The sequence below is a fragment of the Equus quagga genome, chromosome 11 (genome assembly GCF_021613505.1).
Source record: "Equus quagga isolate Etosha38 chromosome 11, UCLA_HA_Equagga_1.0, whole genome shotgun sequence".
NCBI classification, from domain to species: Eukaryota; Metazoa; Chordata; class Mammalia; order Perissodactyla; family Equidae; genus Equus; species Equus quagga.
The window spans coordinates 99,329,158-99,400,876 of NC_060277.1; the positions used below are offsets into that span (position 1 = coordinate 99,329,158).

Below are 71,719 nucleotides of genomic sequence, written 5' to 3' on the forward strand. Positions count from 1 at the left end.
GCCAGATACTGTGACTCTTGCCTCTTAAATGAAGCTTGGAGAAGCTCTTCTACCTGTCAGCATTGTGTACCCTTCCATGGTCCTATTGGCTGGGGAGTATGGCACTTGGCAAATCACAGACTGGACCCTCAGGGCCCCCCAACGTCCTTGCTGAATTAATATTTTATTAAAATTAACTATCAAGGGCCACTAAGAAGGTCAAAAAATAGGAAAAAGTTTTACTTACTAAGAGCCTACTAGGGAATAAAAAGATAACAAACCACAGTCCCTGCACTCAAGGGTCTCGTTGGCCAGTAATGGTGCAAAGAGGTGGAGGTAAGGAAACAGTCACAGAACTTCTGCTTCTGAACATGACAAAGAGACTGGTAGGGGACTTGCCCTCCCGCAGGAAACAACAATACGTTCAGGCAAAATATTTGAGGAACTGCTTTAGACATGGAACATAGGCAAAGTGGGATTATAATCCTTGAGGGAAGGGAAGGCGTGAGGTGAACCCTACATCTGCCCAGCTGGGGCATTCTGGGGGGACTGTCTGGATTGCAGTGCAGAGCCTAAGATGTAAGTGCATATATATGTATATATATGCACATATACATATGTATGCACTTACTTATATAACTTATGATTTATAAATAGATCTAATTCATAATTATATATAATTTATGTATACATGTATAATTATATGGACATATATAATTTACATATATAATTTATAATTATAAATATTTAGATAATATTTAAAATATGTGTAATTAGAGTTTCAGAAGGTAAGGAGAGAGAAAGGGCATGGGTAAAATATTTGATGAAATAATGGCTAAAAAGTTCCTATATTTGGTTAAAAAAAACCACTTATATATTTGAAGGTCTCATCAAGCTCAAGCAGGACAAATACAAAGAAAACAATACTTACTCACCTTCCAGAAAAGCTGCTGACAAACCAAAGACAAAGAGAAAACTTAAAGCTAGCACGAGGGGCCAGCACAGTGGCAGTGGTGCAGGGATTAACTTCGTGCACTCTGCTTTGGTGGCCGTAGGTTTGTGGTTCCGATCCTGGGTGCGGACCTACACAGTGCTCATCAAGCCACGCTGAGACAGCCTCCCATATACAAAGTAGAGGAAGATTGCCACAGGTATTAGCTCAGCGACAATCTTCCTCTTTTTAGCTCAGGGCCAATCTTCTTTACCAAAAAAAAAAATGGTAGCCAGACCCAAATCTGGGACAATTTGAACAATAAAATAAATAATGATAGCATTGGCTTATAAGTCATAGAATAAAATAAATATCCATGAATTCATACTGATATAAATAATTGAATTTTAAAAATGGGAGAGAAGGGGCAGTTATTCCTTATTTGAAATATCAATTAATAGCTGAGAAAGAAAAAAGGAAATAGAAAATTACTGTTAATCAAACACCACAGTAATTGATTACAGTCAAGACCCATTGATGGAGGCTTAAATTAGTGGGTGAAAGTATGAAGAGAAATAGGATATTTGCATAGAATTAAAGTATCTTCCCATAAAATATTTCTTAATAACAAAAAGAGAAATAGTAACTTTATAGTGAAGAAAACTGGCAGACACCATCTTAATGATGTGATCAAAGTTAACATTATAAGTAATAAGACATATTGTCATCATGTCCCCCGATACAATGCACCGACAAGACACATCATTTTTGTGGTATTCTTATCCAGAATACCTCAATACAATCACGAGAAAACATTAGACAAATCAAAACTGAGGGACATGCCCCAAAATAATTGGTCTAGACTCTTCAAAAGTGTCAAGGTGTGAAAGAAAGAGAAAGACTGAGAAAATGTCATAGATTGAAGGAGACTAAGGAGACGTGATAATACAATATGGGGTCCTGGATTGGATCTTGGACTGGAAAAAGGACATTTTCCCATTAGTGGGAAGATTGGCAAAATTCAAATATTGTATCTAGATTAGTTAATAGTATTCTATGAACGTTCATTTCCTGTGCTGAAGAATTATGATATGGTAATTTAAGACGTTAACATTAGGGGAGACCGGGTGAAGGATTAAAGGGAACTCTCTCTAGCATTTTGCAACTTTTCTGTAAGTGTAAATGATTTCAAATTAAAAAAAAAAAAAAAGCCAGAGGGAAAACACAGGGGGACAAGAATGTAAATGATGGCTGACCTCTCATCAGAAACAGTGGAACAGTATCTTTAAAGTACTGGAAGGAAAAAAAAAACCCTGTCGACCTAGGAATCTATATCTGAGAAATATCATTAAAAATGAGGGTGAAATAGATGAAAGTGGAGCATATGTGTTGCCAGTGGACCTTCAGTACAATATTTGCTACAGGAAGTTCCTCAGGCTGAAGGGACTGGGGACTCAGCCTGTTTGCTGGGCCAGTGCCTACCCCAAGTGGTTGGTGCCAGCAGAGCTAGGCTGAGGAGACACCGAGGTGACTGGGAGATTGGTTATATATGAGAATTGAGCAAATAAGTAACTATCTGGGCAGAGATGCAACCAGGCTGTGTGACCTGGATTTTGCGCCAGGTCAATGACAATGCTGTTGAAATGGCTTCTGGCCTCCAGGCCCTCCAGCAGCCAGGGGAGGTATGTGGAGCTGGAGTCTCGAAGCTCAGGTCAGGATGCCAAGCTTCCCTGGCTCCTCCCCTGCCATCCTGCAAATTGCTAGTGACACTTCTGCTGATATGCGCTACTATTTTGGTGTCTCCTAGCGTTTGGGAGGTTTGACGAGGGAGTGCTCACCTCTGCAGAGGCCGGGCTGGAGGAGGGGAAATATCAGACAAGATCACACGGAAGAGATGACATCTGAGATGTTTTGAAAGATAAGTGGAATTTTCCAGGTGGGAAAAGGAAGGAAGATCAGCGAGACGGAAAGGCGAGAAGTGTTTGGGAATGCTAAGTATCTTCTTGGACTAGGATGGGAGATGAAGCTGGTGAGCTGAGTCAGGCAGGGCCAGTTTTTGATTATGTTTATTTTTGTTTATTTATTTTATTGAAGTTGTATTGGTTTATAACACTGTGTAATTTCAGGTGTATATATATATATATATATTATATATATTATATATATATTATATATATATATATATATTTTTTTTTTTTGGAGGAAGATTAGCCCTGAGCTAACTACTGCCAGTCCTCCACGTTTTGCTGAGGAAGACTGGCCCTGAGCTAACATCCCTGCCCATCTTCCTCTACTTTATATGTGGGACGCCTGCCACAGCACGGCTTGTCAAGCAGTGCCATGTCCGCACCCGGGATCCGAAGCAGCGAACCTGGACCCACGAAGCGGAATGTGCGCACTTAGCTGCTGCATCTCCAGGACGGCCCCAGGTGTACATTTTTATATATCAGTTTCTGTATGGACTGCATTGTGCTCACCACCAATAGTCTAGTTTTTATTAGTCACCCTACATATATACCCCTTTACCCTTTCGCCCCTCCCCCCACCTCACCTTCCCCTCTGGTAACCACCAATCTTTTCTCCTTATCCATGTATTTGTTTATCTTCCACATAGGAGTGAAATCATGCGGTGTTTGTTTTTCTCCGTCTGGCTTGTTTCGCTTAACATAATAAGTCAGGGCAGGTTTTTAAGCATCTTGAGTGTCTCAGGAAAAGGCTTCAGGAAGCCCAGAGGCAGCCTCAAAGCCCTGAGGGGAGCCCAGCAGCTAGAGAGAATTCCAGATCCTCTCTGATGCCTCAAGCCTTGCTTTTCTCACCATTATAGCTACCCATTGCAGCAGCCTGCCCCAGCCCCAGCCACTGGTGGCCTCCGGCTCACAGCCCTAGCATCTTGCCCCTTTGAGCCTCCTGAGGTTTCTAGACTGGGAAAGACCCAGAGACCCAGAAGAAGGATTGGGGGTGGGCAGGGGAGAAGGCAGAGAGTAGGCAATTTGAGGAAAATGTGATAAAGCTCCAAAGCTTTATCAAGTTTGAGTTTGGAGGCAGTATACTGACTGTATCCTGAAACGTGTTTCAGATACTTCATACGTGCCAGCAAGTATTTGCAGAGAGAGGCCCTTTATGAACATGATTGCTTACACATGGTTGAGACGTAGTCTTGTCCTCAGGGGCTTGCAGTCTACCGGACAACCACACTACCCCAAGAAAAAAAATAGTTAATAAAAGACTAAACCGGTGCCTGGCACAGAGTAGGCTTTCAGCAGGTTCGTCAATTCAATGAATGAAATGAAATTCAAGTTACAGAGGAAAAGTGCCCCAGGAATCCAGGTGAAAGAGAAAGCGCTGTGGATGTCCCCGGAGAGGTGGGACTAGGTCAGGAGAGGGGTCACAGGCTCCCGGCCTTTCTAAGCATACTAAATGCCCGGGTGCGGACCCCTGGGACCAGGATGTCTCGGAGGAGGCGCCCGCGACCCTACTGCGGTCCCAGCCTCTCCTCTCCTGCGGATCGAGGCGGTGAGAAAGCACCCGCAGTTTCCCCCCGCCCCTTCTCGAGCGCAGGGTCCAGAAAAGGGCCGGAGGGGAGGGAGCGCGAGTCCGCGGCCCGCCCCGTTACGTCCCACCCGCCGCCTCCCCTCCCCTCCCGCTGCGGGAAAAGTGGCCGCGGGCGCCGCTGCTCGCTGTGGGGCGGGCGGGCGCGGCCGAGGCGGAGCGCGGCGGCGGGCGGACGAGATGCGAGCGCGGCTGCTCTGGGCCGCGATGCTGGTGCTGGGGGCGCTGGCGGGCGTCGGCGTCGGAGGTGAGTGAGGCTCCCGCGCCCCGGGGACGCAGTTCCCGGGTGATCCGCGCCGCGCGTCCTGCCGCAGCCAAGTTTGCAGACTTGGAGCGAGGAAACCCTGGCGGGCGGCTCCTGCGCGGGCCAGGCTGGGGTCGTCCGAGCCCGGAGCTGGGGACCTTCCCGGCCCCGCAGTGGCAGGGGTGAGAGGCTACCTGGGACGCGGAGGCCATTAGCCGGGTTGGGCGCCTGCCCCGGGCGCCCTCGGCGTGCGCATCTCTGAGCCCGTGTTCGGCCTCGACTGCGCTCATCGCAGGTGGTCCCGGCCGTGCGAAGAAAGAGTGGCCGGGGTGGCCAAGGCGAGCTGGGGCGTCCCGAGTCTGTTCCCGCGTGAAGGCAGAGGGATGTGGTTGTAGCTTCTCGGATGCAGTGTGTGGGCGGGCGCGGGTGTGCCGGTTACTCGACATCCCTCTCTCTCTTTTCTCTCAAGTTTGTTGTTTTTTTTTTTTTTCTCTACTTAGTGGCTTCCCACGGGAGCGATTCGGAGAAAGATGAGGGCTCTGTCTCTTACAGTGTTCCCAGGTGACAGCGGTGCCTCTGCTTCAGGGACAGACCCTGCATCCAAAAAATCTCCAGTGTATGCGAGGAGCCACGCCAAGGGTCCCTGGTGCTGGCTTGGATCCCTGGCTTTGTCTCTCCTACTACTGCACACACCATCAGCTGCCAAGAGAGCTGGCATTCGGCCTGTTTGGTGCTGGAGAGAGGGCGGAGGGGCAGAGCAGAGCACAGCCCAGGGATGCTGCCCCTGGTCCTTCTGGAGCCCTGGTGACCTTCCCAGGGAGAACTCTGGCTCCTGGTCCGCTGGGGCCATTCCTCTGCGGAGGATGCACAAGGGAGCATGATATTGTAAGACAATTTAGATCCTGCAGAATGTATTTTTAAAAAGTGAGATTTATTGATAAGTCCATTTCAAAGGTAGCTATTCAGAAATACTTTGATGACTGCCTTCAAGACTTCGTGTGTGTACATAGAAAGAGAGAGATGATACAGGACAGGGCAACAAAACCTTTTTTAAAACACCGCTTTATTGAGGGATGAGTGACATACGAAAAGCTGTGTATATTTAATGTATACAACTTGATGAAATAAGTATACACCCGTGAAACCATTACTACAATCTATGAACGTGATCTTGATGGAGGAGTTACAGATAATATATAGCGAGCTCTTTAAGTTGTTGCTGAAGCTTCCCATGTGATAGAGGCTCCGTTAGGTCAACTGATGTCTTTAGCTGCAGTGAGCGGCCTGATGACCATGGCACGGAAGTGTGAGTCTCCAGCTTTCTGCCCCCTGGGAGATGTTAGAGTCTTGGTTCACATGCTCCCTGCTGTTGATGGGGGCAGTGGGGAAATACAGAAGGGCTACTCAGTATCTCCTAGGAGATGCCTGCTTCTATGAATGTAAAACATTTTTTTTGCTTTCTTTTCTTTTCACATCCACAGCTTTGTGAATTTCTGGATGATTTGTGAGTCTAATCGTATTTTCTTTCAGTTTTAGAAGTAAGTAAGGTAACATAAGATAGAGCCTAGCATAGTACTTGGTTCAATATTATTGAAGATGAAGAGTGTATTTTATTTGGGTGTCTCTCCCTCCACCCTTCATTCCTGGTATATCTTTTGTTGATCTGGTTTATAAATTGCAATGATCCATATAGGATTTCATTGCATTGACATACCTTAAGTTTGCATTAAAAATTCTCTAGGAGATCTAGTCACAGATTCATTGTGTTTGGGCGATTCCAGCAGTGGTGATGGGTTGTGCTGAGCTAGCCCCAGGCTCCCTCTGAGAGGCAGGGTAGAGTAGTATTTAAGAACATGGGCTCTAGAGTCAGGGCTCCAGAGTAGTAAGCCCCCAATAAAAGCAGTTTTGACTATATTTAAATCCCCCCCACCCCCAATGTTGGTGGCTGGGTTGCAGGTCTCATCAGATCCCTGGGGAAACAGGTGGCAGGATGAGAGTAGGAGAGTTGTGTTGAGACACGCAATGTTGAAGGGACACAGAAAGAGCTGGGCGGGTGTGGCACAGGGAGGCTGTCCCAGAGTAGGAGAGTCTTGTATGGGGAGAAGAGGGGTTGTTTGAGGGTAGAATTGAGTTTTGGAATTTGTGTACAAAGATGATCTTTTTAGCTTCATCCAAGAAGTATTGGGTTTTTGGCTTCCCCGCATATAGGTCTTTATTGTAACCTGAGACCTAATGGATAACAAGTTTTGTTTGCTATCCCCATCTAAGCTGATGAGGTCTGAGCTGAGGTGCTGATTTCTCCTCCTGAGTTTATACCCTGGAAACTCTCCAACCAAAGGTTCCTCTGCAGGAACCCCTCAGGGCATGGAAAGACATGGGAGGAAGGCTTGTTGGCTAGGGAAAGGGACAGCTATGGTTTGAGGCCAGTCAAACGTGGGCTTAATTCTTGATTTTGCCTCTTGTTTGCTGTGTGACCTTGGGTAAGTTACTTAATCTCTTGAGTCCTCAGTTTCCTTATTTGTAAAGTGGAGAAAACAGTACTTCTATGATTATGCCAATTAAATGAGATAAAAGCACAAAATAGTATTGATTAAATAGCAACTACTATTGTCATTATTCTTGCTATCCATGGTATCTACCATGGATTGAAGGCAAGAGGTGTTACTGCTTCCTGCATGAGTGCAATCCAGGCTCCCAGAATGGGGCCGATGGCGGCCCTTTTCCCACACCTATGTGACAGGAGGCACCTCCTTATTTCAACCCATTTCCCATTGGTGGCTTGGCATATCTCAGCCTCTCTCACCCAGCAAGGACCTACAGAAGAGGCCAAAGAGGAGAGAGGCTCATCCATTTGCTTATACATGAGAAAACCTTAAGTCTTGTCTCTGGGAAAAGAGGAAAGCAAAAGATATTCACAAGATTTCAGCTTCCATGAGGAGAAGGACATGCCTATTTTGTTCAATGCTCTAGGCCCTGTTCTGGCACGTAGGCAGCCAAAATAAATATCTGTGAAATGCTATGAAAAGACATCTGGAGGTGAAATGCTCACTTTAAGAAACCCAACATTTGGATATCTGTTCATTCACAGAAGATCCTCAAATGTTCCATCTGGGTATTCTGGACGATATTAGAATACAGCTGAGATCGTGGGTTCTTTTTTTTGTTTTTGTTTTTTTAATTAATTAATTAATTAAAATTTTTTTGAGTAAGATTAGCCCTGAGCTAACTACTGCCAGTCCTCCACGTTTTGCTGAGGAAGACTGGCCCTGAGCTAACATCTGTGCCCATCTTCCTCTACTTTATATCTGGGATGCCTGCCGCAGGATGGCTTGACAAGTGGTGTGTAGGTCTGCACCGGGATCCGAACCCATATACCCCTAGCTGCCAAAGTAGAACCTGTTACCTTATCTCCTGTGCCACCAGGTCGGTCCTGAGACCGTGGGTTCTTTGGGTATTTGGATCTCTGCACTATTGTGCCATTTAGACCTCTGATCTGAGAGTGCTAGAAACTCAGGGGACGCTCTGAATTGTCTGCCTTTTTTCCCCTCTTCTGGCAAGAGACACACAGGAAGGCAGCATTCTTCTCTAAACCACTCAAAATTGTGAGTGTGAATGGCAAGAGGTCTCCTGGTGGCAGCATAAGATGGGACAAAGAGGCAACAGTGAGGAGAGGGAGTCTGGATATGACTCTGGAGTTTCCTGATAGAAATTCCTCCTCCGCAACTCCCCACCCTACTCGGGATCTCTGGTTATCATCCTCTCTCAGCCCTAAGAATCCTTCTGCCCCTGTTGGCAGGAATAGCCAGGAACCATGCCCACAAGAACCACAACTCATGAATCAGCAGACAGATAATTAACTGGGGTAGTGACTGAGCAGCTTCAGGGATAAACCACTTGGCTTGACCCAGCCCCTCTGCTGCCCACAGAGCTGGCCTCCACTTCACTCCATTCTCTTTTGCCTTCTCCTGAACCCTGGCCCTTCCTGAGCCGGAAGATCACCGGCTTGATGGAGTTCAGGTCACGAGTGGAAATGCAGGTGGGAGCAGGGAAATGACACTGCCTGTTCTCCCTGTGTAAACTGATGGTATTTATTTAAATTTGAAACTCACCAGCAAAAAATTTATAAAATCTGCCTTCCTCTCCATGTACGCACTATCTCTAGGAACACACTTTTTTTTTATTGTGATCATAATAGCTTATAATATAGTGAGATTTCAGTTGTACATTATTGTTTGTCATACATCCTATAAGTGTGCCCTTTCACCCTTTGTGCCCACCCTCCGCCTCCCTTCCCCCGGTAACCACTAATTTATTCTCTTTGTCCATAAGTTTGTTTATATTCCACATACAAGTGAAATCATATGGTGTTTGTCTTTCTCTGTCTGGCTTATTTCGCTTAACATGATGCCCTCAAGGTTAATCCATGTGGTTGTGAATGGGACGATTTTGTCTTTTTTATGGCTGAGTAGTATTCCATTGTATATATATACCACATCTTCTTTATCCAATCATCCATCAAAGGGCACTTGGGTTGCTTCCACGTCTTGGCTATTGTGAATAATGCTGCAATGAACATAGGGGTGCATAAGTCTCTTTGAATTGTTGATTTCCAGTTCTTTGGGTAAATACCCAGTAGTGAGATACCTGGGTCATATGGTAATTCTATTTTTAATTTTTTGAGACATGTCTGTACTGTTTTCCATAGTGGCTGCACCGGTTTGCATTCCCACCAGCAGTGGATGAGGGTTCCCTTTTCTCTGCGACCTCTCCAACATTTGTTGTTTTCTGTCTTGGTAACTATAGCCATTCTAATAGGTGTAAGATGGTATCTAAGTGTAGTTTTGATTTGCATTTTCGTGATGATTAGTGATGTTGAGCATCTTTTCATGTGCCTGTTGGCCATCTGTATGTCTTTGGAAAAATGTCTGTTCATATCTTCTGCCCACTTTTTTTTTTTTATTAATGTTATGATAGATTACAACCTTGTGAGATTTCAGTTGTACATTTTTGTTAGTCATGTTGTGGGTACACCACTTCCCCCTCTGTGCCCTCCCCCCACCCCCCCTTTTCCCTGGTAACCACCGATCAGATCTCCTTATCAGTATACTAATTTCCACCTATGAGTGGAGTCATATAGAGTTCATCTTTCTCTGACTGGCTTATTTCGCTTAACATAATACCCTCGAGGTCCATCCACGTTGTTGTGAATGGGCCAATTTTGTCTTTTTTTATGGCTGAGTAGTATTCCATTGTGTATATATACCACATCTTCTTTATCCAATCATCAGTTTCTGGGCATGTATTATATCTTCTGCCCACTTTTTGATTGACTTGTTTGTTTTTTTTATAGTTCATTTGTGTGAGCTCTTTATATGTTATGGAGATTAACCCCTTATCGGATATATAATTTGCAAATATTTTCTCCCAGTTAGTGGGTTGTTTTTTCATTTTGATCTTGGTTTCCTTTGCCTTCCAGAAGCTCTTTAGTCTGATGAAGTCCCACTAGTTTATTTTTTCTTTTGTTTCTCTTGTCTGAGTAAACGTGGTATTCGAAAAGATCCTTTTAAGTCTGATATCAAAGAGTGTACTGCCTATAGTCTCTTCCAGTCGTTTTATGGATTCAGGTCTTACCTTCAAGTCTTTGGTCCATTTTGAGTCTATTTTTGTGCATGGGGAAAGATAATGGTCTACTTTCATTCTTTTGCATGTGGCTGTCCAGTTTTCCCAGCACCATTTATTAAAGAGGCTTTTGGGCCATGTAGAAGCCGTTAGATTTCCCAAATGCTAAGGTGTAATATCTTTAGGATATGGGAGAGGATTTCACTGCAACCAGCACTTTTACTATTCTTAGTCCTAAAAGCAATGGATATTTTGTGGCAAAATATGATATGTCACAATCCCTGGAGCCAGAAGCTGTTAAATGAACCTGGGGCTATTTTACCTTTTACATTTTTTGGTAGCATCTCTGAAAAAAACAACCCGCTATAAGTTTTTCTGTCATGTTCCCACAAAAAGACTACTTACCCTCCACCTAGTGTTTCTTAGTTCAGTTGGTGAAGATGTTCAAGGATAGAACGAGGTGATATATGGTCATCATAAGAAAAACTTTGGAGAGTTAAATGGCTGGTTTTCCTCTAATTCTGTTCCCCCATAATGTCCACTATTAATCAGATGGCGTATTCTATTCAGATTTTTTCCTCTTGCATGTATTGTGTGTGTATTCCTCTACTTAAACTTGTTTTATATTTTTTAAACTTAAAAAAGCCAGTTCCTTTCATATAGAAAAAAACCAACTCAGTGTGAAAAGAACTGTGGGTCTGGAATTGAGAAACCTATGTTCGATTCACGGCTCTGCAGGCTTTTTCATCAATTTGCTGGGTGATTTTGAAAAAGTTATCTTACCTCTGGGCCTCAGTCTCAGGGGCTGCAAAGTGGGTGAAGGAGATGATGGGAGACACTTGGGTTTTCTCCTGCCCCTCTCCACTGTCCGCTGGAAAAGTTCTTCCTTTGATTGATTAATAATATGGAATTCCTTGTAAGGAGTTCTTTGGGGGAAAAAGTGGGGCGGGGTGGGGGTGGTGTCCTGAAGTTAAAAACAAGCTTGAAAAACTTCACACTAGAAGAGAGCTCCAGAAGTTTGGCAAAAGGCACATTCAGTAGCCACTTTAAAAGTCCCTGTAGTCAACCCTGAATCTCTTTGCTAATGGGATTCTTGGATAGAGAAAACCTAGGTCTCTGAGATCTACTGATGGTTCCAAACCCCTACTGTAGCCACCACGCATGATACTCCTCCAGATTAAATCTTTGCTGGCTCTGCCTGCAGATTTGACCAACGCCCCAGAGACAGGGGGAGCGTGGTGTCTCTGTTCTGGGATTTCTGCAAGTTGAGAACAGACCACGCTCTCTCCTGGGTGGTTCCTGAAGGCTGTGGTAGTGGGCCAGACAAAGTTTATTCTTGAATTTCCACTGAACTTTGGCATTCCAAGAGGCTATGAGGTTTTGATGCTGAAGGCGCTCTAGTTTGTAGAAAGCGCACTATCCTCTGGGGAACCCACATTTAAATGAATGCAAATGGAGTAAGGGAGGCAGAACAGAGGACCTTTAAAATTAGCTTTAATTTTCTTTTAGCTTATAAAGGTAATTCAGCTTGTAAAAAAAAAAGGACAAGCAGTACAGAAATAGGATAATGTAGACAGTACAAGTTCCTTATAGTTTTGTCCTTAAAGATAACTGCTATTGACAGTTACTGCAGAGACTTTTTCTTATGTGTATGTCACCATATACAGTTATTTATCATTATTAATATTTCTCAAATAGGATCATATACAATAGGATCATTGTCACTTAATAATATATGCTAGGCATCTTTTTATGTCAGTTTATGTCTATTATTTATCCCGAAAGCTATAATTCTAGCCAGAAGGTACTGTTCTATGGATATACCAGAACTTACTTAACCAGTTCCTTGTTGGCCGGCATTGAGCTCATTCCCAATTATTTGCTACTACAAATAAAGCTGCAGGGACGTCCTGGTTCATTACTATCACCTTTGTTGAAGTGTTTCTGCAGGTGAAATTTCTTGAACTAAAGCTGCTGGGTCAAAGGACATGAATATTTTAAATTTAAATTTTAGCGGATTTTGCCAAATTGTCCTCTAAAGTGATGGGACCAATTTGCCTTCCTACCAAGACAAGCTGGCAGCGAGGGCTGGTGACAGCACCACTGCCTGCTGTGCATGCCCACTAGCATGAGCTGGAGGAGGAAAAGTAGCAGAACTGGACACTGGATGCCGAGGGGTCACCAGCAGGGCACTGCCGGGCTGGGCCTCAAGCAGGGCTTGGTACAGGCTCGCTTCTTCTCTGTGCTGACTGAGTCAGATGGGAGGTGGGGCCTGTGCTGATAAGATTTTCCAGAACTTGATAGCATCATTTGAATCAAATATCAGTTAGGCCATTAGGAGGAAAGGGACACTAGTGCGTTGTTTGAGGGGTCTTGGGCCCTGGGATGCTAGGCCTCCTAGAGTATTAGGTACCCTGTTGCTGCTTTCTGGCTGGAATATATACTTCCAGGGCTGGCAGCACCTTGAAGATCATCTCGTCAAACACTGTTCTACAGAGAAACAAAAAGGGAGGCCCTGAGAGGTGAAGTGACTTGCCCAAGATCCACAACTAGTTTAGTGGCATTGGTGGGGCTAGTCCTGGGGGCTCCTGTCTCTTGGCCACTGATTTCTTCACTATATCCTTTTGGAGACAAAGGGCCCTCGTAGTCTGACCCTTAGGTGGAGGGGATGGGGGATGGGCATTCCTAGTGCAGGAAGTGATTAGAGTGACAATAAGGAGGAAGGAAACCAACATTTACTGAGCTTCCACTATAGATGATGGTTCTTTCACATACGTTTTCTCATTTAATCCTAACAACTCGTGAGGTAAGTATTACGTCCGAATTTGGGAGCATGGGGGAGAGGAAGCAGCTGGTTAGGGTCTCCAGTGCTTGGCTGATGTGGCTGGTTTAGACCAATTAAATACTAGGGAGCAATTCTAAGTTCTTGAATAAGGACGTGACAGAATCAAAGAGCCACTGGACCTTAGAGAGAGCACCAGAGAGATGAAGGGACTTGCCTGAGGTCACACAGCCAGCAGAATGGCAAAGGTGGCTTTGGACCTGAGGTCTCCTGCCTGCCACTCTGTGCGCTTTCCCCATCACGTCCACTGTGACACAGTAAGAGTGTTCTTGTTTTACTACCCCTGCCCTTTTGGTGTTTCCCAGGGGCTGGGTGTTAATTTTAGAACTCAACCATACAGAAGACAGGACTCTGTCCAAGGATGGGCTTTATGCGGTGTTCTGCATATGGATATCTACCTAATTAACCCAGTTGGAGATGATAACCAGACGTGATCTGGCTTCACTTACGAGGGCAGGGCCTACTGCCTGAAAGGTCAGTGAAAGGGTATGGCCAGTGGTTAAAATATTTGAGCTTTGTCCAAGGGGATCCAACTTGCTTGGGGCAAAATCCTTCCTGTCTTTCTGTCATGCCCCACATGCCATCCATCAGCAAGTCCTTGAAATATATCTAGGGTCTGACCACACTATCAACACCACTACCTTCCAAATCCATACCCTTGCCATCTGTTGCCTGGATTATTGTAATAGCTTCCTAATTGGTCTCTTTCTTGTCTTGCTCCCCTACTGTCTGCCTTTCTCTCAGTGGCCAGGATGATCTTTTTCTGCTCGCCTCAGCTTAGATTCTTCCAGTGGCTTCCCATCAAAGGGAGACTGAAAGCCACACTCTCTACCATGGCTACAGCTTCCTAGTGTTCTGGTCCCTGACTGCTTCTCCAGCCGCCTCTCCACCTCTCTCCTCCTTCTCTCTCTTCCTGCTATTTCTTTATCAGGCTGAGGTCTATCTAGCTCTTGTCATGGATTCTTTCTGGAATGTTCATCCCCTAGATCTTCCCATGACTTACGCCTTCATATCATTTTGAAATGTCAACTGAGAGAGGCCTTTCCTGGCCACCTTCTCTAAAGGAGACCCCCTCCCCTCATTGATGCTATTCCTTTATCCTGCATTATTTTCTTAAAGCATTTGCCACTGTTTGAAATTGTGCTTTTTTTGGGGTGTATTTTTTGTTTTCCATCTTCTAACTAAATTTTAAGCTCCACAAGAGTAGGGGGTTTGTTTAGTTCATCAATGTGTCTCCAGTGCCTAGGACAGTGCTGGGCACAGGTAGGTGCTCAGTGAATATTTGTTGAGTAAGTGAATGAATGTCAACACCATTGATATATGTTAGTAGGAAGGTATAAAGCTAAAGTAACCACTTCCCCGTTATCCATAGGTGAATTAACCATTGCAAAGTATTTCAGGGCAATGTTCCTTAAAATCATGTCATATATGTTATGGAAATGCAAATCGATTCTGTATTAGCTTCTTAGGGCTGCTCTACCTCGGTGGTTTAGAACAATAGAAATTTATTCTCTCTGGAGGCTAGAAATCTGAAATCAAGGTATCAGCAGGGCCATGCTTCCTCTGAGGCTCTGAGTAGAATCCTTCCTTGCCTCTTCCTATCTTGTGGTGGTGGCTGGCAGTCCCTGGCATTCCTTGCCTTCCAGTTGCATCACTCTGATCTCTACCTCTGTTGTCACATGGCATTCCCCTGTGTGTCTCTGTCTTCACGTGGTATTTTCCTCTTATAAAGACATCAGTCATATTGGATAGAGCCTACCCTAAGGACCTCATCTTGATTGTATCTGCAAAGGCTCTATTTCCAAAGAAGGTCACAATCACAGGTACTGGAGATTAGGACTTCAACATATCTTTTTTTCGGGGACACAGTTCAACCCATAACATATTTTAATGTTGGCAAATTATACAAAAATGCCTTCCAATGTTAAATATCATATTTAATGGGCTCTGATGCATTTTTTTTTACGTTTTATTTTTTATTTTTCTTTCTTTCTTTTTTTTTAAAGATTGGCACCTAAGCTAACAACTGTTGCCAATCTTTTTTTTTCTTTCTGCTTTTCCTCCCCAAATCCCCCCAGTATATAGTTGCATATTTTAGTTGTGGGTCCTTCTAGTTGTAGTACATGGGACACCGCCTTAACGTGGCCTGATGAGCAGTGCCATGTCCACGCCAAGGATCCGAACCAGAGAAACCCTGGGCTGCCGTAGTGGAGCGCGGGAACTTAACCACTCGGCCACAGGGCTGGCCCCTATTTTTATTTTTATTTTATTATTTTTTTTGAGGAAGATTAGCCCTGAGCTAACATCCGCTACGTGCGCACTTAACCGCTGCGCCACTGGGCCAGCCCCTTTTTTTTACATTTTAAAATCTCTGAAATCAAGATTCATCCTACATCCAGAGTCTTAGATTTGATGAAATATGGTAGTTTGGACTTCCTATTGCTTTGGGTGATGCTTCGTGGAGCTTTTTGCTCAGAGCACAGAGGTATGTGTAACCTTGAATTCGCCTTCCTGTCTCTTTCCCTTTTCTTGGATTACTGAGCTGCCGCTACATATAACAAAGGAACAGAAAGAAAATACACTTTCTTAGCAACTTGCTCTAGAGAAATCACTTGTGTATCCATAGGGCAGTTGGCATGAGATGTTTTGTTCTTGGATGACTCACCCAGCCAGGTGACTGCAATGGAAGATTAGGCCCTGCCTGAGTCACCCAGTATCCCCATAGACCTAATTAGGCAGTGACCAGTCAAAGGTCAGTGGCAGGGCTGGGGATCCAGGCCAGAACTCCTCTCTGACAGAGTAAGAGAGATGTCTGTAGTGTTTGCAGTATGGATCATCCTCCCTTCCCTCTAAACACCTCTCCTTCTGACCTAGCCCTCTGCTGAAGTTCCCTGCCTCGCTAGGGTGGCCCATTCTGCATTCTGACATCCTGTCTAATTGAACAACATGTTCTCAAAATAGCTCTCATTGACGCATTATGACTTCCACTGGTTGCAACTCCCATGTCCCCTTTTCTCTCCATTTTTCCCATCCTTTGTCTCTCTTCTGGTTCTGTGAATTGGGCTGATGTGCCAAACCACAGCCTCTGCTTCTACTTTCCAGGCAAACTTCTTGGCAGAGCTTGTCTATCTTTTCTAATTGGTCTTTTCTTCTTGGCCATCTCTCTTAGACCGGATTTTTGAACACTGATATTCCTAACTCCATTTAGAAGTTAGATCTGACAATCATCATTTTACGCTAGTCTGATGCTTTCTGGCTCCATACCCCCTTCACCCCGCTGTTCAGTGCATACTCAGCTGTGTGTATAGTGTCCTGTAGAATGGTGTCTTCAGGGAAAAAAGAAAGAGAAAGTAAAACATTCACCTGCCTCAAACAGCTTGGGACTCAGGATAAAAACAGCAACAATGGAAACAACAGCCAGTGTAGCAGCAGCGGCCTTGACTGAGAACCTTCTGTGTGCCAGCTGTTGTGCTCAGAGTTTGACAGGATTGGTTCCTATAATCCTTATGATCCCCCTGTGAGGACCAGGGCCAGTCCCCCTTCTTTCCCTGCTGAACTATCAGAGGGAAGCGGTGGTAGGGGTTGTCAATTCCTCTCAATGACAAAGTTCTGGAAGAGGAAGTGGAAGACTCTTGCTTCTCCAGCAGGGCTTTGTCTGGGCCCCTGAGGCTGAGCAGGAACATAGGCCTTATGAATGACTGGAAACAGAGGCCCAAACTCCTTCCACATGTTCAGGAGGGAGGGGTGGCCTCAGAGCAGCAGCTCATTGAATCAGCCTGGCCCAGGCGCAGACTTCTGATGAGTCAGTCACTCTCAGCTACTACATCCCAGGGAACCTGCCCTCGGTGGCAGGTCTTGGTGGGGGGTATCAAGGGAGATCATTCGTTCTCATCATATCAACCTGTGATTCATTACAAAGAGGAGGTAAGGGGAACTGGGTGACCGACTCCCTGGGCATGGCTTTCTAAAGAACAAATCCCTCCATTCTTCTCATCTGGGGTCAGGGACTGCCCATTCACTGGGAGGGGGCCTGCTGTTATTTATTTCACATCTGGCATGGCTTTCTGTTGTAGCTACAAGTCAAGGACTCGTAGGGAAATGCTAATTTAAGAATGGATGGATGGATAAATGGATAGACTGGGAAGAGTTTAAAGAAATAATTTTACAGTGCCCACACCTTCCACGGTCCTAACTCTTCACAAGGCCTCCTTGTGCATCTCTCCCTAATGAAAATCAATGGCATTTATGTCCAGACTTACCCCCTGGACGTTGATTCCCATGGAAACCTCAAAAGAGAGACAGATACCTACAATACTTCTGGCCAGGCTCCTCTCAGAACTTTTCCAATAAGGCACTAAAGGGAGGCTGTGTTCACTTGTGGCTGGGAAAAGAGCAATTGTGAGCTAAGATATGGCCAGGCAGCCGTTGTAGGGAGAGGCCTCCTGGTTGCGTTGTTGGTTCTGAACGGTGAGGCATTCTGAATCTGGCAGCTCTGGGAAGACTGGCTACCTTTCTTCCATTACAGACAGTGCATGGCTGACGGCTGCCCCAACTCGGAGTTGGCCTTGATGCTTTAGGGCCATGCCTGGAACCACTGCCAGAATTCCCACCTCTCAGTCCTTACACTTGCACTTGAACGCTGAGGTTATAGTCAAGTCAGAGGCTAAAGTCCCAGAGGTTACTCAGGGGCTTATAGTGGATCCCACTTGCAGCATTTTAGAGTTGGGAAAGGCCTTTGAAGTTAGACTCAAGGCTCTGAGGAAACCTGGGCTTCCAGGAGGGGCTTCAAGGATTCCATATATAATCTAGTATTTTTAGGAAAACAGTGGAAGTTTACCTTGTCTGAGGAACTGTTTCAACAAATTTGCATGTTTTATATTGAAATTCTATGCCCAATTTGGAGAAATGAGGTCAGTTACTTAAGAAACAAAACAAAACTGATCTAGTCCAGTACCTTTCAGTTTGCTCCAATATGTATTTACTGAGCATCTCCTTCAAGCAAGCACTGGGGCTGGGCTGGGCAGGCCTCAAGAGGCTTAACATTTATTGGGCGACAGTGTTGTTAAGGTAGATATGTAAATAATTTTAAATGTTGGGAATATTGGAGTTGAAGAAACGGAGGCTGAGAGGAGTTAAATGACTCACCGAGGCCACATTATTAGTGGGTGACTCAGTGAGAACCACTGTCTACTGAATGTATGTGTACCCTTTTTGTTAGATCCCTCTGCCCCTACTGAGACCCTGAGATGGATACTTAACAGGATACTTAACAAGTGTCATTTTCAAAGAGTTAAAAGTATGATTCCCATACAACTATGAAAAGAACACATGTCAAAGATTTTATTCAACTTACTTAAGGAGGAAACTGATAAGATATTAAGATTAGTTCAAAGGAGAGTTCAAGGAAGGGAGATTTCTAGTTGGTCAGTCATGGGAATGCTGTAATCAGTTATCTCCTAGAGTCAAAATTGGTTAATGTTCTACAAGGCAATGAACTCTAACCTTTGTGAGTTCCCATTTCTACCAGACAGAAATCATTTGCGTTGCTGTTGGATAAGAATCATATACATTATTCTCGTCAAGAATCATTTCCGTTGTTACTGGTTTTCTACAAGTTACCCTCTACTCTTACAGAGTTGTAAAATATCCTAATCAATAGAGGTCAAACAAAGGTACACACTCCTAGAAAATCAGATAATCTCTCAGCATGGTGGATCTACTAGTCAACACTCCGCATTACGTTGGAAGTACACCCAGTATTCCCTTTGCCTATTTCCAAATTTTGAATAATTTTTCTTAACGATACTCTGTGTGTGTGTGTGTGTGTTTGTGTACATCTGCATTTTCTAGGTATGTTTTTGTCCAGATACTGGAAAAGAGCTCGGTCACACTATCATAAAATAGACTGAGACATTCAGCTCGATAAGAAGTTTCAGGGATACTGGGAAAACACCCCAATGATCAGCATGATTTCTCCAAAAATAGATTTGCGGTCTTACCAGCTGGGGGCAAAGGGGCAACTTTAGAAAATTGGATAAAGGAACTGTCAGGATAACTGGGTCATGGGGAGAAATGGGTCTTCCTCATTCTGCTCCTTGGATTGGAAAAGGCCTTCCTGGGGGCGCTGTGGGAGAGGAGGTTTACCTGGCTGAGGCCAGGAATGCTGAGCTAGGGGAAGCAGGGAGGATGGGAGCTTCTGTCAAGGCAATGCCTGTGGTTTGCCTCCTGGCTGGGCTCCTCCGGACTATTTTTGTCCCTCTGCTTGTCTCTCCTCCTCCTCCCAGACTTTTCTCTGTCTTTTGACAGTATAAAGACTGTTCACATTTGAATGGCGTTTCGTCAAGCCAAATTAGATGCTAATGCCTTTGTCTCTCTGTTGCAGGGCCCAACATCTGCACCACACGAGGTGTGAGCTCCTGCCGGCAGTGCCTGGCTGCGAGTCCCATGTGTGCCTGGTGCTCGGATGAGGTAAGGAGCAGACGTTTGACTTGACTTCTTCCCACACTTTGCTGCTTTTGTGCGGAAGTGAGCCCATGGGAATATTTCCTCCTTCCTAAATATACAAGCCCCTTGTCCCTTCTGAGCAAAACTAGGGTGAAGCCTTCCCGCGGGTGGCTGGCCAAGTGAGTGGTCAGGGGGTATTGCAGGGGATGCTGTCCAGAGTCTACTACATGGCCCCCAGCCCTAGCCAGTTTGGTTGGGCCTCTGGCCTCAGTGTAGCCATTGCTGCCCTTTACCACGCTTTGCTTGCTTTTTGTTGGTGTGGAATATCCCAGGCAAGCAGGGCATCAGGTCTCAAAAAGACAGACAGGAGAGGATTATAGGTACTCAGGGGATGCTGGCTTACAAACGTCCCAGAGTTTTTAAAAGGCAGATAAAAGAGGAATCTTGTACTTGTGTGGGGGATGTTTAGTCAGAGAGTCTTTTCTCTTCCCTTTTCCTCTCTGATGTTTGGGCCCCCACAGCCCTACCTTTTCTTCTCTCTTTCTCTTCTTTCCATCCTTCCTTCCCTCTCCCAGGTGTCAATGAGGAAAGGAGCTGGGCCAATCTGGTGAGGATAGGAGGGTGACGGGAAAGGGTTAGCCGTGTTTAGGCAGAGGGTTTGTTGTGTCTGGGGCCCTAGGGAATGAGTGTGTCTGAGGGAACGGCTATGTTTGTGGCCCAGACGGGAATTTGGAGCCGGCAAGAGCTGGGGGGGTGTGTGTGGCTGGAGGGATTCCAGTGATTATAGAGTCTGAGGATGAGTCATTGGCCTGCCCCCCTCAGGTGGTTACCTGAACTCCTGGCCTGGCTGTGTCTCAGCCACCTGAGGCGCCCTCTCTGTCATGACAGCATGTCCCTGCCCTCTGCAGTTTTATGACTGCTCTAACCCAGCCTCTCATTCTCTCTGTATTCTTCTCTTCCCAATCTGCTGAGTTTCCTAAAAAGGCAACCTCCCTGGCAGGCTGGTGGGGATGGGCAGTGGGAGCTGGAAGGCTGTGTTTATCCCTTGACAGGAGGACTGCCAGAACGGCAGAGGCCGACCCAACACACTGCGTTGGCCTCTGTGCAGTTCAGCACGGGGAACTGCTTCTACAGGCAGCTGCTCAACATCTGGGCCACATTGACTTCATTTAGCAAATGAAACGTTCCCTGCGGCTGGGAGTGGGGGGTGGGGTGGGGACGGGGATGAGTGAGTCCATCCCCTCCACCCCCGCAGGTTCTCCACCCCTCTGGGCTGAGCTGGCTGCTCAAGTGTGGTGTGGCCTCTTTCCTTCTCATTGCTATATCCTCCTTCCCTTGGTCACCATCATGATATCATTAAGCTTCCTTTACAAGGAAGTTGGAATTCTGCAACTGAATCTTAGAAGGGAGAGCTGATGGGTAGGGTGTCTCATTGGATTGGTTGGCCTGAAGCTAGTAGAGCAGAGGAGTAGCCAGGGGAGAAGCCCTAGTGTCACTCAAAGAATGCACTCCCTTCCTCCTTTTTAACCCAAAACAAGAGAAAATGGAGGCAACTATAGCCCAGAGGAGTCTGCGGAAAAAGAAAACATATTCTGTTACCTCTCTTGATCTGTGTAGGGACAAGCCATATAACTGAGGTATGCTGAGGCCTGACCAGAAAAATCCCCTAGGTCACATGACCAGATTTTGGAGCTGCAAGTGTAGAATATTTATTGATGACCATGGTGAATTTTATTCCCCGGGGCAGACCAGAGGAGGGCAGGGGGAGAAGGTGCAGGGTAGCATCAAAGCATAAGGTAGGACCAGCCTAGGAATGGGAGGTGGAGTCAGGGAGGAAATGGGTGCCTCTAGGACCAAAGAAAACTTATGAGGGGAGGTAGAAGTTCTCCTAAGATAGTCTCTAGGAGAATGGAATATAAACAGGAAAGTAGAGGAGGCCAACGGTTTAGTGAATGACTGCAGCGTATCTCTGAGCAAGGAGGGGAGGAGGAGAGGAAGATAGAAGGAGGGGAGGAGAGAAGAGGAGGGAGAAGGGGAGGAAGAGGAGAGGAGGGATAGCAGAGGAGTCTAGTGTGGGGCCAAATGTGTCAACCAGGGAAGAATGGGTGGTGGGAATCCCAGGCTGTAACCTGAACATGACTGCTATTTTTTCCTGAGAGCTTCCCCTGCACAGGCCGAGTTGAACTGCTGAAAGTGCCTTGGCTGTTGACTTAAAAAACCAAAAATGAACCATCTGGGCCATTTTGTATGTTATTTGTTGAATAATCAACCCCAGAGAGCCCTCTGCTTCTGCCTCCCCTACCTTGGCTGTTGCAGGCATGATTGGCAGTGCCTGGAAAAACAACTGGTTGGGCTCAGCTTTCCCTTGGTCCTAGAGGACAGCAGCTCTGGGTGTGTATAGCAAGCACTTGGCCCGGTAATAGGAAAACATAGCCAATGTGGATGAGTGCAGAGTTTTGGGCCCATCTACATAGGGTGTGTTCTTGGGGGATTGGATACTGACATGGGTTGGGGTTGTGTGCTGTCTCTGCACTGTGAATCTAGCAAAGAGGCTGGTCTCACACAGAGTTTCAACTTGTGGTCTTGGACTCAGTGGCATCATGTTTGAGTCTACAACCTTCCAAATTTGTCTAGTGGTGAGAATCATCTGCAGTGCTTGTTAAATATAAAGTTTCCCAGGATGGACCCTGGACCTGTAGCATCTAAATGGGTTGTTATGGTAGCAAGTTTAGCAAATACTGCCAATCAAAGGCGCTGATTGTTAGGGTCGTGGTGGGTGAAAGTGGAGTTAAGGTTGCCAGATAAAATATAGGACACCCAGTTAAATTTGAATTAAACAACATGTAATTTTTAGTATAAGTATGTCTCAAACATTTGCTAAATTTGGGCAACCCTAAGGTGGAGGGAAATACTAGGAATTCTTATATAGCCCTGAGTGCAGATCAGAAGGTGGACAAGCTCACACTCAGCCTCACATCCAAGGATGAAAGAAGAATGGGTTTGGGTCTAGCCAAGCAGAATACTCCTATAGGACTTACTTCTCATTTTCTTCTCTATATCTGTGGGGGAAAAGTTTAGGCCACTATTTAATTCCTTTTTAGTCACGAACATAATTTTGTTCTCATTTTTCTGCTGTTTTTTCTTTCTTTCTTCTTTTTTTTAATCTGGAGGATAAATGTTCATCTTAAGAGTTTTGCTCCAACTTGTTATTGTAAAAACAAAAGAAATATAATATTAAAAGTGCTCTTCCCCCTGTAAACAATGAGGTGTGAAGACCAATAATCATAAACTAAAATGCTTTCCTTTTCCACTCTTTTCTGTCCCCTCCACATTCTCTCTCTCTATGTTCAAGTGATTTCTTCTCCTCACTGGATGTTGCTCGAGAACACAATGTTAATTTATTTGGATTGGAGGCATATGGTAACTCCTTGGGGGAAAAAAATAGGTACCAGGGACAGAATATGCAATAATAGTAGTGGTTGTAATGGTAATAGTAGGAAAGAGTCACCTTCTATTTGCATTTATTTCTTTATATCATATCGAAAAGATTTGAGTATGTTTGACTTATATTGAGCCTTTTATATTTTGAAAGCATTTCACGTACACAGTCTTATTTTATCCCCTGACCAACCCTGTGAGATAGGTAGGACGATGACAGTTATTCATGCTGTACTTTCCCAATTTCCAAAATGGGATTAATGGAGAGTGGGACTCATAGCATGTGTCACTCTCCTGGGGGAGGGAGGGAATTCAGCTCATACAGCACGTGGGCTGGAACCTCCCACTTCTGTGATCTTCCCCTGGGTCTTGGTTATTTTTGCCTTTTTTGTGTAACATCCGGTTTCACTAGGAACTGGAGCTTTAATATTCCTCCCCCTCCTTCCAGTTTTGTCTCTGAGTAACCTAGAAACATTCCTTCTACCTCCTCGGCCTGGGTTATTAAGAAAGGGAATGTTGCCTGAGTGTGTTGAGGTCACTGCCTTGGTATCCTTCTAGGACAAGAGGCTCTCAGGGAGAGCGTGGCTGAGGAGCAGGCCTGTTATGTTCCTGACCTCTGATGTCAGTGACCACAAAGGGAGGAGAGGAGACAGTTTTTGTTTCTTAGTGTTTATATATCTGACGAAATTCATAACAAACCATAAGGACTGTCAGCAAGGCTTGGCACTTCAAACCTTCTTCTAATAAGCACTGTCATGTTAGGAAATGGGGGTCAGGAACTCCCCCTCCAGAACATTCTCTGATGCAGCCTGAAGATTCACAATGGCTTTGCTGTTCTCATCAGGTTCTTGGTCTCCCCCTTCCCTCTCTCCTATACCATCTGTCTTAGTCCTGGAAAGGATCAGCTCCTCAGTGCCTCTTGGTCTATCCAATCATTGCCTTTTTTGGGAAGTTTTCTCCCTGGATCTTTGTGGGCAGCTGGAATCAGAGATATGGTGGGGAGTTTTTTGAGCAAGAAAGAGACTTCTTCCTGAGGGAGAAGGGTTGCGTGAGATGGGCAGGGGCAGCAAGAGGAGTTTGGGAACAAAAACGTGAAGTGCTCCTGAGTCCTTCCCTCAGCCATTCTGTCCTCAGCCAAAGCTGGGTGTGGGGAGGAGATTTCATCTCTAGAGACTTGGAGGATGTGTCATGTCCCTGTTGGAATCTTTGAGCCAGGAAGTTTAAGTCTTATGCATTGTTTCCCATTGCTGATGTCATTTCTTTACTTCATACCTATGAAGCTGAGAGAGAAAGAAAGAAGCTGCTAGCTTCCAGAAGCTTTTTCCACTTTTTGCCTGGGCCAGGGTGGGCTTCATGCCGTTTGTCTTAGTCTCTTTAAGCTGCTGTAACAAAAATACCATAGACTGAGTGGCTTTAACAAGAAACATTTATTTCATACAGTTCTGGAGGCTGGGAAACCCAAGATCAAGGTACCAGCAAATTCAGTGTCCTAGATGGCCATCTTTTCACTGTGTTCTCACATGGCAGAAGGGGCCAGCGAACTCTCTGGAGCCTCTTTTATAAGGGCACTAATCCCATTTGTGAAGGCTCCACCTCATGACCTAATCACCTTCCCAGGCCCCATGTCCCAATACCATCACCTTAGGCATTAGGGTTTAACATATGAATTCTGGGGGGATGCAGACATTCAGTCTTTAGCTGTTGGTGTTGTTCATGTCCTCCATCCATGTGGAGAATCCCTTCAGCCTATCAGAGGAGGGCTGCACAGGAGAGGGAGAGAGATTTGGAGCGTTGGGAGGGGTTTTAGGTTACAGAGTCCTGAATTTTTGCATATGGATGGCTCCTTGTGACCCAATCCCTCTTCTGGAAATATGGCTCCCTGTCACCTGACGGGGCTGAGGAGGTAGAACATTATCCTTCCCACACCTCCCACAGCCCCATCTTTCACCCTCTTCCCTATCTGGGGCATTCTCGGGTATAGCTCTTCTTGGGACTATTGCTTCCACACTCCTGCTTCTCTGCTTGCTTCTTGCTCTATACAGCATGTCATACAACTTATCATCTTATGAGAATAGTTACAGTCAGACAATCTAGTTATCATCTCACTTCTGCCACTTCCTAGCCCCGTGACTTTGGGAAAGTTACCTAATGTCTCCAAGCCTCAGATTTCTTAACTGTAAGATTGAGTCCCTCATCTGTGAAGCCTCCAAGCCTCAGGTTCGTCACTTGTAAAGTGGTAATAGTTCCAGCATTACAGAACTGCTGTCAGCGGAATTGCAATAATCCATGTAAAGTGCTTATCATGGTGCTGGATGTGCAGTCAATGCTCAGTAAATGGTTCTTCTGGGATATTGGTATGGCTTACTCAACTGACTTCTGGAAGTGGTTGTAAGAGGGGATGGGTGGGGATGGGAGCATTGAGGTTCTGAGGGCCTAGATATTGTGAAATAGGTCCAGGGAGGGGTTTTCCAGCTATCCAGCCAGTCCCTCAACCTTGGCAAGGAGCCTTTGTGGACTTACGCCCACACAGTGCTGGCTAAATTTGCTGAATGTCAGAGCAGGAAGGGACTGAAAACACCATGTCGTGTAACCCCCTTATTGAACAGGTGAGGAAGCTGAGGCTCAAAGGAGTGAAATGACTTATCTGAGGTCACATGGCTGGTTAGTGGCAGACCTCGGATTGAACCTGTTCTCCGATTTCCGGTGCAGCATGCCGCCCATTCAATACTCAGATGTAAAGACACACAGAGCCCCAGAGGGCCAGAGGATACATGCCAGGGTTTTTGGAAGGCTGCTGGGTTTCTCTTTTGTCCAGGGTGAGGGAGGAAGCTTAAAGTGACAGAGTAGGCTCTGGTCAGTGGCCTGGCATCATGGGATTCGCCCACGCTTGTGGAGTTTATATATCATTAATTTATTCAGGAACTATTTATAGAGCATCTCATAATAATAGCTGACATGTAATGAGTACTTACGGGGCTGGCCCAGCGGCATAAGTTCTCACCTGCTCTGCTTTGGTGGCCCAGGGTTTGCTGGTTTGGATCCTGGGCGGGGACCTCTGCACCGCTTATCAAGCCATGCTGTGGCAGGTGTCCCACATGTAAAAAAAAGGTAGAGGAAGATGGGCATGGATGTTAGCTCCAATCTTCCAAAAAGAGGAGGATTGGCAGTGGATGTTAGCTCAGGGCTAATCTTCCTCAAAAAAAAAAAAAAAAAAAAAGATGCATACTTACCTTATGGCAGGCACCGTGCTACATGCTGTATGAGCACTGTCTTATTCAGTCCTGCATAACCTCCCTGTGAGGGTGGGGCTGTTCTTATTTCCACGTTGTAGCTGAGGAAACTAGGTGTGGAGAGTTTAGATGACTTGCCCCAGTAGCCAGCTAGTAAGTGGCGATGCTGAGATGTCGTCTCAGTGAATCTACTCCTGTGCTCTTAGCCTCTACTCTATTCTTGGCTGCCTCCGCATCCTCTTTCTCCATCGCCTTTGTGGTAGGTGCTGGGTTGGGTGCTGGGAACAGAGAGGGAACAAGACACATACAGTGCCTGCCCTCATGGATTTCACATCCTGGGCAGTGTCTTAACATAGCAGCTTCCAAACTGTTTTGTCCCTGAACTACAGAAAGAAATACTTGTACATCGTTTTTTATTATACATATTATACCCCACTCCCCAATACATAAAAGTTTACAAAACAATATTTACTTTTACTATTTATATGCTTTGATGCTTTCTTTTATTTTTTTTCTTCCGCAAACCCTAGTACATAGTTGTATGGCCTAGTTGCAAGTCCTTGTAATTCCTCTATGTGGGATGCTGCCTCAGCATGGCTTGATGAGCCCTGTATAGGTCTGCACCCAGGATCCCAACTGGTGAACCCCAGGCCGCTGAGGCGGAGCACGTGAACTTAACCACCATGTCACCGGGCCGGCCCTGCTTTGATACTCTCTAGTCTATTCTATTGCATTTTATTTAATAAAATGGTGGTTGAGGCCTAAATTGAATTTGGGACCCATAAGTGGGATGCATTTCACAGTTGGAAAAATGCTGGTCTAATAGGCATTTTACTGTACTAGCCCTCTTCCTAGCTACCAATCCACGAACAGGCACTCACCCAACCTTTCTCATGCCTCAGTTTCCCCCTTCTGTACACTGGGCCTAAGGACTATCTTAGGAAGGACCACACGAGTTCATTTCTGCTGGTTTAGCTCCAAAGTGCTGGGTGAGCTCTAGGCCATTGGGAAGTGGCAGAGTCTATGGGAGGCAGAGAGCCACCATAGCTCCAATCACAGGGCTTCCCATGGGCTCCTGCCTTACAGGCCCTGCCTCTGGGCTCACCCCGCTGTAACCTGAAGGAGAATCTGCTGAAGGATAACTGTGCGCTGGAGTCCATCGAGTTCCCCGTCAGTGAGGCCATCATCCTGGAGGCCAGGCCCCTCAGCGACAAGGGCTCTGGAGACAGCTCCCAGATTACTCAAGTCAGTCCCCAGAGGATTGCACTCCGGCTACGGCCAGGTAGGGATGGGCTCATCGCAGGGAGAGGCTCCAGACAGATGGGCACAGGGCATAAGGTGGAGGTCTGAGTAGGAAGCCTTGGGGAAGTAGCTCACAATGGAAATGGGGTGGGAAGAGAAAGATGTTGGGGGAGGTGTGGGCAGGAGAATGGAAGAAAGTGGAAGATGTTGGGACTTGAAGTCAGAAGATCTGAATTTGAATCTTGACTACCATATATTAGCTATTTGACCTTGAGGAAGTTGCTTAACCTAGTATAGTATATACTCAAAATATTTTTGTTTCTTCTTTCCCTTAATGCCTGTTTTACCTAGCTTATAACTTTGTGTTGAGGCTCAAATGAGATATAAGATGAGAAAGCAGTTTGTAAGCCCCCTTTTCATGTGAGGTTGAGAAAGGGGCATGGGGGCAGAGAAAATAGGAACAGGAGACCTTCAGAGGGATAAAAGATTAGGCTAAGACAGAGGCTTTTTGAAGCACTGATTTTGACTCTGATTATATCAAGAAGAATTAAAGAATGTACCTTCTACGTGTAAGGCATGTATTGGGTGCTATGGGATTCAGAGAAGGGTGGGACATAGTTCCTACCTTTTACAGAGTCTGAAGTGTAGTAACTGCCAAAGCCTGTGGCTCAGGGTAGTGTCAGACCCTTGGGACCCAGAGGATTAGATGGATGGGTGTTTAGAGAGGTTGGAGAATTTTAGAATGGAAAAGAAGATGTTAAAAATACGAGGGTCGAGAGATTAGAAGAGGAATAGAATTTCAAGGGGAGAGGAGAAGGGACCAGGGCTTTCAAGTTTGGTCTCATCAAGAAGTTACTTAATCCCAACTGTGTCCAAATCCATTTATTAATCTTAGAGGGAGAAGGCAGGAAAAACTAATATCTTTCTGCCTTCCAGATGATTCGAAGAATTTCTCCGTGCAAGTCCGGCAGGTGGAGGATTACCCCGTGGACATCTACTACTTGATGGACCTGTCTTACTCCATGAAGGATGATCTGGGGAGCATCCAGAACCTGGGTACCAAGCTGGCCTCCCAGATGCGGAAACTCACCAGTAACCTGCGGATTGGCTTTGGGGCCTTTGTGGACAAGCCTGTGTCACCATACATGTTTATCTCCCCACCAGAGGCCCTTAAAAACCCCTGTTATGAGTAAGTCCCTCCTTTAGAAGCCTAGGGCAGCATCCCTCCCCTTTACCCCAGGCAGGTCCAAGTCTTGGTTCCTATTTCTAGCTCTAGGATAGCTTTGTTGGCTTCCTTCTGGCCAAATCATATCGCTCTCTACCTTGGTCTTCCTGTCTGGCAAGTATGCTAGCCCGTTGATCTGGAATGTTGTGTCAATAGAGTCCAAGGCTGTTTGGAGACCTAGAAAGAAAATTAATCATTTCCTTGGTCTTGGTCACAAATAAATAGGAGACAAGAGAATGGGAGGAAATGAGATCAAAAGTAGAGCAAAATTTATGCATAAGGAAATAGAGGAATTATGATTTCAGAAGGATTGATTCCATTGTTACTGTCATCATTGTCCTCCTCATCATCAAGAGTATGAGTCCTATAGGATTAAAATGCAAGGAATTAAGTCCTAAAGGAATGTAAAAGAGTGGAAATGATATTTATTGAACCTTCTGATATTCTGTAAATTGATATGTGTGCCTCTGTTGACACTTGGACTTACAATTGAATGGCTTTATTTAATTGGTGGAGACTGCAAATCCATGGGTTATAATAATCTAAAATGAGGGTCACTGAGCCTGACGAGGTATGAATTTACTTTTTAGTTTTCAAAGTTATGTGATGTGCCTTTTTAACCTTCTGTTTGGGTTGTAAGTTTCTCCAATAAAGATGTCAGCCATCAATTAAACAAACAAACCATTGGGCTGGGGACCAAAATGCTCCTGTTTGGCACAGATCTATCAATTTATTGATGGTTCAGGGACATTAAGTTATTGTTGAACTTTTGCTTTTTTGTTGTATTAATGTTACTTTAGAGAAGTGTTAAGTGTAAGGTGAGAGCAACAATAGAGCCTCACTCTGATCGAAGCACTTGGCGTGTATTAACTCATTTAAGCCTCACAACAACTCCTATGCGATATGTGCTATTGTGCCATCACTTGCCCCCATTTTTATAGGTTAGGTATAGAGAAGCTTGTCTAGGGTCCCATGACTAGTGAGTGGATGAGCTAGGATTTGAACCCAGGCAATTTGGTTCCACAGCTCACTCTCTTAGCCTCTAGGCTAGCTGGACGGCAATGTGATGCCTCAGGTAATTTGAGAGGCAATTTGAGGGGTTTGGAGTCTGAACTGTCTGGGTAATTGTGATTGTGTAGAACTGGCCTGGGCATACCACTGCCCATATTTTTCCCCCTCTCGCTCCCTCCCACTCCCCATGCTTCCTTTTCCATCAAGGTGTGTGCGTAAATTATCTCCCTTCCTCCCCAGTATGAAGAACGTGTGTTTGCCCATGTTTGGCTACAAACATGTGCTGACGCTAACAGACCAGGTGACCCGCTTCAATGAGGAGGTGAAGAAGCAGAGCGTGTCGCGGAACCGAGATGCCCCAGAGGGTGGCTTTGATGCAATCATGCAGGCTACAGTCTGTGATGTGAGTTTGGAGGGCACGGAGTGTCAGGTGTGGTTGGCACAGATCAAAAGGGGGAAGGAAGTGGCTCAACTGTGGGGATTTCTGTGTGAAACAAGAGCTAGGAACTAAGCAGAGCTTCACACAGCGTGAGCAGTGAGTTGCTCCTGATATGCAGCCTCTGCTTCTGTCTGCTCCCTGGCCAGAGTTGACATTTTTTTGAACCTCAGTGGTCCCAGATGTTTCCTGGGGAGAACATTTTCCCACCTTATCTGGAAGTGGATCAGAGTCAAGCCTGAGTTAACTTAACCTCAGCAAAGTGGGCAGATATTCAGATGGGATTTCTTCTAGCCCAGCCCAGCTCTGCAAACGCAGGTGGGTTTCTAGATGGGCCATGTGGTTATCACTGGAAAAGTTATATTTGAAGTTGAAGTAGGTGTCTTTCAGCTGCTTGAACTAATCAGCTCTGAGACTTTTCCTAAGAGAACAGAAACCCCTGAGTTGGAAAGTTCCAGTTTGTGTTCCAAGGACTGGGACTGAGGCCCTTCTCCAAGATGACTTCTTCAGCCCTTCAGACAGGGAGGTCCTTGAGTCTTTGTTTTCTACCAACTACCTGGCTAAAGTTGCTTTCTGTCTTTTGCCTTGTTACTTTTTTACAGAAGAAGATTGGCTGGAGGAATGATGCATCCCACTTGCTGGTGTTTACCACTGATGCCAAGACCCATATAGCACTGGATGGAAGACTGGCAGGCATTGTCCAGCCCAATGATGGGCAGTGTCACATTGGCAGTGACAACCATTACTCTGCCTCTACTACCATGGTGAGATTCTTTGTACCACACCACTGATGGTCCCTATTCACTATGGCCAGGGCTGCCCTAACCCACAGTCTTTGTGTGAATATGTAAATGGCAGTCCTTCCTCTGGGCAGGGTTCAGGGCTCATGTCAGCCTGCCCTCACCCCCCCCCCCCCCCCCCCCGCCAACAACTGGACACCTTCATCTGGGGTACAACCTGTACAACCGTTAGAAATGGTCCTGGATATGGTTAGTGTTATCACTACCTCCACTGCCTCTAGTACGGCAGCATCATGGCATCCAGAATGGACTCAAAGGACTTTTGCAGGTCCAGCTGGAGAGCAGGCCTTCCTGTCTACTGTGCATGATTAGCCCCTTTTTGGAATACCATGCTTACTTGTGGTTATTGGAAGAAGATAGAGGAAAAAGAGACAAAGATCATCAAAAGCATGGAGAGCTGGTCCTGTGAGGAAAGGTTAAAGGGCTCAGAGTCATTAAGCTTGAAAGACAGAAGGCTAAAGGATGATCTAGCTGATACATGAGGAGACTTCTTGTAAGGTGTTGTCTATGGCCGTAGAAGGTTAAATAAGAACAAGAGTTTAAATTGAAACAGGAGAAATTGCCATAAGCTGTAAAGAAAATGAGACCCTCAGAATGCTGATGCTCTGGGTATCTGGGGGAGGTGTGAACTCTTCATCTCTTACAGACAATATAGCAACTATGTCATCCGGGTGGCTTAAAGGTACACCTGTGTAGAGTCAGGAGCCTGAGTTAGATGATCTTATGAGCTCCCTGCAGGGTCTTGGGTCACAGGGACACGTTCACAATTCACCAACATCTCTATTGTGGCTTGAGTTCCTTGGTGTCAACCATAGCCAAGTGAAGCACTACCAGGCAATGGGTGAATCAGTAATCACTGACACCTACTCTATGCAAGGCATCTTGCTGAGGGAGAAACAGAGATTATATAAAGCGTTACCCTTAGGGAGATTTTGGTTTAGTTGAGGAGATATGTTACCAATAACACAAGATGGATGATTAGCGCTAAATGGATGGCAGAGTCAATAAGGGCTTTATGTATTCAAAGGAGGAAAGCTCATCATAAGCTGGGCTGGTCAAAGAAGTCCTCATGGAGAGGGTGGGAACTGAGCTGGGCCTTAAGGAAGGAGGAAGATTATGAAAAAGAAGGCCACTCCAGATGGGAGAAAGAGAGTGTGCCAGGTCAGTGGTAAGTGGAGGAGGGAGAGAGGTGAATGATGATTGGAAAGGAAGGTTGAGAGCACAAGACAGAGGATTGCAGGTACCAAGCCAAGGCATCTGTCAGAAGCTCCATAACAGGAGAAAGCTTCGAAACAGTGAAGCCTAACATTACCTGGCCCATGGAAACTGCTCCATGGTATGAATGCATTGAATTCATGTGGGAAGAAAGAGATACTTAGTTTTGATACCACCAGCCTCTACCTCTTCATCTATCCCTGGAGTTCACAACTAGCTTTGTGCTGCGACTTACCCCCTGGCCTCATGTTGGTCATAGGGTGAAAAGGTTTGAGCACCAACACTGTCTGGGCTACAGCCCAAATCAGCAAGTTCTATGGTTTCAAATCCAGTGATGTATCTGGATAGACTTCTTAACTAACCTCCACATCCTCACTTTTTACAGGATTATCCCTCTCTGGGGCTGATGACCGAGAAGCTATCCCAGAAAAACATCAATTTGATCTTTGCAGTGACTGAAAATGTCGTCAATCTCTACCAGGTGACTATGCCTTCAGGGCTTCCTGGAGTGGGATGGGCCTTGTGACAGGGGACCTGTCTCAGGCAACCAGTCCACACTAGCACTGGCCATGGTCTCCCACCAGGAAAGACCCTCCTCTGACCTGTTCCTTGGAGCCAATGATTCCTCTCTGTGGCCTCTCTCCTCCTTGAACCTAGCAGGATGGATGTGTTGATGTTAGCAGTGGTGGAGGGGAGTAATTCAGTGAGGTGAGGGATGTGAGAGGTTCTCTATAATTTTGCTCAGGGCTGAAAAACTGCTAGGTTTATTCCTGGCAGTGACAAGTAAAATTTCCTATCCTTCCCTCAATCTTCATTTCAAGACCCACAGTCTGCTTTGGGGAGGGCTTTTGGAGACCATCACCTTGATTCAGTCAACCCTGGACATCTTTATCTTCTTTTCTAGAACTACAGTGAGCTCATCCCCGGGACCACAGTGGGAGTTCTGTCTACCGATTCTAGCAATGTCCTCCAGCTCATTGTTGATGCTTATGGAGTAAGTGTCTTGCACTGGGAATGGGCCTGCTAAGAGTCCACCTCACTTGGCATTACCCGGAGGGCTCAGATTTGGGAGTTCTGGCTGCTAGTCCACCGCGCAGCCTTCACTGCCTTCTTCTCGTTCTTCCTGAGGCCAGGTAATGGCCAGCACTGTGAGGAATGCTGCCTTCTGAGAAAGAAATGGCTCAGAAAAGAATGCTAGGGAGCGTTATGAACAATGAATGAAGAGCTTAGAGAAAGTGGAAGGAAAGGGGGGATGGGGATGGTGATGAGGAAGGAGCAGAGCCATGAAATTAGGGGGTGGGGGCAGGCTGAAGGAGAGCTGGGCTCCAACAATAGAGGAAAGAGGGAGCTGAACTTCAGGGAAGGAGAGGTTAATTAAAACTTAGGTAGAAAGTGCTTCTGCCCAAGGTGACCTGCATTAGCACTCCTCTTTTGCACTTCCCTGAGGCCTGCAGGAGGGTGTAGCTGGTTTACGTTTTACCCAGACTCAGACACAAGTGGGGACAGAGAGAGGGAGCAGGTCCTGGGCAGGAAATATAGCAGGAAACAGGCTGCTGGGGTGCTCTGGCAGCTTCTAAGTGAACCTCAGCATCAGGCACTGCCAGGGTGAGTCCAAGGCCACCTGGTGGATTTTGCTGGGGATGGAATTGGCTCCTACCCATTTCCTTACCTTCTTTTGCCCTTTTCTACTCAGAAAATCCGCTCTAAAGTAGAGCTGGAAGTACGTGACCTCCCTGAGGAGTTGTCTCTATCCTTCAACGCCACCTGTCTCAACAACGAGGTCATTCCAGGCCTCAAGTCTTGTGTTGGACTCAAGATTGGAGACACGGTGAGGTGGGCTGGGCAGGGGCTGAAGCTGCAGCTCTGACCCTGGCCTGTGCCCCAGAGCGTCTTTGGGTACCCCACCCCTTCCTTCCCTGGACCTTCTTCCTGAAGCGCATTACAAGTTAGATGCGATGGAGCTGCCAGTGTTTCCCTCTGAGGCTTCTATTGACTAAACCTTCTCTATCTGTTAAGAGAACGTCACCATCAGGATTTTTAAAAACTTTCATTTAGGTTACCTCTGTTTGTTTATGCACAGTTGATTGCAAATGAAAATACTTCTTACCTTTAGCTCCTAATCAGTCTCCAACCTCCCTCAAGGTAATGCCTTTCTTTCCTCCATAATGTAAAATGGTAGTGTCATCTATAAATATTTATTGAGCACTGACTTTGTGCCAGGCATTGTTCTAGCTGCTGAAGATTCAACAGCAAATGGAACAGGCGAAAATAGGCACCCTCGTGGAATTTCAGAATGCAAATGTTCACTTTGCCCCTTTAGTTCCACTGTGGCTTTCCTTCCTTAGTGGTTGGTTCTGCTTCTGCCTAAGGGGAGAGGGGTTGATGAAGGGGGAAGGAGGAAAAGAGGGGGATATGTATATCTATATCATCTATATCTGTCTCCATCCATCTGTCCATCTAGCTTTCTGTCTATATTCTAGGCATATGTGCACACACCCCATGTAAGAAATATTGGCCTGAAATGTGTTTGACTGCACAAGTGATGAAATGTTATGTGGAAATTGAACAGTAGATCCTGAGCCTGTGGTTGCCAACTGTGTGGCATTATGTGGTGCAAAATAGTGCTTTGCGTGTCTTGCTGATATTATGTAATCAGTCCAGCTAGTTTAGTTGGCCAGAGCAGAGTGTTCACAAGTCACAGGTTCTGTTCTGCTTGAGCTGCTTTATTTCACATGTGGAATAAAAAAAAAAAAAAACCTATCTCGTGACTGTAACCCATGTCTCTGCACCCAGCCAGGTAATGTCACTACTGCAAAGCTATCCCTGGGCTCTTGTTTTGCTTTGCAGATCTTGATAGTGGGAGGGCTGAGGAACTGCAGATAGCTGGAGGAGAAGACACCCCGTTTTCGTATTCCTGGGCAGGGCAGGGAACAGCTAGCTTCTTTCCCTCCAGGGCTGGAGTGTTAACAGTATCCACCTGTGTCTGAATGCGATCTTACTTTTCATCCAGGTGAGCTTCAGCATTGAGGCTAAGGTACGTGGCTGCCCTCAGGAGAAGGAGAAGTCCTTCACCATCAAGCCTGTGGGCTTCAAAGACAGCCTCACTGTCCAGGTCACCTTTGACTGCGACTGTGCCTGCCAGGCCTGGGCTGAGCCTTACAGCCACCGCTGCAACAATGGCAACGGGACCTTTGAGTGTGGGGTGTGCCGCTGTGGGCCTGGCTGGCTCGGGTCCCAGTGCGAGTGCTCAGAAGAGGACTACCGCCCCTCCCAGCAGGACGAGTGCAGCCCTCGGGAGGGCCAGCCCATCTGCAGCCAGCGGGGCGAGTGCCTCTGTGGCCAGTGCGTCTGCCACACCAGTGACTTTGGCAAGATCACGGGCAAGTACTGCGAGTGTGATGACTTCTCCTGTGTCCGCTACAAGGGGGAGTTGTGCTCAGGTGAGAAAACTCCACACCCCTCCTGTCCTGGTACCCACACTCACACATCTGCAGCCTCTGGAAACGTAGGCCAGGGCTTGAGGTGGGCACAGGAAGGCCCAGGGAACAGAGCTGAGTGGATGGTGTTCCATTCCAGTGGCGGAAGACAGAAATGAGGTTCTCTTTAATTGGTCTCATCTCTCTATGTCCTTAGTCCTGGGATACAAGGAAGCAGAAATGGGCTCTGCTTTCAGGGGCTTCTCTCCTAGAATAGTGTGGGAAGGAGTAAGGAAACTTGAAGGTGAAGATAGTTCCTTTCTTTCATCTGCTCTTCTGCTAATATTTTAAGTCACTGGTTTCTAATCTTTTCGAGGTTATGACTAATCCCTTTTTAAGGTAAAAAAAAAATCACTGACTGATGGTAATTGAATTTTTAGTATTTACAGATTTGGAAAATACATGATGTCAGAATATATAGTAAAGTTAGTAATAGTTATTTTACATGAATTATCTTTTCATCGCAAAAGACTTGGAAAGTAGTAGTACATATGCAAGAGATTGGAGCACATTTAATGAGCCAATACACTTGGAACAATGGCTGGAAAATATTAAGCTCTTATATTAAATGTCAGCACTATTTTGTTATCACTGTTGGTCCTATTATTACTTTTTGGATTTTAGATCTATGCTGTCCAATATAGTAGCCATTAGCCACGTGTGGCTATTTAAATTTAAATTAATCAAATCTAATTAAAATTTAAGTAAATTTTCATTTAAATTTAATTACATTTAGAGTTAAAAATTCAATTCCTTTGTCACTCAGGAGCTATACGTGGCTGGCGGCTGCCACGTTGGACAGCACAGATATATATTGGATAGCACTGCCATAGCGATTCCAGCCTACAGATTGGGGATTATGATTTTAAGTCCTTCTCCCTGCAGGATACTGAGTTGTCCTTCTCATTTCAAAATTCAGGAAAATCTTGAGGCCTACTGATAATCTCAAACTGGTTTCTCCTTGCCCCAAAGACGTCTCCTGGGGTACTTCCCCAGCTGGAATTTGAACTAACGTTAATGTAGTCTTTATCTGCAGACACACTCTCTGAGGCAAATAGGCAGTCTGAGTTGTTCCTGGGGCACTGGGGATAGGTTTTTGCTGGGCTATAATCACTGGGGCTTAACCTCTCTTGTGACAGACGGACTGAAGACATTTACAGATTGTTTGGGACTGGTTTATGGGTGTATTGGGTGGCCAATAGAACAGAGATTATAACTGGCTTCTATGGTGATCAAATCTGTGACGCAGATTGGCTTCATTTGCATGGGGCTTCTAACCAGCTGAGGTAATCCACCCAGATGTTCACTTTAATATCAGCCTTTAAAAAAGCTTGATAAGAAAGGTGAATCTGTCTCATTCTAAAGCACAGCACGCCTGAGTACGTAATATAAAAGTGGCTCCTTTTTATTGTCTACAACATTGTTTCCTTTACTCCTGCCAACAAAATTTGAGAGAGAAATTGGAGAAAAATGATACAGAGAGATTAGGGGGAGAGAGAGATCAGGTACAAACAGACATATACAAACAGCAGTATGAATTAGGGGGTGAGGCAGGAATTTCAGTTCATTTTAATATTTTATAGTATTTACATCATATTCAAAGTACCAAAGAGAATGGGTCAGTTAGATGTGGGAGACCCAAGCGGAGAAGGTTGGGACTGAGGGGGAAAGGGCTGCCCTAGGAGAGGCTTACAGATAGCCTAGTGGGGGCACCAGGGACAGAAGGAGGCCCTCCACTCCTCCATGGCCTGACTGTTCTTGGTCTGGTGTGAGGCAGTGTGGGCGGGATCCCAGCCAGAGTGTGTTTCCTTTGGCTGCTAGCCCCACTGAAGCCACAAAACAAAGCTGCCTGGGTCAGTAGCCCCAGTTCCTGCCTCCACTGGTGCAAGAACAGCTCGTCCTCACTGTGCTCCAGCTTAATTCAAGAGGGAACCCCAGGGGGCCACTGCAGCCTCTCAGAGGCCTTTCTCCCCTACTGCCTGCCAGGGTGTCGGGTGCCCACTGGCCTCAGGTCTGGACCCTGTGGTGCCATCATCACATTTTCCAGTGACAGATACACAGGAGCACACACTCGTTGAACACCTGCTCTGTGCCAGGCATCTGGCCCATATGCGTCAGCAGGGGTCGTGCATGATTATTGACCTCTCAGAACTCAGAGCCCAGGTCACCATTGACCCACCCCGGAGCCGCTGTTCTGTGCTTTGTTCTTTGCCGCAAGCAGGGGCTCATGAGGTAGGAGCGCCATGACTCGGCCATTTCCTTAGTTTCTGGGCTTCCATCTTCTCTCCTCTCCGTTGGAGACATGGTCTTCATGTTTGCAGATTATCACACCCCCGCCTCGAACATCAAGGAGTGCATCCTTGTCCTCAAGGGACTCTTCCACCTGCCACCTCCGTGAACACAGATTGATCAGGCACCCCTGTGAGCCAGCTTCTGTGCTGTGTGCCGCAGTGTTGTGGGGTAGAGAGGCATGAGGAAGGCAATTTTGCCCTTCATTAACTGGCCTAAGGATAATTCACAACACGAGGCAGAACCTGCCAGATCCTGGAAGTGAGGTGTCCCCGGGGTCACCAGAGGGACTCACTGTGGACAGGGGAGGCCTGGGCAGCTTCATGGAAGAGGTGGGATGTCAAAGAAGGGCTGGCTCATGAAGGAGGGGAGTGATGCATCAGCCCAGGTCAAGCTGTATAGGGGGAGTGATTGCATTCCCTCTGACCTAAAATCCCTGCTCCTCCTTTTTTCTCCCCCTCCCCACCCCTTCCTTGCTGCCTTCTTCCCTACCCACCTCCTCCTACACTTTCTCTTCATATCTCACTACTCTCCTCTGACTTTCCTATAAACCCAGGCTCAGCCACCCCTTTTGCTGGAGGGGTGCCAGTCCTGTGACATTACCACACTGTGGCTTCCTTTTAAGGGCTGACCCTGCCAGGGTTTAGGATAAGCCTGCTGGCTCTAGACTGCCACTTCCACTCCCAACCTCTCTCCCTGGCTGGCCCAGCAGTCCGTCTTCTCAAAGATCACTTTGTTGAGCTTCACAAAGGAAACACTATGGGACAAGGGTTTCTGAGGAGGCTGAAACCTCTGAGTGCTGATAGGCCTCTGGGCTGTCGGCCTTTCCCTGTCCAGGAGCCATGGCCAAAAACTGGGTGTGATGGACACTGTAGGGCCCCACTGCTGGCTGGCACACCTACCCCCCAGCTGCTGTTAGGGCTGCTGATAACAGCTCACAGCTGCCCCTTCTCTGGAGCATTATCTTCAGCTGACAGACACTGTCTTGTCCTCAGACCTTGACCAATGACTGATGGACAAGGGCTTACACAAGGCCAATCCCTTTGCCTCAAGGTGGGGCTAGCTCTGTGGTGCCATTTGGTTTGTTTGGGAGCCCACCGTGGGATCAGGCTGAAAGGAGTCTCTGGCTGAGACCGCATTCCTGCCAGCCTTTGACTCCTTCCCTGTCCTGCCTCCCTCCCTCCCTTCCACTTCCCCAGTAGGTCGCTTGAACAAGAATCCTCACCACAAGCTGTACTTCGAGGGAACCCATCCTCAAAATGCAATCTTTTCCTTTCTCCACCCTTCTGCCAGCCCAGTGTCTCTGCTCTCCAGATATACTCGGCAGCTGGAGCAGATGAAGTTATGTTTCCCATCCTTCCTGGGAAGCAGACGTTTTTTACTAAGTCAGTGAAGGTGTATCTGAGTCTTGAATGCCAATGTGGTTACTGAGAGGATGGTGCTGGGGTCACTGGCAGAGGGACCTGTAGTAGCCAAGAGCCTCTAGTCAGACCCACTGGGGTCACTGGGAGCAGTAGGTGCCAGCTAGTTGCTGTTTGTCCTTGGCCTACTCTCTCCTCCACCATCTTGGGGCCCATCTGTTCACATAGTAGCATGATTTTCAGACCAGTTCAGGTTAATTCCTTCTTGATCCCTGCCTTTCCTCTGATTAACAATCAGATTTTTATTATTCATCCACTTCTTCCTGATTCAGAGTCCTGGAGAATGAGTCACCTTTCTGCAGGGTGTAGGAGCCAATTTTTAAAGCCTTGTTAAATGCTTATTAGGGGGATATAGCATTTAGAGTGAATGCCTGCATTTAAGCAGTCTAACCCCCACCCCAGTCTCTTCTCCCATTCCTACACTCGTATAGTAAAGTGAATAGGTCTTTCCTCTGAGGGCTGATGGCTCTTTGCGATACTATGATAATGTAACACAAGGTACAGGTTGGTGAATGTGTGTGGTTTTCGAGGAATTTAACTAGGTTGTAAGCTCCATGATAGTAGGGACCTTGCCTGTCTTGCTCACTGCTGTGGTTTGAGCTCAATAAATATTTGTTGAATCAGTGGATAAAAAACCAAACATTAATTGCATGCATACTCTGTATCAGATGTTATGCTAATCACTATTGATGGAAAAGTTAATATGATATGTGCTCCCCCATCAAGGAGCTCACAATCTAGAAAGAGAAACAGATAGGCAAGCAAATGGGTTGAACAGAAGGGTTGAAATAGAGGTCTGTCTATATAAGTGCTGGAAAAGCATGTGGGCAGACAGGGGATTTTGCCTGGGGAGGTCAGAAAAAGTTACAGAGAGAAAGGAACATTTCAGTTGAGCCTTAAAGGGTGAGTAGGAGTTGGGTAGTGGTCACAGGATGAAAGGGCATCTAGGCAGAGGGAACAGCATGAATAGAAGCATGGGGATATAAGCACAGCGTAGAAGATGGAGAACAGTGTGGTGTGGTGGCTAATGTGTGGCAATGTGAGGGGGGTAATGAGAAGTAAAGCTGGAAGGCAGGTTGACCTGCTGTCATGGGGTGGGGGTGCCTACCAGCTGGTCTGCCCTCTTGGGCTGTGTGCTTTCAGGCCATGGCCAGTGCAGCTGTGGGGACTGCCTGTGTGACTCCGACTGGACTGGCTACTACTGCAACTGTACCACGCGCACCGATACCTGCATGTCCAGCAACGGGCTGCTGTGCAGCGGCCGGGGCAAGTGTGAATGTGGCAGCTGCGTCTGCATCCAGCCGGGCTCCTACGGGGACACCTGTGAGAAGTGTCCCACCTGCCCTGATGCCTGCACCTTTAAGAAGTGAGTGGACAGAGAAGTGAGTTGGAGAGAGTTAGGTGTCTGGGAGCGGGGAGAGGGTCGCTCAAACTAGAATCCTCAGCTCTCAAGGTTCTGTCTCTTACTCACCAAAGCTTTAGGAAGAGTCTGCTCTAGCCAAATGGCTAGCTTTCCTCTTTCCACTGAAAACTCTGGGGAAAGTTGGAGGTAGAGCCAACCGTGAAGGGGCGAAAGTAGTACCAGCTGGACTCCAGTTGGAGAGACCCCTCTTCCAGGGTGGCATCCTGAATCCCTGAGTCGGGAGAAAGGCTAAACCAGGTAACTCTGGGGGAATGTTCCAGTGCTGATGTTCTGATTCTGTGGGAGATGTGGGGCTGGAGTTATGAAGGACACTGTGTGAAACAGGAGAGGTTCACTTATTGGGGTCAGAGGAGGTCCCTGTCAGCCCAAGTCCATGGCACTGCCATTTCTCTTACCATTTTAAGCTGGGCTGGATTCACGGCACGCAAGCTGTGCGTTTGTAGAGGTCCCTGTGCTTAGAAGGGCCCCACACTTGGTTTAATGCTCTGTTATCACTGTCTTGAAACGATTAGTAGTTTTTGAACAAGGGGCCTGGCATTTTCGTTTTGTACTGGGCCCCCAAATTACATGACCTGTTCTGGCTTTAAGGCTCCCAGAAGTGGTATAGGGTTCACCCTCCTGCCACAGTCTTGGGTGAGACATGAAGAAGTTTAATGAAGTTACCTGGGGGCCTCTGCCTGCTGGGCCCTACCTCTGGATGAGGAGGGCACTCCCACCCCTGGACTCCAGACTTGACTGTCTGGGCCCCAGGATTGTCTTTCAGATGCTGTTGTTTGTGTGTTTGTTTTCTGAGGTGGAGCATTCTGGGTCTATGGAGGTCAGAGCCAGACTGAAACATGCTGAGATTTGCTCCTGCCTTGCCTTAATCCCCATGTTCTCTCTCCTTTAGGGAGTGTGTGGAGTGTAAGAAGTTTGAGCGGGGAGCCCTCTACGAGGAGAATACCTGCACCCGTTACTGTCGTGATGAGATCGAGTCTGTGAAGGAGCTTAGTAAGTACAGTTTATGTCTTAGAGCTGCACACACCCGGGTCCCAGGTTGTTCTGATTTAATCCCAGAACCTACCCATCTCTCATCTGTAAAATGGGAGAGTAATTGCTACCTCAAAGGCATTTTGTACAGGCCTGATGCACAGAAGGCACTTAATAAAAGTCCCCTTCTGCTTCCCACAGCCCACAGACTCAGCATGATCCCGCAAATAACTCTTCAAGTATGTATAAATTGGGCAACCCTAACTCTACCTCCTCAAGGAAAGGAAGATAATATAACCCATTTTACAGATGAAGACACTGAGGCACAGAGTGGGGAAGTAGTTGCCCATGACAGTCTTAGCTTAGTAGGCTAGTAAGCATTTACTAAGTTTACTTAACTAAGAGTATTCAGCAATGCCCAGACATACAGCTTTGCTTGTTTGGAGGGAAACTTTCACCCTTACGGATTTGTAGCCAAAATCTTATCCTGAAGCCCTTTTGGCTCTCTGAAGCCCCTTCTGGAATAAGACAGAAATACAGTGGGGAGCAAAACTCTTGCCTGCAAGTATTCTGGTTTGTACTTCATCTTGACTTAAAAGGAGATGACCTTTGCTGCCATCAGCACATCTGATGCAGTTATCTGAGCCAGCTCTGCATTGGGTGGTGTCAGGGAGATGGCAATCTCTCCTGAGATAGCCATCTCCCATGAAAGGAACAAACACCTCTTCAGTGAGAGCCATAGTAAGACACAGCCAGTTAGTCAGCTTCTGGGTGGGGGTGTTATGGAAAAGAGTCAGATCTCTGAACTCTTTGGCTAATATCACAAGTGGGGCTAGCAATTTGGGGATTGAGTTTGAAGAGACAACTTTTGCTCTGGAGGACACTGGGCTTGCTGTGATTAGCTCAGTGGGGAGAGGCTGCTGAGGTGTGAGATATTTTTATCATCTAGACCAGATGAGTATTACAAGTTAGTTTATAAGTATTTCTCCTCCCACCCCCACACTATGGTAATCATAAAAACAACTGCTTATTTGTATGAAATTTTATAACTTACAAAAGTTATAAAAGTATCTTTTTATGCACATTATCTTATTCTTCTCCCAACAACCCAGTGAAGTGAACTATAGTACTATTGTTATCTTCATTTTGACGCTGAAGAAATTGAATCTCAGGGAAGTTAAGTAACTTATCCAAGCAAATTAATGGTGAGTTAAGATTAGAACTAAATCCTGAAATCCTTACTCTTTCCACTGTATTACAATACTGCTGGCTTACTGAAGGCTTTTTGAGTTCAAGTCTGTACGATGTGCCTTGAGACTGATGTTCTAGTCCTGCTCCATCGCTTATGTGCTGTGTGACCTTGGAACATTTGCTTAATCTCATTATATGTCAGTTTTACCCATCTGGTTTCATCAGTGTAGGGCATAATGCAGCTGATAGAGGGTAAACCATAGTTCCCCTGTCAGAATAAAAGGTTTTAGAATTAGAAGGGATGAAACCCATAAAATGCAACGGGAATCCGAGAAGAGAGGATGGCTCTGGAGAGGAACTCTGGATCAGAAGCAGAAATGGAAGAAATATAAGGGCTGAGTAAACAAACTACTGAGAATCATTGAGCAAGCAGAGAAAGAAAAGTGGGAAGGAGACACCCAGTGTGTGTTAGGTACTGTTTACTTTATGCTGTTTAATTCTCTACTGACCTTGTGAGGTGTGTGTATCATCTTCCTTTTGTAGATGAAGAAAGAGAAATGGCCTGTGAAGGACAAAATACATCAGTGAGGGTAATCTGGAGGCAATTGCCAGGCATGACAGCCATCTCAAATCCAGGCATCTTGCCTAATGTCAGGCATAGGGTTTCCTGTCTTATACTTTCCCAGAAGTCTCGTGATTGGGGTTTGGGGGTGGCCCCATCTTCCAGCATTTGACTCATTATTTATTCTCCCATCTTTCCCTCTTCCTTAGTGGATACTGGCAAGGATGCAGTGAATTGTACCTACAAGAATGAGGATGACTGTGTTGTCAGATTCCAGTATTATGAAGACGCCAGTGGAAAGTCCATCCTGTATGTGGTAGAAGAGCCAGGTGAGTGAACCCTGAGGACCCCTGGCTCTACCCCAGGGAGAAGGAGAACTGTGTTAGGCAGTGATTTCCACCCATCACTCCTCTTAAACAGAACAGCCAGGTTAAGCCTGGCCTTACAAGTGATAATTTAGGGCCTGTCTTCTGCGTGTGGGGGATATATTTATACAAATATGAGCAAGAAAGTGATTTGCTAATTGAGGAGACAGAAAAAATAAGGTGGGTAAGGAAAGGAAGAAGGTAGATATGGATCCCATCAAGCAATAAAATATATCATGGCGTTTTTTGAAGTGATAAAGTTAAGAAGTAAGGAATTTAAATTCTAGCATTTTTCAGCACAAGGCATCTGCTCTACTAAAAGTTAAATGGTTGCCAAGAGCAACCAACTGGCTGCTCCAGAGGAAGGCCTGATGGCTGGAGGTGTTGACCTTACCAGGTTCACTACCTTCAACACTAAAAATGTAGAAAAAGGTAGTGCTTGCTCTCAAGAGGAAGAGCTCATCCCATCACACACAGACCAGCCACAGGTTTGTCACCACCCATTAAAGTAGACTTGCTTGCCTCTGCTTACCACCTTCCTCTCCTTCCTTTCCCTTAAACAACAGATTGATATGAATCATTAGAAAATATTTTGGAGTACTTATTATATATCGGGCACTGTGCTAGCTGCTGAGAATATAACAGTAAATAATGCAGACGTGGCACTCACAACCCATGGGAGAGACAGGCATGTAAATCAGTAATGACGCTGAGAGGGTTAAGGGCTATGGTATGGCTGGGGGTGGATGAGAACTTAGGGGAGTTAAGGGGCAATCTCTAAAGGCAGAGGCTAAAATCAGTTAATCGCTTGACATTCTTTATAGCTGGAGGGATTTCTTCAAATCCTCCTTGAGACCAGCGGCCAGCAAACTTTCTGTAAAGGGCCAGATGTTAAATATTTTAGGCTTTGTGGGCCCTGTGGTCTCTGCCGTGACTACTCAACTCTGCCATTGTAGCAGGAAAGAAGGCATAGACTATATGTAAATGCAGGGGCTGGCTGTATTTACAAAAACAGGTGTCAAGGTGCATTTGGCTTACAGGCCATAGTTTGCTGGCTCCTGCTTTAGGGCAGCGGTTCTCAAACTTTTGTATGTTCCTTTGTTAAAAAATCCAGAGTCCTGAGCCCTGTCCTACTTCCACAAACCTATGTCTCTGTGTTCTTTATTAGTGCTCCTGGTAATTGTGACACACCCCAGTATTTGATGCCTCTGCCTTAGACACATCACTTTTCCCATGAGCCTTCTCAGGCCTCCTCCAGCCTCCATTCTGCTGACTAGGTTTGGTGCTCCTGCTTGACTCTCACAGCAGCTGTGCTTCCCTAGCTTCCCTGAAGCTATTAAATTGCTTCTTTAATCACCTGTCTCCCTCAATAGTTCATAAGTTCCATGAACACAGGAACAGTTTCTGTCTTATCTATTGTTATATCTGCATACTTGGCTCAGTCATCTGCAAAGAAGACAATAAATGGGTTTTGAATAAATTAAGATGACTGATTATTCCTAGGAGATAAGCAGGCTTATATACGTCTTGACATCTGTTGCGAGAATTTTGATGCTTGAGAAGGAGGGGGATGAAAGTGGGAAAAGGGCTGCCACATCTATGTCACCAGGGTGTTGCTATCTCCATGGGTAGAGGAGAGCATGGTGCCCCCATCTGTGATGTTCATCAGTCTTCCCCAGAGCTCTTGCCTTTTATAAGGGAGAAGGAAGGTAAAGAAAGGGCATCAGCTTAGTTTTATTTAATGACTCAAGGGGGAGCTGATGTGGGGAAGGGGAGAGGGAAGAGCCTTGGTATGTATCTGTGTGGGAGCAGATGTGGATTATTTGGCCATGACTTCCTCACACTTTCCCATCTGCCCATGTTAACATATTTTATGGATTTTTCCACAACCACCCTATCTGTACCTTTGTCCCTTCTCATTTCAGAAGGTTGGTATGTTATTGCTCTTGGATTTAACATTACTTCATCTCTGTTACAACAATCCTCTGGTTCCTGCTGTATCGCCAAAATCATTTGGCTCGGTATTCTGAGACTGGAATCTACTGCCTGGAGTTGTGGGGAACAAAGATGATGATAACCTCAGTGGTACAAATAACCCCCTGGGGGTAACTTTTCTGGCTTACTACCAGTAGACCCCTTCTTCCACATTAGGAGATGGGACCCCAGACCCACATTTCCTCTCTCGTTCCTTAGAATGCCAAGTTCTGCTTCTCTCACTCCCCACTCCCAACCATTTTCAGGGGCTCTGGCTTTGAGTAGGGACTCTGGAGTCCCTGAGTGTAGGAGGACATTATTCTCATTCTCTTCTCAAATTCATGCTCTTGCAGATGCTCTCTTTGAAGGGCAGTAAACAGAGCACTGCCACAGGGCTTGCCATTGGCCAAGTGATATTCAGCCCACATGGAATGGGCTCCCCTGAGCTGGGCCATCATTACTCTCAGATAGGGTTGCCTGATAAAATATAATATGTCCCATACAATATTTGGTACATACTTATGCGAGAAAGTTGTTATTTATCTGAAATTCAAATTTAACTAGACTTCCTGTACATTTGTTTGTCAAATCTGCTAAACCTACCCAGTCTGTCCTGACCTGGGGTCATCCACCCTGGGTCCTCATCGCTGTGGCTGGGAGGGCTCTCCAGAGACCACCTGACCTTGTCTTCTGCTTCTAGGAAGTTTGCCATCCACTCCTTTCAGGACAGATGGTTAACTGATTTTTTCCCCCTCAAGACCTCCTGGCATTCTACCTGTCCTGCCCATACTGATATGCAGAATTGAAGAGATTTCACTTTGAGATTTGAGGGTTGGCCCTACCTCAATCTTCCAGAGAACTCATAATTGCTTTTTCCAGAAGCACTGGGGCCCTTCACTCCTAGAACTTGGACACTGGAACCTCACAGCCTCTCTCCAGGCGCTCCTTTAATTATAGACAGGTTATAATTTGGTGGCTTGGGAAATAGCCAGCTTGGGTTTGTGGTGGTAGTTGTTTTGGGGTAGTATGTGGTGAGCATAGGGTGTGTGTTTAGAGAAGAAGGTGAGAGACAGTGTGGAAAGTGGGTGTGACCTCCTCTCCACACCCATCAATACACATATACACACACCTAATTACATAACACCTGAGAAGTTACTTGAGCGAGGTCACCCATCAGACACCCATGGTTTATGGGAAGCAGAGCTCTGTAGAGCATTCTCAGCCTGGCCCTCAGAGGGTGACACACCTCTGTCTGTGTCTGTTGTTGACTGGGGTTGAACAGGAAGTCGGCTCTCAATAGGTTTAGAATTTTAGATGACTAAATATTTTGGGAAGGAACCCAAAATGTTGTCTTGGTTGGCGGGCTGCTTGGTCTCTAAGTATGCTGAAAAGGTCATTAGGTTACCAGCCCTCAGGGATGTAAGTATCTGAACCAGGGTAACAAACTCAAACGCCTACAGGAGCTAGGTAAATAAATTAGTGAAAACAGCTGGATATAACAACTCCAGCAATAATGGCAGTTGGTATTTATTGAGCACTGGCTCTATGCCAGGTACCGTCTGAGTTCTTTAAATATATTTAACTTAATTATTCCTCACAACAAGTTTTTGAAGTCAGTGCTGTTACTTTCTCCACTTTAAAGATGGAGAGACAGGAAACAGACACCCAGAAAGGTTAAATAGTTTATCAGAGGTCACATAGCAAAGTAAGTGGCAAAGCAGTGTTCAAACCCAGGTAATCTGGCTCCAGAGCCCACAGTAGCACAGACTCAGTAACAAGTCACACTTTCCTGCCATTTAGTGGAGGAAAGAGAGAGTGGTGAGGACTCTGGCAAATTAGAAAACAAATCCCATCTAACAGGGGTAGCTGCTCCTCATATCTAGCCTGTTGTTTCTAGATCTTTTGATTTTTTTTTTTAAAGAGAAGAAGAATCTGAAATTTTAGGGGAAGAATCTCGTAATTTTTCAGTGTTGCCAACAAAATCAAATTTTTTTGTGTGAGGAAGATTGGCCCTGAGCAAACATCTGTTGCCAATCTTCCTTCCTCTTTTTGCTTGAGGAAGATTGTCTCTGAGCTAACATCTGTGCTGGTCTTCCTCTATTCTGTATGTGGGATGCCACCACAGCATGGCTTGAGGAGCAGAGCTAGGTCCATGCCTGGGATCTGAACCTGCGAACCCTGGGCTGCTGAAGCGGAGAGCACAAACATAACAACTATGCTACCGGGCTGGCCCCCTAAATTGTTAATAAACACTTGTGTGAACCCATGCCGGTAGGCTAGATTCTGCCTGTGGGTGACCAGCTCACAACCTTTGATTTTAACGACTCAAGACAGATCAATAATTTGTCCTAAAGATTAGCCCCCTCATTTTAAAAACTAACTGATTTACTTTGTAAGTCCTGTTTCCTTCAGAGAACTTTCTAGAACTTCATTGACTTTGTCAGGAAGATCTTATTTGTAACCAGTTCAAGTGGTTCCTGCTCCATTCACAACCATCCTGCTCTGTGCTCTCTCCTGACAGAGTGTCCCAAGGGCCCTGACATCCTGGTGGTCCTTCTTTCAGTGATGGGAGCCATTCTGCTCATCGGTCTTGCTACTCTGCTCATCTGGAAGCTCCTCATCACCATCCATGACCGGAAGGAATTTGCTAAATTTGAGGAAGAGCGAGCCAGAGCAAAATGGGACACTGTAAGAGGCTGGGCTGGGCTGGGCTGGGCGTTTTCTTAAGTCATAGGTTTGAGAGGCTGAAGTGGAGGCTGCAGATGCTTAGGGTGGCCATGTTCAGCCAGCACCATAGTTTCCCAGATAGCCTCTGTTCTGGAAATTGGGAGATAGTCTGACTGTCCCGTTGTGCTTATGCTTCCTGGAAACTACCTGATCTCTCTCTACCACCCAGTGACCATGGGCCATGTCAGTGAGTACTGACAGAGCACAGATAGGGCCCAGCTCTGCTCTGAACATTGTGAAGACAAGACACACTTGAGAATCCTACATTGAGAATATATAATACATTATACCCTGATGAAGTGCAAGGCATTAAACACAAACAGAAAAAACCCAATAGCTAACATTTACTGAGGTTTTACCATGTATCAGGAACTGTTCTAAATGCTTTTTATGTGTTAACTTCTTTTATCCCTATGACAACCCTTGTGGTAGGCAACTTTATTATTCCCATTTTATAGATAAGGAAACTGAGTACAGAGAAGTTAGGCACTTTGCCTAACTGTGAAAGGGAGTTAGATTACTATAGGAATTACTTTTTTTGTCAGTCTCTTAGAAATAGTGGCAGGATGTCATTCCATCTCATTCTCCTCTTTTTCCTCAAATGATGGTAGCTTCCAAATCAGACTCTACTTTTATGCTCCCTGCAGTTAATCCTGATTGGATCCAATCAAACAAGCATTTATGGAGAACCTTCTATATACTGAATTTTACTCTGTCCTCCTTTGGCTCATCTTCCACATTTTAACTTTTTTCTGGACCTTCCAAATGGCTGTTTGACTCCATGAATGTTCAGGAGTAGGCTGAAAGTTTGTTCCCATTTGATAGAGACCTTAGGACTTTGTACCCAAGGGTCCCAAGAAACTAAGATGGTTCTGTTAGTACAGTATAGAAATCCTGAACCTCTGAGGCATGTGAGAATGTGTTGCGTTTCTGTGTGAGAATGTGTTGGTACTAAGGACTACCAGACCTTCTGAGATTTGTCACTTTTTGTTAGAAAATAATTTGAGAAACCTAGTCAGGGTCTTACTTTTTCCTAATAACATGATAGTTTGTGGGTAGTGCTTGAAGAGATGAGTTGGAAACAAATTAAGAATTGTTTGAACAAAAGCTGTCCTCTAAGTTCCAACAATCACCTGCTACATTTCTCTTCCCTGCCCACATCCCCAAGCATGGTCACAACAAAGGAAAAAGGGGAGAAGTGCAAAAGAGAGAGTGTGGGGAGAGGGAGGGAATAGGAGATGTTGCCTAAAAGATATCCTGAAATGCTTTGGCATCACTAAAAAGTGATGGGTTAAATTTAACCCCTTAGAAATAGTGGCAGGATGGCATTCCACCTTATGTCTCTTCTTATTTCCTGTCCATTCCCATCTTAAGAGTAAATCTGTGAGTAGAATGAACATTAAGCTGTACATTATTGTTATATTCCAGAGATTGCTGTCTTGGACAAACTTCCCAGATGAAATGTAAGCCTCGAGGGTAGGGAAGAATTGAGGAATTCACTGTAAGACCCTTTTCTGTTCTTTCCACAGGCCAACAACCCACTGTATAAAGAGGCCACATCCACCTTCACCAACATCACCTACCGAGGCACTTAACGACAAGCAGTTGTCCTCAGATCACTATCAGACTGTCCCAGGATTGTGGGTGTCTCTGCTGTCATGTTTACAGGGGACAATATCTGTGGGGTGGGACTGGGGGCTTGGACTGGGGTGGGTTGGAAGAATGTCAGTATGTGGAAGTGTGGGTCTGTGCATGTGTGCGTGTGAGTGTGCTGTGAGAGGAGGAATGTGTAATTTAAAACTTGTGATGTGTCACAGATAAGCGGAGCTCCTCAGCTTTGTCCTCAGAATGCCTCCTTCAGGGATTCTTCCTGCTTAACCTGAGAGTGACCCATGTAGCTGAGCAGGTGTTCTTTTTTACCTCAGTGAGAAGCCAGCTTTTCTTCTCGGGCCGTTCTCCCTGAAGAGAAGGGCAAGGCTGAGGCCTCTCATTCCAGAGAAAGGGACCTTGACTCTACCCTGAGTTTATGGTTCTTGGGCCTGACTCTCAGCAGCTATGGTAGGAACTGCTGGGCTTTGCAGCCTTGTTGTGTCATCTGTACCTCTATCTCCTTTCCCTTCTTTCAGGCTGAAGGAGAAGTCAGGGGAGAGCTGAACCCTCAGAGTTGCCTGTGCCTTTTGCCGTCACCTCAGTCCAGCATGGTTCCCTCATTAGGGGAGTCCTTGCTACCTAATTCTTTTATCTGTTGGGAGTGAGGATGACAAGGTCACCCAGGGATCATGCATGGCCTGGGGGTATGTGCCAGGGTCCCCCAGTTCATAATCATCACCCTCAGATTTGCCTCATTGGCAGCTCCACCCTAGAGGTTCTTTCAGAAATATGTCACTCTTAGACCAGCACCACCTACTTCGACACTCTCACTGCTGTAGATGTCTGTTACGTACTGAGAATTTCTCTTACGACCAAAAGCTTTTCCTCCCAGGGAGAGTGCTATGCTTAGAGCCAGAGGTCTGGCCCCACCCTTCAGGCCTTCTGCCCCTTGTCCAAGGCACCTCCGTACACCCAACCCTGTGCCTTTATGTGCTACATCCATCCACAGGGCTGATTGCATTTCTCTACCTCTTGGGTGTCTTGTGAAGGAATCATTCCCATGGGGCTCTGAGTCTTCTGGGCAGAGGGGCCGGGGTGGAATGATGGGCCAGTTGTATCAGCATGTGTGGCCTATTCTCCTATGGGCTGGGCAACCTCATTTTAACTCAGTCTTTAATCTGAGAGGCCACAAGTAGAATTTTATTTTATTTTTCTCATTGGGGCACCTGAAACCATGGTGAGACTTGCTTAATCTAAAGGAACACGTATAGAAACACACTAGCATTATATTTGTAATTTTATGTGACAGGGAGGAAGGAGAGTATAAATATAAAAAACCACACAGACTTGGGCCGAATACAGACACTCCCACTTGGCATCATTCACAGCAATTCGCTGCCCAGTTGTTGGGTCTGTGAGGGCTCTCTCATCCTGGAAGCCTGTGGAGTGGATGCATGGACATGCTGGACTTTCTTGAGGAGGAGGGAAATGGGCTGTTCTTTTTTTCCCAGCAATAGCAGTTGCTCCAAGGGTGCTTACGTTCGTTCAACATTAACAACCACCCCTACCCCTCAAGGAAAAGGGAAGGACCTATAAGCAGTGGTCTGATGATCAGAAAATCTAAGTCCTGGCCTCAGTGTTGCAGCTAAGGAACCTTTAACCTTAATTAAGGCAAGTCATTTTCTTCTCCCTGGGCCTCACTTTTTTCTCGTCTGAAAAATGATGGGTTTAGACCAGCCACTCTAGAAAGTCTCTTTCAGAATCAACATTCTCAGATGCTGGGACTTACTGTGGCATCAAACATGCAGTCAAGATTCTGTGGAATGTTGATATTGTTTGTTTTTTAAGTTGGGAGATCTGAGAGACCTGACTTTGTCAAGAGCAGATGTCATTCCATATCACCTTTCTCAATGAAGAATCCTTGTTCTTTCCTCTCTTAGAACCCCTTCTCCAACTTCTGTTAGCAGTTACATCTCCTGATGTAGCACTTAAGCTCCACTTAGTTATTATTTCTTTGTTCACTTTGCACACATTAGTGTCCACATATTAGGGAAGAGGAATTCATAAGAAGTCACTGAAATGTGTATTCTGTATCAATGTGTTGACATTGAGAATAAGCCTTGGAGTTAGGAACAGGGCAGATGATTGAACCTTACTGTGGGGGATGGTAATGTAGGAGGGGGAGATGATCATGAATCCAAGAAGTTTAGAACCTTACTGTAACCTTTGGCTACTGAGAAAAGAGTCCATTAGGGTAGTAGTTGGACATTTTCTTTAGATAAGATAGTTTATATGAAGAAACTATGTCAAAGAGGAAGAACATGTATCCAAAGGATAAAAAATCAGTAGGAATCTTGTCTGAGTTTCTGGAATGAGGCTCCTAGGCCTTGAAGACCAGTACTCTTTGTCTATATGTGGAGAGAACCCATAGCTGCATTCTCAAGATAGCAAATAGCAGTCAGTTTTGGCATCATGTAGGGTGAACCCCTACATAGTATTTTCGCATCAGATACAGCCCAAAGAGGTTATTTGTGCCCAGCTCTTTTGGAGATAATTTATGTTCAATCTCAGGGTCTGTGGACAGTGATGGGAAACTTTGAACATTCCTGACAAGTAGTCACATAATGAGTCTGTTCTTTACCTCTTGGGTATTCCAAGACCATCCATGATTTCAAGATACTTGTCTTTGTTAAGTATTCCTGGTTGAAATTACGTAAGTGTCTTCCTGACTTCCTAACCTCCTCCTCTGAGTTGTGCAACAGTGAATTAAATGTGCTTTCCAAAAAGAATTGCTAAGGCTGCCCAGTGCTTCCTGTGTTGTTATTTCTGTTTCCTTTGGGTGAAAAGAATAAGTGTCATTGCCTCACAAATGATTATTTTAGAACAAGCATGTTTCCAAATGTAACAGAATGATGACTACTACGGGAACTGAAGTTAGTTTCAGAACCAAGAGCTCTTCTTTAGACTTTAATAACATTTTCAAAATGAGTAAGTTGTTATTGTTCTAAGAGTTATAGTATTGTGTGTGTGTGTGTGTGTTTTTAATTGGGGATTTTTAGGAGCTTGTGTAAACTCAACAGAACAGACTGTCAGTTTAGCCTAGGTTTTGTCTGCAGAAAGCATAAATAGGTAAAATAAAGGCTTAATGGCAAATTATGTACAGGAGCATTTAAATGCTCAACTTTTTTTTAAGGCAGTGGGTCTCAAAGTTTGGTCTCAGAACTAGCAGCATCAGTATCACCTGGGAACTTGTTAGGAATTAAACTTCAAAAGCCTCACCCACAACAACTGAATCAGAAAATCTGATAGTGGGGCCCAGAGTTCTGCGTTTTAATAAGCCCTCCTGGTGATTCTGCTGCATGTTCAAGTTTGAGAACTACTGATTTAAGGAGTCACATGCCTATCCTTCTGGCCTAGAAAGACTTTTACACTAAGTCAGCTCAGTTGCTAAAAGATTAAGAACATACCTTGGCTGGGGCTGGCCCCATGGCCGAGTGGTTAAGTTTGCGCGCTCCGCTGCAGGCAGCCCAGTGTTTCGTTGGTTCGATTCCTGGGTGCGGACATGGCACTGCTCATCAAACCACGCTGAGGCAGCGTCCCACATGCCACAACTAGAAGGACAAACAACGAACAATATACAACTATGTACCGGGGGGCTTTGGGGAGGAAAAGGAAAAAATAAAATCTTAAAAAAAAAAGGAACATACCTTGGCTGATAGATTAAGAAAATCAAATATCTACCCACACAAAATGAAAATCTACTTTGATCCATTTTCCAAGTTAAGTGATCACAGCCTTCTTGGGTTCATTCACAGCCACAAATTTCCAAGAAAAACCAGAAGTAATAGGTCAGAATCATAGGAGGAAAAATAGCTATCAGGATACTTTGGCAGGCAGCTAAGAAAAACTTTTATGTATACCAAGCTGAAGCAAGAAAATACTCTTGCAGCATTTATTTATGGGAGATGGGATCAAAATCTTAATTATTGACATTATCATCCTATAGGATGCCAGAATAAGACTTTAGAATTTGTAACTTCACTTTTTGCTATTTAAAATTTATTGAGCACCGACAGTGTGGGATTAAAGTACTTTACAGAACACTCATAACATAATCTTTGCCTTTGAGTCTTACATTCCTTACACAATGTACATTTTTTTTAACACAATACAGTGTGTGACATCATAAAAAGATTATGCAGACACAGACTGAGTCCTTTTATGGTGAAATTTTGTGAGATTCACTGTTTTATTTACATCATGGTAACTGATGGCTAAATGTCTGGATGAAAATGGAGGGCTTTATGTGAAAATAAAATGAAAAGCTATGTCAAATCGTATTTGTAATCCTTTAACTCTTGGGCTCTGTAGTCTGAACTCTATGGTAACAGCCATCTAAGGACAGCTGGGATCAATTACAAGCAGTTGTCTTGGAATTACAGTGCACTCATTTTTCACACTGATATAAGGAGACAATAACATATGCTTTGAAAGTAAGCCATTTAATATTTGTTGAAAATAATTTCTATTTGGTTTTGTAATATAATCTATTTCTGGAGATATATATATATATATATTCCTAATTTGTTTTAGTTTGACTAAAGCACACAAGGAGGCAATTTTAAGTGCTTGTGATCAGGGTTAACCATAACGTCAAGTAAAATTTTAAAAATCCACTTAATGTGGCTACCCAAGAACGGTTTGTATGTGAAAGAATTATAGGTCAGGAACAAGATTGCATTCTTTGCAACAGCTAGTGTCAGTGATGTCTCTCCAACTTCTTGGATAGAGGAAACATTTTCATCAATTGTGTATTTTCTGACAATATACCAAAGAGTACACACAGAACCTAAGTATTTAGAAAGCAACATTTAGGAAATTTAAGAGCCTTTAGGCAAAACTTCCTTTGTAAATTATTCTTGATCAGTGTTCCTGAAAAGAACTTTATAAGGAAAAAGTTTCACAATTCATTGTGTTTTACCTAATAAATTAGTTGGGCGTTCTTGTGACTCATACACAACTGGCATGATTCTTTGGAAAGGTCAGAGTGACGAGTGTGTAAATATCATTTTGTGGCCAATGGAAATACTTTGTTAAGAAAAAGGAAAAATGCTGATGGATGATTGCTAGACTTTGCTTTTCCTGACCCTTGTAATCACCCATTGTGACAGAGATTGCTAATTGTGCCCGTATTTGTTTTCCCCTTCTCATATAGTATTAGAACTCCTAATTTTTAGCTAGGCACATGGCTGCCCAGAATAAATGCTATGTTTCCTAGCCTCTCTTGCAGCTAGGTGTGCCATGGCCATCTCATAGACAGTGAGATGTAAATACAAGAGGTGCATACAACTTCCAGTAAGTGCCCCTTAAGGGAGGGAGAAAGCCTTTCTTCTTCCCGCAGGCTAGAAAGTAGAGATAATAGCTAGAATTTAAGCAGACATCATGGATCAAGATGTGACCTAGGGGATTGTATTGGTTATCTATTGCTGTATAACAAATTATCCCACAATTTAGCAGCCTAAAATAACAAACATTATCTTTCAGTTTCTGTGGTCAGGAATTCAGGAATGGCTTAGAGTCTCTCATGAGGTTGTAGTCAAGCTGTTGGCCAGAGCTTCAGTCAATTGAAGGCTCAAAGAGGCTGAAGGATCCTCTTCCAAGGCGGTTCACTCACATGGCTGTTGGCAGGAGGCATCAGTTTCATGCTGGCTGTTGGTGATAGGCTTATTTCCTTATCATTTGCGCATTTCCATAGGACTGCTTAGTGTCCTCATGGCATGTCAGCTGGCTTCTCCCCAAGTGAGTAATCCAACAGAGAGCAAGGAGGAAGCTGCAACATCTTTTATGACTTAGTTTTGTAAGTGTCACATCATCACTTCTGCCATGTTCTATTCATTATATGTAGCTCACTAAATCCTGCCCACATTCAAGGGGAGGGTACTAGGTGCCACTTCTTGAAGGGAGGAACATTGTAGTAGACAGAACCATTGCCTGCACACCCCTACCCCCACACCTCCAAAGATATCTTTGTCCTAATGCCTAGAACCAGCACATATGTTACATACACAGAATATAGGACTTTGCTTCTGTAATTAAGAATCTGGAGATGAGAAAATTATGGAGTACTTGGGTAGGCTTAATGTAATCATAAGGATCTTTATAAGAGGAAGGCAAGAGAGTCAGAGTGAGAGTAGTAAATGTAAGGATGGAAGCAGGTCAGAGTGATAGAGCCATGAGTCAAGGAATGCATACCACCTCTAGAAGCTGGAAAAGGTAAGGAATGGATTTTCCCCTAGAGCCTCCAGAAGGAGTGCAGCCTTTGACTTTAGCCCTCTAAGACCCATTTTGGATTTCTGACCTCCAGAAATGTAAGATAATAAATTGTTTTCTAAGCCACTAAGTTAGTGGTAATTTATTACAACAGCGATAGGAAACTAATACAAGCATCAAAGTATTTGTGGACATATTTTGAAAACACCACAGTCCGCCCTCTGGCCACAAATTATTTATAGTCCTCCCATATGCAAAATACACTCACCCCTCCAAAGGCCCCAAAGTCTTAGTCCATTATAGCCTCAGCTCAGAGTCCTTATTCTCTACATAGGTCCAGGGGAAGATGAGGCTTCTTGGATGTAGTTTTTTCCATCCAGCTCCTTGAGTATAGTACCTCTCAATCTGAAGTCCTGTGAACTAAAGCAAAAAGCTATATGCTCCCTTCCTACAACCACCAATGTAAAATGAGTGGGACAGATAGGTACAGGAGGGTACGGGTTTGCAGTCACATTTAAGACCTGGAAATAATTCTCCATGGCTTTTGGTTCTACCCTCTAGGCTCCAGGTTTCATCCTCTAAGTCATCCTTTTTTTCATGAAAGGTAGCATGTGTTTGCACATACATAGTTTTCTCAGTCTGTTTCCCGCTTATAGAACTGGAGAGTCCAAAGGCCTCTTTCCTTTTTTTACTCTATCTCTTTCAGCCCAAGCTGGCAGTGTTTCCACAATACAATGCCCTTTTAAAAATTGTGAATCTCCTGTGAATCTTACTGAGTTTCAGTCTATGAGATAAAAGACATACCCATAAATATCTTTGAGATAAATCTTTCTCTACCTTGGGCTTCTGCTGGAGGACAAATACCTTAAGCTTTTTAGAAGCTCTATTGTTTGAGAGGATACGAAAAGCATAACCTTAAAATCTTCAGAGTCTTTTCTCTGATTGAGAGGTACTCTGAGGTACCTCCCTTAAAACCACCACTGGAATGAAAACCAGTGTAGCATAAAATAGAAGCCCATGTCCCTGCAACTATGGTACATGATGTTAGCCCTGGAGTGTCTATCTCAGGACCTCTTCAATGTGAGAGAGAAAATTCTATCTTGCTTAGGTCACTATTATGTAAGGATTTTCTGTTACTGGTAAAAGAATCTAATCTTAATTAATATACCCTTAGTGCAATTGGGGGTCTGTGAAACTGACTAATACAGTAACTAACTAATCAGTAGATTCACTATAAAAAACTACAAGTGTTTAAGATTTGTTAAGTATCCACAATGTTTTGATCAGTATACAAACTGAACCTATTACAATCCTTACACATTAGAAGTTGATGCTTTATGAATAGGTGAAAAATGAGTGGATTCCATTAATATCATAAATAGGCTGGAGGGTGGAGAAGTAGGGAATGGAGGGTGGGGTGTTTACAAAAATAAAAGACATAGTCTCAGCACTTAGAATAAAGACCGTTTAGGGAGATAAACTATAAACGTTTTAAAAGTACTAAAAAAATGCTTACCGAGTAGGGTTCAAGACACAAATGAGCACAGTAGTATCACTGAAGGAATTAACTATTATAACATTTATTGAGCACTACATATACATTTTTGAATTATCACAATCCTGGGACAATGAGGAAACTGAGGCTTAGAGAACATAAGTAATTCTCCCCACCGCATATAGTAAATAAATAGATCAGAATTTGGATAGCTCTGTCTCTAAAGCCCATGCTTATTCCTCACAATGTAAATCATAGAGAGAGTGCTCAGGTGGATCAATGAGAACAAATTTATCTATACGTTTGTAAAGAAAAGATAGTTTAAATCGTGGGCTTTGGGGGGGGGGGAATATTTTCAAAATGCTCTTTCCTTGACACAGCACTTACAACTTTAGCAAACTTTAAAAATGATTAATTTCACCGAATTGGATTTATACAACCTTTTAGAGACATAAGTGGGGAAAGCCAGGAAAAATCGCTTTGTGTCTTTTCTTTTACCAATATCATTTCATCTGCAGGAGTCACGAAAAGAAAAGTTAACTTTCAAAGAACAAGTTTCTCTTCCAAAAGTAAGCGTCAGTCCGCTGAAAGGTAGCCTGGAACAAATTTCAGCAAAGTAGTGGGACAAATGGCTGCGAGCCGCTCTCCATTATTGAGCAGTAGAAACCGAGAAGGATGGAATGTTTCAGAAGAAAGGAAGGGCGGGAGGCATTCAAAGGATGCATAGAAGATACAATTGAGAAGGGGTCAGATTAGGGAGGGACAGTGCACCAGAGAATGAACAGAGCGGGGAACGTCAAGGATGGAGAAGGAAACCGAGGCGGGGCGTGCGTAAGGAAAGCGCAGAGGGGAGCCCCGCCACTCGCGTCCCGGCCGCCGAGCCCCGGCGCGGTGAGGTCACAGGCCTTTATGAGGTGGGGCGGAGGGGCGCGGCCGCAGCGCTTCCCAGGCGGCGCGGAGGCGGCGGCGAGCTCGGCCGCTCCCCACGGGACCGGAGCTCCCGCGCCGTGACAGCACCGGCGGCCCGGCTCTCGCGCTGGCCCGGCGCGGGCTGCTCGATGGGCGGAGCGTCGGGCTGGGTCAGGTGACCTGGGGGCGGGGCCTCGCTGCGCGGGAGCCTGGGAAGGCGGTGGGCGGGAGCGTCGTGCGGCGCGAGGCGCTGAGAGGCCTGAAGCGCTGACCCGCCGACGGCGGAGGAGCTGGCCTGGGGCCCGTGTGGGAGTGGGGACAGCCCGAGGAGCCCGGGGCCCGACGGTGGGCTTCTCGGGACGGAGGCAGGGTCGGGGGGCGCAAGACTCTCTGAGGCGATGGGGGTGAGGGGAAGAGCCTCTTAGGCTGAAGGGGGAGAGTGCAACACAGTGCGAGGGACAAGTAGAACAGTTAGGAGATGGGGGAAGGTTCCAGAAAGGGCAGCGGGGTGACGGGACGGTCAAGGGGCCGAGTGAGGGGTGACTGGGCCGGATCCGGAGGTCCTGCAGAAATGGCGGTAGTTTCTGTGCTTGTTTCCGCGTCTGCTTACTTTTCCCCCAAGGAAGTGCTAAGCTTCGCAAGAGCAGAGCCTTGCGGAGTCCTCCCCAGCACCGGCTCCTGCGTGAAGTGGATGGTGACCCAGCGTTTGTTAAAGACGGTAATGGGCGATCAGGGTGATACATTTAATGTTGAACTTTGGTGGCAGTAGATGCGGGGAAGCTGTGTAGGCGGTGGCTGTGGACGGACGTTTGCAGTGCGCGGGCAGCGTGCGAGGGGAGCGGTCGGGAGGGGAAGAGTGGGAAGTCCTGTGTGAAGGGATGTCCCCTTAGGTGTTAGAAGCAGCGAGTTATTCCGTGGAGGTGGTGATAACTCACCAAGTGAGAAAGGACGACTGTGAGAGCACAAGGTAAACAAACATTCAAGCGCCAAGCAAAATCGAGTGTTATGATGGACTTTTGGAGTCAGATTCTCTTTTTCTCTCTCAGCTTGGCCTCTTGATTTACTGAGAAGCTGTGGAATTTAGTGGAACTGTCCCTGGATTTGGGAGTTAGAGAACTGAATTTTGCGACTATCTTGTAGTGTATATTGTGTGAGCAAGTCGCCATGTCTCTGGCATCAGTTTCCTCATGTTTAATAAGGGATTTAGACTAGAAAGATTTTTAAGATCATTTGAGCTCTGTTATGCGTTCTGTGATTTCATGTAACAGTAAACAAGGAATCCTCCCCCACCTCAACTTTAACATGTATCTACTAAATTGGAAAATTTTGAAAATTCTGTACTCTGGCAAGGATTGGAAAACCCTTGTAGCTTGGTCTGCATAGGAAATGAATCAATCGTGATACTTTAAAAAATACCTTTGATGTTTCAGAGAGTTTGGAATTTCTTCAGTTCTTTTTGGAGTTTTTGATGAGGCAGATGATGACAACCAAGACGCAAGGGAAAACCAGAAAGGATAGTGTGTGTGTGGGAGTGTGGTGGGCAGAATTTAGGGTATGGCTAGTGGTGGCTATTTTCTCTCTTTCTAGAACTACTGGGACCAGAGGGGAGATAGATGCCCTTCTGGATTCTCATAGCTGCTTCCAGATGTTTCTTCCTCCCATTCTCAAAAGGCTCAGTTTTGCATCTCACGTCATCAGATTATGTCACCCAATACCACTCCTTGTCGCAGTCAGATTTCAGCTGGCTTTCTGCTGCTCTAACACTACTGTCATAATTCTTCTGATTTTAGTATTCATGTAGATGATCTTTCCAATACTCTGTTTTCTCAGTTCCTGCCCTCTCCTCCTACAATAATTTCACCTTTCCTCAGTTACTTTCTCCCTTCTTCATAGTTCCAACATGTCCCATTGTCCAACCAGCACATTCCTATCTTTCAGGTACACTCCAACTCTAACAATCTGTGGACCCCACCAGAATCTTCAATCTACTCTTTTTTTTTTTTTTTGATTTTTTGGGGGTTTTTTTTTGGTGAGGAAGATTGTCCCTGAACTAACATCTCTTGTCACTCTTCCTCTTTTTTGCTTGAGGATTGTTGCTGAGCTAACATCTGTGCCAATCTTCCTCTATTTTGTATGTGGGACCCCACCACAGCACAGCTTCATGAGTGGTGTGTATGTCCGTGCCCGGGATCTGAACCTGCAAACCCCAGGCCACTGAAGTGGAGTGCGTGAATTTAACCACTATGCCACCGGGCCAGCCCCTCAATCTACATTTTTTTTTCTTTTAATATCACTTTACCCTCTCTTGTCTTTCCTTCCCACTCACCTACTCAGTTTGTTTCACTGTCAATAAAACCATTCCCTTGCATCCCCCCAGTTCCTTTATCACCTTTTCAGTTCATTTTACTTTCTTGCCTAAATCAAAACCCTAGGTTAAATCTGGATCTCTGCCTATTGAGTGCCACCATTCCCATATTGAACCATCCTTACTGGTTTCACTTTAAATTCACGAGCGTTAACCTCAAGGGGTCCTTGATGCTGCCCAGCAATCATATCAGATTCTCCTGGGCTGTTAATACTTCCTCTCTCCTAGATGACTGTTTTATAACTATACCTTTCTCCTCAAACCTCAAGTACCACCTTTCACATTCTCATTCTTAGTTTGATTACCTTGCTTTATGTTTCACTAAGAAAACTAAAGCAATCAGAGATGATTTTCACAAGCTTAAACAACCACATCTACTCACCTCTTCTGTGTGTAATGATGCCCAGTTACTCTACCATATCTCCTATTACCATGAGTATGTTCTTAGCTAAGGCCAGACTCTTCCCTTGTGCCCTAAATCCCATCTCCCTTCTCCTACTTGAGAGTATTTTTCCAGTAATTTCCCCCTCCGATATGATCAGTTTTTGCTCTTTTACTGGATTATTTCTATCAACATGACTTTATTTTTCCCCATCTTAAACCCTCATAATCCCATTTACCCCTCAGCTACTACCTCATTTCTCTTTCTTATTATAGTGTAACTCCTTGAAAGAGTTCTCTCTTCTGACTGTCTGCAATTTCTCTACCCGATTCTCTCTCGAACTCACTCTAGGGACATTTTTTCCTTACCATACCACTGAAATGGCTCCTTGTAGGATCGTTGATGTCCTCCATGTTGCAAAACCCAATGGCTCATTCAGTACTCATCTTGACCTAACAGCAGCATTTGTCACAGTTGATTACTCACTCTTCTTTTGAAGTACTTTTTTTCACTTGTCTTTCAGGAACCCAAACCCACCTGATTTTCCCTCCTCATAGCAACAGAGTGATCCTTTCAGAAAGGACTTCAGATCATGTCATCTCTCTGCTCAAAACTCTCCATTGGCTTCCCATCTCCTCAGAGTACAAGCCAAAGTTCTTACGATGATCTAGGAGCCCTCCGTGATCTGCCTCCCTCCCTTGACTTCTCTGATGTCCTGTCCTCCCTCTTTCCCCTTTGCTTTCTCTGCTTCAGCCTTATGGGCCTTCCTACTGTTCTTTGAGCATTCAGACTCCTTGCTTCAGAGCCTTTGTACTTGCTTTTCTCTGGCTGAAATGCTCTTCGCTAAGATATTCATTGGCTCCCTACTTTAATTCCTTCAGGTCTATACTAACAAGTCTGTCTCTCAGTGAGGTCTTCCTTGGCTACCCTATCTCTTCCCTGCATCTCTCCTCCAGTGCCATACTTCATATTCCCTTCCCCTGCCTTACCTTTTTTTATTAGTACTTATCACAGATGACATACTACATATTTTACTTATCTATTTTATTGTCTCTCTCCCCAACTAGAGAGCTCCATGAGAGCAGGGGTTTTTTTTTTCTATATCCCCTGAGTCTGGAAGAAAGCCTGGAACATAGGAAGCATGCATAATATATGTGCTGAATTCATGGATGGAAGGATGAATGGGTAGATGATTGGTAAAGAGGGATACAGCTCTTCATTTCTCTTGGTTTGTCCTTGCAAGTTCACATGTATGTCATAGTATTGAAAGAGTTGAGAAACAATTCTGTTGTCAAAGTTATGAAGAAGAGACTTACTGTGCTATTTTTTTCTCTTAGCTTAGAGAGGGTTATGTGGTATCTGATTTATCCAGTAGATTAAGACCTGCCAACTTTTCGATAATCAGATCAATAAATTATGAAACAGTTCTTCCTTCTAGGGTTTATTTAAATCATGCTTACTCTCTTAATTAAGTTCTTTGATAACTTAAGAACTCTTGGTAAGTAAGCTCAATAAAGAGGGAATTCCTTCCTTCCTTGCTTCCCTCCTTCCTCCCTCCCTCCCTCTCTTCTTTCCCTCACTCTTCCCTCCCTCACTCATTTCTTCCCTCCTTTCTTTTCTTCCCTCATTATATACATATAACATTGTGCTTGGTACTGTGAGAAATAATTCAAAGAATGATAAGATACCAGTCCATTCCTTAGAAATTTAGGCTATATAGTTGATACAAGAGCTATATGTGTGATAATTAAATAAAAATACAAGGCAAATGATTAATGCCAGTTGAATAGTGAAGACATTACAAATAGGGAAGACAATAAGTGCTATACCAAGTAGTTTAGAGGTAAAGATTGAACTGGTTAAAGAAGATCTAGAAGAAGTCACGTAGAGTGGGTTGCTATGGAAACCTGTGTAATCTCCTAAAGTCTTGTGAGATGGGTATTTTTAATGTGGTTTCATTTTATTTTTAACATGTTTTGAATTCTGGGAATGTTGGACATATCACATTCAACAGCAATTATTATGACATATTTCAGAAATAAATGATTTTAAAGTACTGTCTCCCTATAAGACAGAATACTAAATACTGCAGTTAAACTTCACAATATGAAAAAGGCATTGATAATTGCAACTAATGTAATATAACTAGCAATGTAATAAACAGCTCATCAAATGTGACTTAGATATGAGTAAAAAAGCCTGAAAATTTTGGAAATTTCTAAAATTGGTATGTAAAGTTGGTTATCACATTTGCATAATGTCGAAATCTTTGGTTTAAAACAGGGTAAAACATCTTTTGTTTGCAATAAATGTTTTGTTTTGAAAGGCAGTGTTGTATGATGCTGAAGACCATGGGCTCTTGATTTAGGCTGCCTGAGTTAACTCCACTATTTGTTGGCTGTATAAACTTGGGCAATTTGATCTAAGTCTTTATTTTCCTCATCCGTAAAATAGGGGTAATGATAATTCCTTAAAGTATAGTTGTGAGGAATAAATGAAAGAATTCATGTAAAAGTGTTTATCATAATGTCTAGTACACAGTAAGCATTTAATAATATTAGCTATTACTGCCATGTTAGTAGTTCTGCTTCTCTGGGTTTATTTGAATAAATATACATAACTCGATTTGTCTGCTTTTGATTCATTTGAATTTGGATTTTTCTACTGCTCCTTATACCACAAAAGATAAAGTTAAGAGACTGGATTATCTCCTGTGATTTATGATTTTTGAACTGCTTTTTTTAGCTTTTGTATGCATATCTAGGTTGGGAAATATCTATTAGGTGTTATGCTGTATGTGAGTGTTACATTGAAGGGATAACTTGAGGTAGGTAAATATAATTCCTTAAGTCTCCTAAACAGGCACATGATTCTTTCTTTTTGTTTGTTTTTGGCAGGAAATCCTTTTGTGCTGTTGCTCATTTACACTTGTTCATCAAGGCCTTTAAGTCCTCCAGGGCAGAATTTACCTCTAAACAGAAAGATGGAAACTAAAGTACATTTATTCTACCAGGTATTTTTTTCAAATAGTTTCCAAAGATTCTTTCTTTTTCTTTTTTTTATTAGTTTACATTACCTCACATCCATAATCAGTAAGCAGATTCATAGAGTAATATAGTCATAGGATCTTGCTTAACAACTGAGATGACTTTTGAGCTCTTTTAGTAGACATATATTGAACTCTCATCCCAGCAACCCATGTCGTATCAAGAGATCTGTGGTGTATACTGAGAGTATTTTTGGGGATAGCGACTGGGATAATTTTTCAGGAGACCAAAGGATTTAAACGTAAGCGAGAGGTTGTATATAATGTAATTAATGATGTGGGAGTCTAACCAAAAGGTAATATAAAAGATACTAAGTTTCTTTAGCTTTCTTATCTGTGATTTAGGGAATATTCTTGTATTGGCCAGTGTTCTGTCAAATAAAAAACAAATATGGACTTAATAAAGAGAGGCTTTGTTCAAAAGGATTATTGCAAGGAGGAAAGGGACTATTGAAATAGGAGGAGGGGGGAACAATTGCAATAGAAAGAACACTGTGACCATAAGATCTGTAAGCAACTCAAGGGCTAGGCAAAAAGGGGTTTTCTTTTATAGAGAGGAGCAAACAAGGCTAGGAATAACTGGATATGGAGAAGTGGGATGAAAGAGTGGCATGATGGGATAACTAGATCAGAGAATATTTTACCGGGAGGCCAGCCTGTTCTCTGGTGGGTTTGTATGCTGGCTCAGGCTGAGGGTGGGTCAAAGTTCAGGGTCCTGGAGAGAGGAGAGAAGCTTAACCAAAGTTTAATTAATAAGTATTTTGTTCTGATTAATCAGTGGGGATAAAACAATTCAGCTAATCATTTATGAGACAAAGAAAGGGAATTTTGAAAGTGTTTGGTCTTGTCATAGGTAAACAAGGGGAGCATCGTGAATCATATCTAAATCATGTGGGGAAGGGTGGTTCTTTGCAGTAAGCTATTTTCCAGAACACAAAAGGATGAGGAGATTCCTTTAATCTTCACTGTTTTCCAGGAGTGCAGGGCTCAGGTAAAATTCAGCATTGTCAACTGAGAGTCTTAATAATTTAAACTTATTCTTTTAATGGATTTGGTGCCACCATGTAAAACATATGCCTATACTATAAATCCAAAAACAATTTCAGGGCTTCTTGCTAGGTACTGAGATATGTAACTTATAGCATATCTGTATTTTTAATCTGTTCTATCTTTTTACAAATAGTACTTTGTTGATTGTACCCTTATAAACTGATTTTGAAAGTGAATTCTTAAAAAATTTAAAAAATTAACAGTATTAAAATATCATAGCAGTTTATTTTCCTTAGGCTATATAGTTTGAACTTCACAGATGGTTCACCTTTAACCGTAGAGTTTCAAAGATTCTTTTCTTCCTTTTCTCTTCTGTGTTGTTAGTTTTTACTTAACTATTTGACTGTTTCCATTCATCTAGCCTTTGATAACAGGTTTTTGTGCTCCTCTGTCTTTTTAGATTCCCCTCCCTTTTTTTCCCCTGGTTTCCATTTTGGGTCATTTTTCTCTCTTTGGGTCTCATTTCTCTAGGAATCCTTTCATTATTCGTAATAAACTCTCATCAAGGCAGTAAGTCACATTTCCTTTTTGAAACAAGTTGTTAAAGGTGTGCCTCTGTTGTAAAACAAATGTATGCAGATTCTAAAAGATTTCCATCTCATTTGGAAATAGAGGTTCTCTCTGAACTCCCTTGGTAATCCGCTTTATAATTGCCTGTATGATCTGTTCAGGCATTAAAAACTAATGCACCTTTGATCAACTAGATGCAGTCCAGTTGTTTTAAGCAAACAGCCAAGTTTCAAGAGAAAATATTTCTAACTTCATTCCTCTTTTTCTAAACATGTTTATTCCTCCTAAGCTCTAATTCCTTTTTTTAGGTGGAGAGGTCTATTTAGAAGCGATATAGCTTTTTCTTTTTTTTCTTAGTAGACTATTTTTTATCACAGTTTTAGATTAACAGCAAAATTGAGTGGAAAGTACGCAGAGTACCCATATAACCCCTGCTGCTGTACATGCACAGCCTTCTCCACTATCAACATCCTGCACCACAGTGATACATTTGATGTTACAGTTGATAAACTTACATTGACACATCATTATCACCCAAAGTCCATAGTTTATATTAGGATTGACTCTTGATGTTGTACATTCTGTGGATTTGGACCAATGTGTAATGACATATAGTCACTATTATAATATCATATAGAATAGTTTCACTGCCCTAAAAACCCTCTGTGCTCTGCCTAGTCATCTTTTCTCACCTCCCACCGCTGGAAACCACTGATCTTTTTATTGTCTTCATGGTGTTACCTTTTCCAGAATGTCACATAGTTGGAATCATACAGATTGTAGACTTTATAGACTGACTTCTTTCACTTAGTAATAGACATTTAAGTTTCCTCCATGTGTTTTCACGGCTTGATAGCTCATTTTCTTTTTAACACTGAATGGTATTCCATTGTCTAGATGTACCACAGTTTATTTATCCGTTCATCTACTGAAGGACATCATGTTTTTTCCAAATTTTGGCAATTATAAATAAAGCTTCTATAAACATCCATGTGCAGGTTTTTGTGTGAACACACTTTTTCAACTCCTTTAGGTAAATACCAAGAAGTGCAATTGCTGGATTGTATCTTAGAGAATGTTTAGTTTTGTAAGAGACTACCAAACTGTTTTCCAAAGTGGCTGTACCATTTTGCATTCCCACCAGCAATGAATGAGAGTTCCTCTTGCTCCACATCCTGTGGGCATTTTGTGTGGTCAGTAATTTGGGTTTTGGTCATTCTAATAGATATGTAGTGGTATCTTTATGTTGTTTTAATTTGCAATTCCATAATAACATGATGTTGAGCATCTTTTCATGTGCTTATTTTCCATCTGTACATCATCTTTGGTGAGGTATCTGTTAAGATCTTTTGCCCATTTTTTAATTGGGTTGTTCTTTTTCTTATTGCTGAGTTTTAAGAGAATTTTGTATAATTTTTGAATATACAAAAATAAACATTCTTTGAATACAGTCCTTTATCAGATATATCTTTTGCAAATATTTTCTCTCAGCCTGTGGCTTGTCCTCTTATCCTCTTGACAGTGTCTTTTGCAGAGTAGATATTTTTAATTTTAATGAAGTTAACTTTAACAATGCCTTAAGAATTAGATTCAATAAATGTTAGATACATTCGTGAATGCTGTGCATTTTACAGCTGCATAATGCAGAAAGGAAAGTTGGAGGCATTTAGAATATATACCTAATCTGGACTAAGGCACTAATGAATGAACGTTTTCAACAAAATTCCCTTTGGTAGACCTAACAGCAAAGCAACATTTTAGAAAGAATTTTTGTTGTTAATGCTGTTGAGTTGATTCCAACTCCTAGTGACCCCATGTACAGCAGAGTGGAACCCTGCCTGGTCTTTTTTGCACCATGCTTTCATCTTCCACCGCTATGTCAGACAATGCTCTGCTGCTATCATAGGGTTTTCATGGACAATTTTTTTGGAAGTGGGTGCCCAGGTCCTTCTTCCTAGTCTGTCTTAGTCTGGAAGCTCCGCTGAAACCTGTCCACCATAGGTGACCCTGCCAGTATTTGAAATGCTGGTGGCATAGCTTTCAGCGTCACAGCAACATGCAGCCACAACAGTATAACTACCAACAGTTGGGTGATGTGGTTCCTTGGCCAGGAAAGGAACCTGGGCCATGGGGGTGAGAGCACCAAATCTTAACTACTAGACCACTAGGGCTGGCTTTTAGAGAAAATATTGATCTAAAATGAATAATTTGAGCCAGAATGTCCTACTTAATTTATATGTGTAAAGAGAACATAGCTGACTGTGGCTCTTGATTTCTCCCCAGGCAGAAGAAAATACTAATTTATCAGAAGATGACTGTAATTCTTTTGCAACCCACTTGCCATCGATATATATTGATAGCAAGAAATACATCAAGTTTTCTAAAAGAACAGAGAAAAGAATTTCTCCTGAAATTAGAGGTTTGAGCCTAGAACACAGAAAAATGTAAGTTAAATTCTGAGCATACTTAATTGAATTATTCTTTTGCAAGTTTAAGAAAACCAAAAATGTAGCTCATGTGTTCTCATAATGTACTGAGTATAAAGGATCATGCATATTTGTGGCCATCCTTTCTGGAGCTTAGTTTTATTTCCTAGATACCCATTCTTACACTTTTTCTCACTTCTCTCATAGCCATGTGGAAGCCTATAAACTATCATAGGCTTCCAGTTGTAGGAGAGTAGTTGTCCATAGGTCTGTGTTTGCCCTTTATTTTTTGACAAATAAAACTGTAAGAGTGGACACTGTGATGATTTATGTATCCATTGTGAAATTCTTACTACCTTTGAGTTAATTAACAGATCCATCACCTCACATATCTACCTTTATTTATTTATTTAATTTTTGTTTTGGTGAGAACACTTAAGTTTGGTTCTCTTAGCAAATTTCAATTATACAATACAGTATTATCAGCTATAGTCACCATGTTATACATTAGATCCTCAGACCTTATTCATCTCTAACTGAAAATTTATACTGTTTTACCAGCCTCTCCATATCCCTAATTCCCCCACCCCCATACCCTGGCAACCATCATTCTCTGTTTCTGTGAGTTTGGCTTTTTCAGATTCCACATATAAGTGATATCCTATGGTATTTATCTTTTTCTGTCGTATTTCACTTTGCATAATGCCCTCAAGGTCCATCCATGTTGTTGCAGTGGCAGGATTTCCTTCTTTCTCATAGCTGGATAGTATTCCATTGTTGTATTTATACCACATCTTTAACCATTCATCTGTTGACAGATAGTTAGATTGTTTCTGTATCTTGGCTATTGTGAATAATGCTGCAATGAACATGGGGGTGCGGATATTTCTTAAGATCCTGTTTTTCACTTCTTTTGGGTATATACCCAGAAGTGGAATTGCTGGATCTTATGGTAGTTCTCTTTTTAATTTTTTGAGGGCTCTTCATACTGTTTCCCATAGTGGCTGCACCAGTTTAGATTCCCACCTGCAGTGCATGAGGATTCCCTTTTCTTCACAGTCTTGCAAATACTTGTTCTCTCTTGTTTTCTTGATGACTGCTATTCTAACAGGTGGGAGGTGATGTCTCTTTGTGGTTTTGATTTGTATTTCCCTGATGATGAGTGATGTTGAATACCTTTTCATATACCTGTTGGCCATTTGTGTGTCTTTAGAAAAATGTCTATTCAGGTCCTTTATCCATTTTTTAATTGGGTTGTTTGTTTATTTGCTATTGAGTTGTATGAGTTTCTTGTATATTTTAAATATTAACTAATAAGATATATGGTTTGCAAATATTCTCTTCCATTCCATAGGTTGTCTTTTTATTTTGCTGATAGTTTCCTTTGTTGTGCAGGTGCTTTTTAGTTTGATGTAGTCCCACTTGTTTATTTTTGCTTTTGTTGCCTTTGTTTTTGGTGTCAAATCCAAAAAATCTTTGCCAAGACTGCTGTCAAAGAGTGTTACTGCTTGTGTTTTCTTCTAGAAATTTTATGGTTTCTTTCTCAAGATTGCTTTGGCTCTTTGATGTCTTTTTTAGTTCTATACAAATTTTAGGATTGTTTATTCTATTTCAGTGAAAAATGGCCTTGGAATTTGGATAGGGATTGCTTTGAATCCATAGATCACTTTGGGTGATATGGACATTTTAACAATATTAATTCTTCCAGTCTGTGAACATAGAATATCTTGCCATTTATTTATGTTTTCTTCAGTTTCTTTCATCAATGTTTCATAGTTTTAAGCATTCATATCTTTCACCTCCGTGGTTAAATTTATTCCCAAGTATTTTATTCTTTTTGATGCTATTGTAAATGGGATTGTTTTCTTAATTTCTCTTTCTGAGAGTTCATTGTTAGTGTATAGAAATGCAACTGATTTTTGTATATTGATTTTTTTTTTTTGGTGAAGAAGATTGGCTCTGAGCTAACATCTGTTGCCAGTCTTTCTCTTTTTTTTCTCCCTAAAGTCCCAGTACATAGTTGCATATCCTAGTTGTAGGGCATTTTAGCTCTTCTATGTGGGATGACACCACAGCATGGCCTGATGAACGGTGTGCAGGTCTGTGCCCAGGACCCGAATTGGCAAATCCCAGGCCTTTGAAATGGAGATTGCTAACCCGACCACTCGGTTGCAGGGCCAGCCCCTGTATATTGACTTTTTTATCCTGAAAATTTACTGAATTAGTTTATTAGTTCTAACAGTTTTTTGGTGGAATCTCAAGGGTTTTCTATATTGAAGATTGTGCCATCTGGAAACAGACAATTTAACTTCTTGCTTTCTGATTTAGGTGCATTTGTTTCTTTTTCTTGCCTAATTGCTCTGGCTAGGACTTCCAGTACTATGTTGAATAAAAATGGCAAGAGTGGGCACCCTTGTCCTGTTCCTTTCAGGTTTTCACCATTTAGTAGGATGTTAGTTCTGGGTTTGTCATATATGGCTTTTATTATGCTGAGATATATTCCTTCTATACCCACTTTGTTGAGAGTTTTTGTCATGAAAGGATGTCGAATTTTGTCAAATGCTTTTTCTGCATCTGTTGAGATGATCATATGATTTTTATCCTATCCTTTTTGTTAATGTGGTTATATTAGGGAAAACCTCAGTTCTTCTCCCTGTTTCTCCTTTACTTGCACACTTCCACCATACTCACAACGCTTTTTTTTTTTTTTTGAGGAAGATTAGCCCTGAGCTAACATCTGCTGCCAATCTTCCTCTTTTTGCTGAGGAAGACTGGCTCTGAGCTAACATCCGTGCCCATCTTCGTCTACTTTGTATGTGGGACACCTGCCACAGCATGGCTTGCCAAGTGGTACCATGTCTGCACCCAGGATCCAAACTGGCGAACCCCGGTCTGCTGAAGGGGAATGTGTGAACTTAACTGCTGTGCCACTGGGCTGGCCCCTCACAACACTTCTGATACCAGATGTGTGGGTTTTCCCCACACCAGGCAATTCAGTGACACCAACTTGATGTCCTACAATTTAACTCAATGCTGACACTATCTACCTGGAGACAGTGTTAGGTCCCATGGGT

At 44.2% G+C, this 71,719-nt stretch overlaps 1 protein-coding gene across 1 annotated transcript; it reads left to right on the top strand.

The window, feature by feature from the left end:
- The first annotated feature begins 4,575 nt into the window (after positions 1–4,575).
- Positions 4,576–53,776, top strand: ITGB3 (integrin subunit beta 3). The gene is made up of 15 exons (XM_046677326.1): positions 4,576–4,706; positions 19,547–19,632; positions 27,363–27,558; positions 28,455–28,707; positions 29,995–30,157; positions 30,793–30,954; positions 32,591–32,686; positions 33,110–33,199; positions 33,899–34,033; positions 35,216–35,645; positions 40,535–40,757; positions 41,704–41,804; positions 43,746–43,865; positions 48,397–48,563; positions 50,132–53,776. Exons 1-15 carry the CDS (start codon positions 4,640–4,642, stop codon positions 50,195–50,197), a joined length of 2,355 nt encoding a protein of 784 aa, XP_046533282.1. The 5' UTR covers positions 4,576–4,639; the 3' UTR covers positions 50,198–53,776.
- The last annotated feature ends 17,943 nt before the right edge of the window (positions 53,777–71,719 follow it).

What these genes read in the sequence shown, in the direction of transcription:
- ITGB3 (XM_046677326.1), top strand. Translation starts at nt 4,640, where the DNA reads ATGCGAGCGCGGCTGCTCTGGGCCGCGATGCTGGTGCTGGGGGCGCTG. An exon ending in ACTCTGCCTCTACTACCATG is followed by an intron (nt 30,955 to 32,590) that starts GTGAGATTCTTT and finishes CACTTTTTACAG; the next exon opens with GATTATCCCTCTCTGGGGCT. An exon ending in CAAGGGGGAGTTGTGCTCAG is followed by an intron (nt 35,646 to 40,534) that starts GTGAGAAAACTC and finishes GTGTGCTTTCAG; the next exon opens with GCCATGGCCAGTGCAGCTGT.